This window comes from Squalius cephalus (genome assembly GCF_949319135.1).
Source record: "Squalius cephalus genome assembly, chromosome: 23".
Taxonomy (NCBI): Eukaryota; Metazoa; Chordata; class Actinopteri; order Cypriniformes; family Leuciscidae; genus Squalius; species Squalius cephalus.
In genome coordinates, this window is record NC_137144.1 from 18,078,424 (window position 1) to 18,150,512 (window position 72,089).

Below are 72,089 nucleotides of genomic sequence, written 5' to 3' on the forward strand. Positions count from 1 at the left end.
TATATATATATATATATATATTTTTTTTTTTTTTTTTTTTTTTTATTATTTTTTTTTTTTTTATTATTATTTTTTACTATTTATACTATTTAGGCTATGACACATAAATTCAGCCATTTTAATATATATATATATTTAAAAATAATAATAATAAAAAGTATACAACAAATAATATTAACATAATATTTTCACACTTTTTGCAAATCTTGACAAAATTGCATGCTGTAAATATTTTTCATTGTTTTCTTCACACGTTTTTTAAAAATAAATAGGTTTTAAAAAAAAGCTTTTCAATAACACTGTTGTAAACGACTTTCGAGAATTTTTTTTGTTGTTGTTGGTTGTGATGAAAGGGACAGTCATAAAAAAAATTGATAGATAGTTAAATCATTTTCGCGTGATAAATATTGAAATGGTTTATTGCACTCATTGTTTAAATCATACACATATATTTATATATAATTATTTATTATTTTAATGGATATGCTTAGGGTAAAACAATATCATAAAAGATTAAAAAGATAAAATCTTTTTCTTTTTAGTTTTAATAATAAAAAAAACACACACCTAAAGTGGCCAAAGTTGAAGCAACATCCAACTGTGGCTTTACTTCCCTTTAAACGGAAAAACAAAACTTTCAATCGTATTTCACGTTGTACAATCTCTGCGTTGTAACGTTGTCACCATGGTTACGGCGGCCACTGCAACAAGAGGGAATACGCGCGTGGGAGGCGCGCCACCTGCCTGCCGCCCTCATCAGTTTCACTCTGCGCGCTGCCGTTTACTACAGTACACTAATCCATCAAATATTGGCTACTCGATGTGAAGAAGATGGACAGAAATGTATGAATTTCCGTAGACCATTTTAAATGAGGGCATCTGACTATGGACAAAAAGTAAGTAACGTTAGTACTAGTAGACAACGACGTTTCTAGTTTGTTGTAAAGCATTCTTTAAATTTCCGTTGTTGTAGCCTAGTTGCATGAAGTTGTGCAAGTTAGCCTATACATTTTTTAAAGATTTATGACATCTGCAAAAAAAATTTTTAGGCTTATGATGCTACACAGAGTTAATAGAGGACAAATCTGTAGAGAAAATAAATAGGCTATATGAAATACCTTTTTAACCAGCTGGGGTCACTAGTAGCTCGCAGCTTCCAGAACTATTCATATATATATATATATATATATATATATATATATATATATATATATATATATATATATATATATATATATCATCAGACTGAACGATACACTGGACTTAAACTGCACATAATTCTATATCCTATATAAATGAGTTTTTTTAATTTACATGTAGGCCTACACTGTAAAATGAAAGACATTTGAATCAATAAAATAAAACAAAAATATTTGGCGTTTTACAAGAAAATACTTTTCAGTCTTTGTACTTCAAAATTACACATTTAAATCAATGTGTTAATTGCTGTTTCTTTGTAATTATTTCTGAGTGAAAAGAAATTCAACTGCACCATTTGTTTCAGTGTAGCATTTCCTAAAACATAGAAAATGTTTTCTTTGAACAGAAAAGCTGCAAGGAATAAACTAGAAACCCTCATAAAGGAGAAGAACATTAGCCTTCCTTTGGGGAAAAAGGTAGGTGAATTTAACATTGTTCAAAGGGATGACTCATAACATCGTGCAGCAAATGTGCATATAAACAAACCTCTATTAAAATGTTCATAATGGCTTTAACTACAGACATGTAGGTAAGCACCATTGACTCAAGTTTGGGGCATAACTATCTGTTTGTTGGACCAATGGCAGATGGAAAAATTTGCATAGATACCCAATATTGGGTATACAGGGTTTGGCCAATACCACAACACTGATGCAAAGGTAAACCCATAAAGCAGTTACAACATGATGTTATGAAACTGTGGGTGCCTGTTTCTGCTGACAACTACCCGTGCATCTATTTTGAAAATACTGCCATAAATTATTATTTCTTTTTTAAAATGGATGACAGGTTGGTGACATTTGTCCTCTGATTATTGCAATACACACTGGTGGCATTTTGCCTATAATGGCTGACCTGTTCTGCTGTAGAGCGAATAATATCCTCCTGTTTCCAGATTCAACACTGTGTGTTTTTAAAGTGGTAGTTTATCAGAAAAAAAAGACAGTTTTTTTAATAATTTACTCATCCAAATGTCATTCCAAATCTATGATTTTCTGTCTTCAATGGAATACAAAAGATGTTTAGCAGAATGTTCACGCTGCTCTTTTCAAAACCCAAACAATATAGGATATTATAATAATACCCTAGGTTATTATATAACTTTAATTAAGGTTTTTCTTTTTTTGAGCTTGACAGCCCCTTGTCACCATTCACTTTCTTTATATCCAAAGAGAGCAGCATGAACATCCTGTTAAACATCTTTTGTGTTCCATGGAAGAAAGAACATCTTTTGTGGAAAAACAAAGTTAAACAGGTTTGGAATGACATGAGGGTGTATATGTCACAATTATGTTTAGTTTGTCTTATGGGCTGTTTACACGAAACCATTTTCAACTAAAAACGAAAGACTTTTTATGCGTTTTGGCCGTTCATTTACACGACAACTGCGTTGCCTGAAAACGCAACCAGTTTTTGAAAACGGTCTTCGTGTAGTCAATAAAAACGTGAATCTGTGAAAACGATGATGTCATGCACATGCGTATTACGTGTTCAGTCTATAGTGTTTCATCGCCATCTAAAGGCCTGGCAGCAGAATACAGCGTTTTTAGTCGTTTTCACGGATCCGTGTGAATGGGCATCGTTTTCACAATGGTATCCTCTGTACGTGGAGAAAAACTTCGCCGTTTTAACTAAGCATATCGTTCTCGTGTAAACGTACCCTTAGTTTGGTTTTCCCTGTTTCCGTCGTCAATGTTAATGTGGTTGCGTTAAGTTATTCTCCTGGGAGTTTTCTGTTTTGAATTTATTAAAGGCTGTTTTTGTTTCTCCACTCCTTCGTGCACTTTATTACACCAACAAGTGACAGCATAAATGGTGATAATTTTGATTGATTGATTGATTGATTGATTGGAAGAACTATTCCTTTAATGTAAAATATACTATAGACTGCAGAAATCATGAGCCCAGGATCCAACCTGAAATGTGAAATCAATGACTTTTTGAAGATATTCTTGTCTTGAGTGACTGTTGCTTTCTTTGCTTGTAGAATAGACCCCGCGTGAGGATTTGTTTAAGATTAGTCATGGATTTAGTGTTGGACTGTTTTTTTTTTGTTTTGTTCAATCTGTCTGTAAAACAGTATTACCAGAAGATTCTCACAGCGCATCTCTTTAATACGTCAGCTGGCAGAGAAACTAGACCATTTGTTTTCTGAAAAAGGTTGTTTCAATAAGAGTGAGAGGCAGTAAAGACCTTGAGGCGAGTCTCTGAGAAAGAGCCCACTTCTGCTCAACAAGTCACACTGCCATGGAAACAGCTGTTGCACTGAATGTGCTACTGAATGTATTACTTTGGAACGGTGGACTGGTGCTGGTTTCAATTCTTTTAGCGGAGGTGTTGCGCTCCCACCATTCCTTTGACTGCAGGAGAGATTCACTGAATGTGGCCCATCTGGACATGACACTGTACTATCATTAGCTCCAGTTTGTGCGTGGAACATACCGTCCATCTGTACTTACTGCTACATATTTTCTAATTTAAGCTCGGGAAGATTTATGGCAAGCTATTAATAAAAGACTGTGTGAAAAGCAGTTTTTTTGCAATTGTATATGTATTGTTAAGATTAGGTTTAAAGACTTTTTATGACTGTATGCGAATATTAAACAGCATAGTCAGCACACATGCATATTGCCTCAATCCTTTTAATAGCAACTATCCAAGATGTAAGGCAGCAAACGATTTCAAAAGGCATCCATAAAACTGCTAAAACATCTGCTATAATTTAATGATTTATATGTTGCTTGCAAAACATTATTTAGTCAAATGTAGGGCTAATTTTAAGTAGCCTACAATGGAGAAAGATGCTTCTGAGGCCATTCACACAGAATACGTTTTTGCGTTTATAAACGAGAGACATACACACTCAAAAAAATTAAGCCTTTTTTTCAAGATTTACGCATTTCAGTTAATAGTAAAATTGTATCAAATTGAATTGAATCCACATATTATTTATATTATGAATTAAAAAATGTAAATGAGTAAAAAAAAAAGAGAGCTTAATAAAACATTTTTTTATAAATCTTAAAGAAGATATTTTGATGAATGTTGGTAACCAGACAGATGACGGTAGCCTTTGACTTCCATTGTAGGAAAAAAATACTATGGAAGTCAATGGTTACCAACATTCTTCAAAATATCTTCTTTTATGTTCAACAGAAGAAAGAAACTCATACAGGTTTGGAACAAACTTAGAGTGAGTAAATGATGACATTTTATGACAATTATGACAATTTTTTTTTACTCATTTAAAATTCTTAATTCATAATATGAATAAAATGTAAGGATTATTCAATTCAATTTGATGAATTTTACTATTAATTGAAAAGCGTAAATCTTGAAAAAGGATGACTTTTTTTTATTTGTTTTGAGTGAAAGCGCAATGGTCAAACACGTCCGTCTAGCGCATGTTTACAAAGAAAAAAAAAAAACAGAAAAGTCGCACTGGAATGCAAAAACACATTCTGTGTAAAAGCCATTAAGGTCTATCAGCAGGGGCTTACTGGATCATGCTAACCAGCCTAACCTTAACCCTTACAATCCCGCTGGAGAACTTTGTGGTTAAGTGCCTTGCTTAAGGGCACAAATGTGATAGGTCATGACTCAATTGTGCTTTATGTCCTTCAAACCAGCAACCTTCCAATTACCAGCCCTGAGCTTTTGTCTCCAGTAATTTAAAGTTAGCTATATATCTCCAGAAAACAGTTCAGTATAAACAGACGGCTTGCGATTCAAATTACAGACTTCATTTTCAATGCTATGCTAACATTTTATGCTAATAAGCAGTGAGTTCAAAACAGTCAGGTTGTTGTTGAGATATCAATCTCAAATGCTTTTTTAGTCTCAAATGGAATATGTTGACTCAAGTGGATTTGGTGTCTGATAAACTAAGTGTTGGCAGGCCCTAGACCTCCAACCGAGTGTGCGTTGATGATATAGCCATTATCGAGATGAACTCCTCACCTGATAATGTTTCTTATGGGAGCTTGCAGCGCTCCTGATGATACTGGATACTCCAAATTAAACCAGGCAATTCACCTCGATGTGTCAGAGAGCAGCGGGTTTCACCCTACACACCTGATTTACATGACAAGACCAGCCAGTGTTTACACACTCATGCTAGCATATTTAAGTGTGTAAGCACCATATCTGTCTTAACAGTCAGCATAAATACAAAATAGGACACCATTTCTTAAGCTTCCCCTCTCTTTCCAAGCCAACATATTGTATTAGTATCGGCCTCTCTGAATAATTGACTGGCAGATTATGAATGAATTTCTTTGGCATCTACCGGTGCCCTCTGGATCATCCCTAGCCATGTGGACAGCGTGCCAACAGCCTATCTTTTCTTTTGTCCACCTGTCTGTGGTGATGTTTTTGCATATGAAGGGTTGTAACAGTACAGCATGCAGCTTAAGCTGTAAAAAATATATTTTTGATGCTTGTTAATTTGAATTAAAATGAGTTAAAGCAACACAATTGCTAAACATTTTGTTTCTTCTTAATTTAATTGTGTTTAATCTACTTAAATATACGTAAAAGAAGTTAAGTTTAATTAAAAAAAAATATTAGTTGGGACTATCTAAATCACTGTCCTGGAGTGTTTAGCTCCAACCAGCTCTAAAACACCTGCCTGGAAGTTTCTAATAATCCTGAAGGCCTTGATCAGCTTGTTTAGTTGTGTTTAATTTGGGGTTTGAGCTAAAATGTGCAAGACATTGGCCCCCCAGGAACTGAGTTTGACTCCCCAAATTATTTTTGTAGCATTAACTGAAACTGGGCAGTGGATTTTTTAAGCTCCCAGAATGCTTTGCATAGGGCTGGCTAAGGAGAGTCACACATCCGAAGTAGCACGTGCACTCCTTGCGCAGCACCGAATGAACCGGACGGATTGTTGAACTAAAGAACCTGTACAAAATGAATGAATCATAAAGAACCAAAAAAAAAAAAAAAAAAAATGAATGAGCCGACAGTTAGAACAGGCTTATGCGGTTCTTTTTGAGTCAGACGTGATCGAAAAGCTGACTTTCAACTTTGCCTGTAGGTTTGATTCGTTAATTTTTTTGGACATGTTTATCGACTTGTGATGTGTTGCTCAAAAAGCGTTCAGCTACTTCAGATGTGCATCTTGCGTCATCAAAACTAAAGTTCAGTTCAGTTCGATTCCAGTTACTGGCTTGAAAGAATGATTTGGTCAAGAATCACATGGGATGAAATCTTCTGAAACAAATTGAGTACAAATTGTTATTTAATTGAGTAGATTCTATGGGTTTGTGTATGTTGCCCTGTCTGTGACCAGTGTGTCTTTTATCTAATCCATTGTTTCAGTGGGCTAACACAAGCTCTGGACAGCTGGGATGCATCTTCACCCTAACAAGGCATAATTGGATTTGTAGGGGATTTACTGACTCAAGAGTCTCTTAATGAGGCTGTATGTTTGTTAGAGTAAACTTCACTTGTGTTGACGCACTCAAACTCTACAATTACAGAAGCACACAACAAATACAATTGCGCTGTCAAACAATATATAAAACAAGGAATGTTGTTACATAATAGGCTGTTACCAGTTGTTTATTCATGGAAATGCCTAGTCTAATCCATCTCATTATGTTTATCAGAGATGTTTTGTTTATAAACAAATATTGGAGTTACATCATCATAGGACGGTGATTATGATATAATAGGATCACCTGTTCTACTACACTGGTGATGGAGCCGTTGTCACACCAACAGTGCTGATTAATCGTGTGATTAAATCTTGAGATGTGTCATGATAAGCCGTCGTAGAGGTGTGTGTTTCCATGTGATGTCCTACTGGGATATCGCACACCTGAAAGTGTTACAAAGGGGAGCTTGCTTGATGAGATGCTGTGCTGAAATAGTGAAAGGTTGGATTAGTTATGTCATCAACTGAATGGTGATGATCTAATGTGGTTTTAAAAAGGATTGTGTTTGGTTAACGCAGATCTCTTAAAAATGGTTCCAAACAGCATCTGATTCAGGTTTTTGGTGCTAAACAGAACCTCTAGTTTTTTTGGAAAATTCACAAGTTTAACTTGCCTATAGCAATGTCTGATTCGTTAACGAATCTTTCTTTTGGGTCACATAATGATGACAGAATTTTCATTTATGGGTGAACTATCACCTTAAGTAGTTTGTGCAAAAATGCTTGATTGAGGTCAGACAAATTCGATACCAATTTGCCAAAATTTAAAATAGTTACAAATTGCCATGAGAATCGTCAGAGCAAGTCAACAACTGATTTATTGAACAGCAATATTTTAAATAAATGTATATCAATATTTTTTACTTAAAGTTGGATTGAAATGAAAATTCACTATCTATTATTTTAATAAATATAGATCTTATTGAGAACAATTCATCTGTGCATGTTTCATTTTAATAAAAAATTTGACCTTGTAATGTTCAGTCAAGATGTGTTAACTCAATTGTCTGGTGAAATATGCAGGACTCAAATAATTTAGTTTGCTTAAACCCCTCATCTCAACATTTAACTGCAAACTTGCATTCATCTGCTTTTGAGTGAAATGCCCACTTGTGTGCAGGCTTAGATTCTGTGTTGTGTCTGTTACAAAGGAAGATCACCTTGCCTTCTGACTGATGTTGTTACGTGTGTGTCCGAGTGTGTACTGTATGATTGTGTTAAGGATGCACAGACAGTGACATAACAGTTCTCAGCTTACTTGTGTGACAGAAAACTCCTTTGGTCGCCAATGGTCAAGTGGCACAGAAAGTGGTTAGTAAACAGATAGATCTTTAACCACCCACAAGCACCACTGTATAGTGTCTGTAATAACACAATCTTCAAAAATCCTTTCATTAATTAATCATATTATCACATAAAATGTGTATATATAAAATCATAATACTTAAAAAAAAAAATCCATGCAGCATATTAAAACACCGCTATTGTACGTACATGCCAAGAAAGTAATTCGTCTACAATAAAATAAACTTGTATGTTTACCTGAACGTGACACTGACATGCAATGTGTTTCTGAAGAGCACAAGGAATGCGAGTGCAATACAACCGAACCTGGCGGATGGCATCAGATGAGCGCGTGGTGGCCTGACTGCATCTGCTTCCATCACTCAATGCCTTTTCGTCAGGTTGCTTCCCTGCCCGGGCCAAACATGTCAGCACTAGACGGCAGGCTCACTGGCTGAAGCGTCACAGCACCCAAACAGCGCCATTGTAGCCCACGCTGTAGCTGCTGTCCATACTAGAACTGGATTTCTTAATTAATTTGCTCCCTGGATTCATCCGATCGCTCTACTCTTACCTTGCCTGAAGTAGAAATGGGCCCGAGGGCAGAATCAGAAAGAGGGGAAGGAGAAAACATAGGAGAGAAGGTAAGATGTTGAACAGGATGATAAAAGATATGGAAGAACGCTATATATAATGAGCAGGTATGTGATGCTGTGGTGTCAGATTGTAATTCCTTTAGGGCTGTGAATTTTTAACTTGTAATATAATGATATGTCATTCATTAAACTGTCTTAGATCACGGATAAGAAAAGAGCGTTATTATGCATTAAGAGTGAAAGTGTGTGTCTATCCCATGGGTTGTACACTTTAGCTCTGAGCAGTCCACAATGTTGCCCCAAAATATTTGTATACTAATGCTACACCAAACTGAGTGGCATTTATTGAATTTATTAAAGAAAGGGGGTTGTATTGATTTCATGCGTTTGTAATTCAGTTTAAGATAACCTAGGTAAACCATGGGGGATATTCTTTTTGCAATAACAATATAGTCCCTTGCTTGGTGTTTCTAGGGTTTGAGGTTTCTCCCTTCACCAGGCAACCAGAGAGCACTGAGGGAACTATAGTCTCTTGAGCTTATTTAACTGAGGCCCATAATCCTGTAAGATAATCATCTTTACCTGCAGACTGTAGAAATTATGGTTGCACTTTATTTTAAAGTGCATGCACTTGTGTACTTACAGTGTACTGTGCTTTCCTAAGAAAATACTGGTAATATAAAGTATGGGTTAAGGTTAAGTTAGGAGTAGGTTCAGGGTTAGTACCTAGTTATTACCCATGTATTGCAATTACTATAACAAGTACATAGTATGTACATGGAAACAGGACTGTAAAATAAAGTGCGGTTACACTTTTTTTAAGGTGTCTTTGTTACACTGTAATTGTACATTGAAGTACTGAGTGAAATTAAGTAACTACTTACTATAGGGTTATGATTAAGGTTTGGTTTGGTTTAGGGTTAGTTGCATGTAATTATGCATAATTTATAGTTATTACTGTAGTAACTACATGTAATACTGACACTGTAAAATAAAGTGTTGTTCCTGTAAATGTTGATATCAGATTCCTCCTCCTTTGGTAATGTGGAATGTCTTCAAGGTTGTGTCATAGCCTTGAAATGAATCTGCATATTTTGATTTAACACTCAAGATCAATTTCAAGATGACTGACAGCTGAAAAGTTGGATTAGTTGCATTAGTTTCAAACAGAGGACAGAAAACCACATTCAATGCTCAGCACACCCCTTCAATATCTATAAAATATATAACAAATACACTAAACAACTAACTTTTCATTGCAGAAAACTATCAGAAGCCTCATGTAAAAAGATGCTCGCCAAACCGCTTTATCCTCTACAGTTCATGGGTTGCTCAACTATTTAAATTATATTTTTTACATGATTAGCTTGCAGTCTAAATATTAAAAAAAGATGTTTTTTCAAAGGGACTGTAGCGCAAAATAGCAAAGAAAACACATCTTGAGTTTTTGTCAGCAATGACTGCACGCAAAAACAAAAATGTATGCATTGCGACTAGTGTAGTCTGATTCATAAAGAAATTATTCTTTTCAAGTCAGTTCTTTTAAAGAATCATAATTTTTTTATTTTTTTTATTACGAACTCAGTATCAGACTCTTGAAACTTTTACTGGATTAACTGGATTAATAATAAAGGTCTATAAATCAAGTTTTGTGCAGGCCTATACTTAAAATTTGTTAATTAGTGATTACTATACTACTCATTTACTTGTAATACCTTTAACATCTTCAATGTTAGTAACTTAAAAAAGTTAAGTACAAGCGTGTAGTTAAAAGTAGCTTGAAATTTAAAAGTAGCTTCCCTGACAAAAGTGGGGTCATTGTGACTCAATCCTTGGCCTAGACAGCCCACGGGGCATCTGTGTTCAGATTCACCGTTTCACGTTTAAAGTCTAGGTCAAAGCAAAAATGAAATCCCTAGTAACAAAAGCAAAGCTTCTCAGAGTAATTAGATGTCAGCTGAAATTTTAATTTAAACATGAATAGATGTTGAATGTTATCATTGCCATCCTGTCCCATCCGCTGTGTGTCTGCATATGGGTTTGTGTATTTGTGTGTGTGATAAGGATTAGCCCATGTGAGGCCTGGCCCAGACAGCTGACCTTGATAGATAATGTTACTCATGCTGCTTATGCTGGCATAAGTGAGTGGGGCATTGTCAGTCTGTCTCTCTGCCCACTCATCGCACTATACTCTACTGTTGAACATAGACATCTGTATATCTCTAGCATCAGTAAATGCCAACTGTATTCGTGAGAGATTGGAGTGTTGTTCTTATTCATTCATTTATTTCCATCAATGGTGCTTGCTAAGGTTTAGAATAAACCCCATAATCCTAAGGACAAGGTTTTAGCATGCAACTTGTCCTGGGTGTTAGTGCAGCGGATGTGAATGATACAACAAAAGGTGTGTTATTACTTTTATAGGTATAGTATTTTTGCCTGGTAGATGATAAAACAAGTGAAAAGTCCCATAGACTTACACTAAAGGAGAGATCTAAGACATTTCTCAAATATCATAGGGACATAGGGGTAAGCAACCACCCAGAACACCCTGGCAAACGCATAGCAACATGCTAAAAAATACTCCAGATTAGCAACCACAGAGCAATGCCCTGGCAAGACAACATCCCACAGCAACTTGGCGGAAAGTTTTGCACAGACATTTAGGAACTTGATAAGCACAAGTTTTTTTGAACATAGAATATAAGTGTACCAAGTTACTTTTAGTGACAGAATGATTTATTTAGCATGCTGAAAGCCTAAGCTAATACTATAACTATAAAGAAAACTAACGAGAACTATTTTAGTATCCACACCGATGGACGTTAATGTTCTGTTTACTATAAAGTGCACAATGTAGGTCATCTGTCCGCTCTTTAAGGCAGGATGGATTCTGATTGGCTGTTAATGTTTTTTATCATTCATTAGGAAATAAATAGTTTTGAAAGTGATTCCAACAATATTGTTTCTCTATGCAGTTTCCATTACAGTTGTGGTGTGGACTCTGCTATCCTTTTAAATTTAGAATACCTATATCTGTATTGATATAGTTATCGTACTTAGTGTTAACGGGCCTTTAGACGGTTTGCATGGCAAATCCCTCCCACAAAAGTTGTGCCTTTAAATGCATCTTCACTGGAGCGCTGTTGCGGCTATATTCAGGCTGACATCTTTGGACTTTGTGCCAATGCTTATGCTGTTTTTTGATCGTCTTGCTGAGTGTTGTGTTTTTTTAAATAGTTAAAAATAGTCTTTCAAAGGTGTGTCTCATAAGCCAACCAAATTAGATATATACATGGCTTCCTTAAGATCTCCCTAAATATTTAGCTTTTTCTATGTAATATTATTAAAAATGACAGTGCTACACTAGGTGACCTAACTGACTATTTGTCAAATACATACTGCTTATACCGTTTAATTTTATTAGGGCAAGTGCAGGCTTAAATTGGTCGTCAACATACTTAACCGGTTAAAATAGACTGCCATCTGTAGTCTCAATAAGGCGCACATATATATGGTCATGTGCAGAAATAACGTCTTAGCAAAGGTGAAGACTTTACCTCTACTTTATCTTTTGGCTTCCTAAACGTGTCACATGTGGTTAATCCATTACTCTACAACACCTGCTATTGGATGACCCTTTTCTCACCTGAATGACTTATATCAACTTCTTGACCGTTACATATGCTTAAATTGCACATCTGCCAGCTAGGTCATTAGCCATCAGTCTGTTGCATTTATGAATTTACATTGTTAAACATTTGTAATATCATTGGTGATACTGATTTAAGCCCTATTTGGACGGGACTAGTTTAACATGGAAAGGTGGGGTATAAGTAATAAAGAGTTTCTCTGTGATTTTAGTCCCGTCCGAATGTGTCATCTCAGTAATCATTACAGACAATGTCAGTAAAGATTACGGCGACTTTTACCTTCTGGAAAAAGGTCTGGAAAAATTACCTCAGGTAATTCTAATCCCGTGCGAATAGACCCGCTGTAAAAATGTACGTAAATATTCTGTAATTTCCTAAATTAGTTTATATTATTAGGGCTTTAGTAACCACAAAAAGTTTGCACAATACAAGTAGCATTAGATGAGCCAGAAATAGCAAGGCTAGAAAAGTGTAAGGTCTAGCATCATTTGTTGAAGCCACTGGATTTTTAAACCTATTTGATTATCTTATGTGCCAATATTCATGATTTTGTAAGAGTGGCTTGGATGTACTTTTTTTGGGCCACAGTAAGTCAAAATCACTCTTTTGCTTCCATGACTATATAGCCAAAATAATTTCTTATTATAGTATAGTCTTTCTTCAGTTCACAGGAATTGCTTCTATTCTTCAGTTCTTTTACTGCCATAACATTCCTCTAAAATAAGAACTTGGAGCTTAATATTTTAGTCTTGGTGAATTTTCTATATACTTTAAAATATGAACATATTTCCCAACTGTGTTCACAACTAGGAGTGTCCAATCTTGTTCCTGGAGGGCCACCTCCCTACAGAGTTTATCTCTAACCTTAATTAAACACACCTGAACCAGCTAATCAAGGGCAACAGGATCAGTCGAAACTTCCAAGGCCGGTGTGTTGGACCAAGTTGGAGCTAAACTCTGCAGGTAAGGTTGGCCACCAGGACCAAGATTGGTGACCCCTGATATACCGTGAATGTGGGTATTGCAGGGGTGTCCAATCCTGCTCCTGAAGGGCCACATTCCAGCACTGGAAACAGCTAATCAAAGTCTTGAGGATCACTCAAAACTTTCAGGCAGGTGTGTTAGAGCTAAACTTTACAGGATGGTGGCCCTCCAGGAGCAAGATTGGACACCCCTGTATTATTGGTTTATAATCTTTTACAAAAGCTGATCCTAATCCAAATTTATCTGTGTTACCTTTGGAAAAATTCGATAGAAGAGGTCAATTTATTTAACAACAGTTTCCGGCTATTTTAAAACAAATTTGTTGCCAGAAGGCCTGTAATGTCATAGTAGATTGTAACACATCCACCTCACATCAAAAACCCCAGCGGCCATGTGATTGCAGGCGAAACATCTGTTACATAACCATTGAGTGACACGATTTAAGTGATATGTCTAAGGTCTTCCAAATGTCAGTTACAATGTAAACACAAAGCTGGTGAACACATTCCCATTCTCAGTTGATGGCAGGTGCACAAGATCCAATTTGTCCTCTCCTAAGTGGCGCTGAGAGATGTGGGTATACACATTAGACCCCACGTCCCCATGGATAAAACAGTCAGAAATATTATCCATGGAGGCAAATGGCGGAGGTATCACTATGAAGGGCAGGGCTAGCTTTCCCACTCTCTCCGTGCTGTAGCAGGAGAAACCAAAGCCTAGGTGTGCATGCTGGGAGATAAGATTTCCTCTCTGCACTTCGCTGCTGTTTGTCAGCGTCCTGGGGGAATGTAAGCAGCGGAGGGGAGGAAATATATCCGACTGTCTCCAGGAGACGGCCTCTGGGATGGAGGAGTTACCAATAGTCCCAAAAGAAGCCGATTCTGCTGCCCCTGAGTGGAGCTCTACTGTCAGGGATCACTCCCCTGATGTTTTCCATTGAGGAAGAGGAAGATGGCACTGAGAGCCCCCACTGCTCAGCCTCCGGCTCAGGATGGCTCCCATGTGGAGTCTCATCCACACGTCACAACCTCTCCCTGTGCACTCCACGTTACCACCCATTTATCCCTGCCTACAACACACATGTCCTCGAGCAGAGATGGCATGTGAAATGGACTCTTAGATCCAGTGCAGAGAAATGAGTGCGACCACATCCTCCTAGAACCAGAGATTGTGTATCTTTTGGACAAGCACATGTCTGTAGAAGTCTAAAAGGAAAGGATCCCATCGGGTTGCTCAGTCTGGACCATGGAGCCCTAGAAGATCATCAAAGGACGAAGTTGTTTTGGTTAAATTCAGGGTTTCCTTACCGACAGGTGGACATGATGTGGTGGGACTGAGGCCTGTGGTTACTGCAGCATGGGCAGACCCCATTATGGGTGGAAAAGGGACCACTCCACCTTGCTGTGGCTTTGAGATCCTCCAGAACTGCTGGGGCACCCGGCAGAGTCACAGGAACAGGAGAGTTCAACCCGAGGTAAAGATTTGCGGTGTTCTGCCAACAGTAAGTGCTGTCTCCTAAAATGTCCATCCCCTGTTAATGAATCATGGATAAGTGTACCTACAACTCTAGATTGCAAAATGTAACTGCAATTTGCAAATTCTAAATTGCAGTTCAGCAGGTTTAGTGCATTTGTAACAGTAAATATAACAGTAGACCTTTGGGAAAATGCTTTTTTCACATTCCAGATTTTTAGTCCAGTCTTTGCAATTCTGTGCTCTGATTTACTTCAGTATGACTGAGAATATAAATATTTCAAGTGCAAAGTGATCACTTGTCTTTAGTTTATAAGTCCAATATAGGAGGGTTACATATCTTTTTGGAAAGATTAACCCTAACCCTAACCTTTCTGCCCTTTGTGAACTGTTTAATTTTCGGTTGCTTCTCCCAAAAATACACTCAAAACACATTAGACATTTTTCTTCACAAGGCACAAAAATTATTAACTTGTAAAATGTCTGTCATGCTCTTTTGCCTACAGTGGCTGTTTGTTGCACTGTGAGGAAAGGTGTGCAAAAATTGAACCTTTACGGCAGAGTTCCTCAAATCCAATGCCCTGCAGAGTTTAGCTCCAAACCCTCACCTAAGCAAGCTTATCAAGGTCTTCAGGATCACTAGAAAATCACAGGTAAATGAGTTTGATCAGGGTTTGAGTTAAACTTTAGAGGGCAGTTGCCCTCCAGGACCGGATTTGAGGAACCCTGCCTTTCGGGTACACTGGGGCAGTACCCTTAAAAGGCACTCCTAAAAGGTGCATGTTAGTGCCTTATAGTAGTAATGTACTACTTGTGTTTTTATGAACATTATAGGGGTAAATAAGGTTTAAAGATGCCCTTTTTAGGGTACTGCTCCTGTGACTGTGCTGTTGTACTGTATTTTTTAAAAGCATGTCAAGCACCAGAAAAGTACCATAACAACTTAAATATCAATTTGTCCCTCACAAAGTTATCGTATGTCTTCAGAAGACTTGAAATATAGTGTTGGAGTCATATTGGCTGCTTTTTATGGTACTATTTTGTAGTTTTTGGAGCTTGACAGCTGCAGCAGCAGAACAGCCTTGAAATACTTATGGACTATTTATTACTACTTTTATGTTCAATGAAAAAAGGCTACATGTTTTGAGCAACATGAAGGGGAGTGGATGATGACTGAGTTTTCATTTTGGGGTGAATCTCTCAAAGACAAACATTTTGGATCAAAGTGTTGAGATGATCAAAGGTTTCCTCACTCACATCTTTTTTTTTTTTTTTTAAACCTGTTCAGTTCTCTGTAGCATTTGCCTGTGCTAGCAAAGGCCTTCATAGTCATATATTAAATACTTATGCTACTGAAATTATTTACCAAAGTGAGTAAATTCTACTTCAAATGGCTGATTATAAAATGCAAATAAGCATGGCAGTCTATCACCTTTTAATCATTACTACATCCATAATAGTGAATGTGTGAGTGGTAGTATTTACCTCACACGTTTTCATAACTGGTTTCAGTCATGCAGAGCTGTTATTTTCTTTAATAAAGAAGCCTTGAATGGGATGGACCAGAGATTCTGACAGGCTGATGGGGATTGGGCTGGGAAAGAGTTGTCATGTGCATGTCTCTCTGAGCTCCATTGTGCTGAACGAGCACTCTGTCAGGAATAGTTTATCCCCATAGCTCACCATGATTATTAGAGTGCTTCCGTGTTATGTAACATAAACACTAATCATAATCAGGCCTCTTTCCCCTGCTCCCAACATGGTGAGTGTTCTTCTTTCACACGCCTTTGTCTCTATGTCTATTTATCTCTGTCTTTGCTTTAGTAGACAGTCTAGTTTGAGTAGTTGAAAAGCTTCACCCAAAAATGAACATTCTGTCATTATTTACTCAACCTCATGTCTTTCTAATCCCATATCTTGTTTTCTATGGACTGAGATTGAGTAAATAATGAGAAGGCTATTTTTTCATGAACATGCCTTTAAATATTATTTAGATTTGTTTACATAGTTTTTCACTGAAGTAGACCAATACTCATTACCTATAGTAGTACAGATTTAGAAATCCAAAGGATGTGGTTTTGTGATGCTATGCATGCTTGTGTAATTATTCCCATGCACAATCAAAACAAAATGCCTTCCACTTTTTACCTCATCTTATCACTCATTTTCAGAACTACGATCACTATTTGTCTTAAACTAGTATAGACACAGGCTGTTTGAATCTGACAATCTGAAAGGTGGTTTGATAATAAGCCTACATGGTGAGTCACGTTGTATCAGATACAGTGCACAGCTTCCGCCTCTGCTGTGCTTGTTACATGTGAGCAGTGCAGTCTATAGGGAATAGGTGTGAAAAAAAGTGTCAACTTGCTACCTTCTATATTTACCATTTATGAAGGCTTAAAGTGCTGTGTATAGCTAGAATAAGTCAAACTAAGTCCAGTAAAATGGACTTATGTTGGGCTTTTGGCTATTTGATGATAATTCAAGTCAGTATATTGTTTTGTTTAATATATATTAAACATAAATCACTAGTATACAGCTCACAGAAATCCATTTTGCAATCAATATCTGTCCAATGTGGGGCTCTTCACAGTTCACACATTTGCACTTTCCCTCTGTGAGATTTTTTAATCATTGGTCTATGTAAACATGCAGACTGATATTATGTGCTAACGTCTCACCAAGATGCCACGTGAACTTAAAAACAGCTCAGTTATTAAAAACTTCACGTGAAGTTGGTACTCTGCGGAGTCTGCGCTTTGGAAAATCCCTTCTTAACAAATGTATGCATGGTTTGGTGAGCATGTTTATTATTTTTTTTAAATGTTTTCAGTTATTCCAGTTTAATATTTAAATATAGATTTAACTTATTTTTTCTTTTGTTAAAAGTATTGTTTAGTAATTAATCATAATTAAGTTTCATTTACCTATGACCCTATTTGCAGATGTATTTATAACCGATGAATAATTTATTTTGCAAGCAAATAGTAGGGGGCCTTATCTCAACATGGCCGCCAAGGTCCTTTATGTAGAATGAAACTGCTTTATTTACACAGAGTCTTCTTTTTTGTTATTTATCTAAACACATTTGTCACCAGTAGTCATTTTGGGGTGTAAAAAGTATTTATTTATTTATTTTTGTTAATAATGCTCCTACACAATCCCCCATTAAAATCAAAGCCCGCTTAATCAGAGTTAACAAGGTTGAGTGAGGCTCTTGGCTCGCCCACTGCTCTTCTGACATTTTGAAATAAGGTTTTGCGAATGACGATGTAGGCTACTGATAGGCGTTATTTATTGGGGTCCCATCGTTCGTTGACAGATGGAAACTTAAAGAGAGGGCAGTAAACAGATAGTGCCGAAGGCGGTGCCGTTGCATAGCCTACTCAAAGCTCGTGTCGAAGCGAGGAAATAGTGAGCGGAGGCAGTCGCGTCTCGCGCGGCAAGTAGTCTATACACACTAAACAACTGATTAGAGGCTGATTTGTGCCGCTGCACATTCGGACATTGAGTCAATAACTGTCCTGGATTTCCACTTTAGGATCGTCATGACTTGGCAAACAAATGCACTGTGCTAGGATGGAAGGAATATGGGTTCAGTAGGTAAGCGCACGTAAACACATCTATATAGAGTGCAGTCAGGCTGGAAAACCTGAACAGGTGGCATATCTCGGGACATAGCCTACACGTCAAGTGGAGCAGACGAACAGCTTGCCTCTTTCCGTTAATCTCCTGCTGACGAAAGCTTTCAACCTCTCTCCTCCTCATTGGGAAACACTTCATTTCGCGAAGTTCTCCCTGGTATTTTCCAGTGCTGACAGGACGGGTTCCGGTGTCTGACAGGATTCTTAAGATGCACATGCAAGTTTTCTGCTGGATTTAATAGCGAGTCCGTTCTTTTTTTTTCTTAAGCCCTATGCCTTATGACTTGGATGTGTTGAATATCCACGTGTCAAAAAGCGACATGTTTCCTGAAATTAATAACAAGGTAATGTATGAAGAGTAGCTATGTATGTTCATTTGCATGCACTTATGAATACTCTTGTTAAAAACTTTATAATATTTTTGAAGCATATTTAGCCTATCTGATTAAATTGTAAAACTGAAGTTTACAATTATTATTATTAAGGTTTTAAACATACATTATTTTATATGTGAAATAATTTTCGCATATAGGCTTCATTATAGCCTAGGCTAAAACGTATTTGTCTAATGTAGCCTAATGGTTTTCTTAGCTTATTAGTTCAATATTTTGCTCTTATTTAATGTTATTGCTTAGGTTTTATTTACCACAAGCTTTTTATATAATATCTGACCTATACAATTTATATAATAGCCTACCATACAGTTTAACTGATAACTGGGTATCAGCTTCCACTTTTCTTAAAAAGAAAATGCAGAAATATTATGAAAAAGTTCTGACACAGGTTAACTGTTATCTATTAGGCTACTAATATCTTTATTATTTTTTATTCAAAAAAAATTTTTTTGCGCGAACTATATGCTTACCCATAATTATCATAGATTATAACATTTAATGTAAGCATCATATAGGCTACAGTGATTTATTATGATAACGTATATTAGTTTTCAGTTGTCAAAAGCAAATGTTTGTATGTAGGCATATAATAGACCTATATGTTTCAGAATATATGTGTGCATATAACATATTGTATTATATAGACTACTTTTCAAAAGCAGAATCTGGTTACCATGGCAATAATTGTAAGGGACTATAAATAACGTCCTCACGTTCTTTTTATTTTGTTATTTGCTCAGGTTTCATTGCTCTTTGCCTTCTAAGAATCGTAACTCACAGTAACACGAGATATTTGTTTGCGCTCCATTCTATGTATTTTCGGTTTTATAGGTGATAATGTTTAGTGCAAGGTTACAATAAATGATGTAAGTCCCAATCTGATATTCATCCTATCACTCTATCAGTGAGATTTCTCCCACTGCTGAATTGCATTTTGACAGAATACATTGTTTCTGTTCTGTCAAAGATTGATGTTAAAGCACCCATTAAACCCATAACTGTGCATGAGTATATTTGGCCTGAACATGTGATGGTTAGGTTGCTTAAAAATCCTCAAGTGTCTAAGTATGAACCATCCTTTAAGGTGGTTGTCAGCAAATTATTCAGTACTGAGCTCCAAGTTACTATGAAAGGCATTCACAGTCCTGAGTATAAAGAACGGCATATGATGTATTTTTGATCCTTTCTGGGTGTGGTTTGGGTTTTGCCCATGACCATAGTTTCTACTAGATTGAGGTGACCCAAATCCTCCTTTGGTTTGTCTGTGTATGTGATACGAAAATGTGTAAAAACCATTGGTTTAGGGCTTAAACACCAATGTACATGTTAAAATAGCACATTGGATATAATATTTGGGTATATTGTAGTGAAAGCCTATTGTTTAGCTCAGAGTTGTCACAATAGGGCCTATATTAGAGATTCACATACATTCATACATTGGTTTAAATAAATTATAATTTATAAAAACTAAAATCAATTGATTTAAATGCTACAAGTGAGTTTAGGCATCACAATGTAATTTAAGTATGAAAAATGGATATTCATTTTGAAAATTTGCTAAGGATTACATTTAATGTTGTTAAATTATTAGTGTTTTTAAGATTAAGTGAGTGTTTAAGTGAGCATCTTATGATGGCAAAAGTAATCTAAATATAAAAATAGGGAAAATGATCATGCACAATATCAACCAATACAGATTAATTTTAAAAAGAAATCAGCAGATATCCTATATGGTACCAATATTGTGCATCCCTAATCAATATAGATCAGAAAAATGTCAAATCATCACTTAAGTTAAAAGAATAAATGTGATATATCTGAGTAAAAGGCTCCTCGAATAAAGAAAAAATGTACGGCGGGACTTGATGTTGTCCAACGGGAATTGATTGGATCATTGTCATTTGCTATTGCTGCAATTTCATGTAAGTGACAGGTTGTCCCACCCTCGCATCGAAAAACTTGTCTTAAAAATGATTAAATATTACGAGGGCATGCGCATTAATATTTAATTTAATAATAATTATGTGTACGGGTAAATCATTTATGATAAATACGGCAATATTCCATTCTAAAAAAACTAGATTTGTTCATTTTGATTTCATTTTTTCATGGTGACTTTAAGGAAGGTATCTCTCACTCTTGCATTGCACACTGACCCACATTGTAACACAAAGCCTTTAGTCCTGAACATAGAAACTCAAAGGTGTTAATATTTGAATGAGTCTTTTAAAGCCCCGGGCTCACATTACACAGCTGACCGAACACTTGTCTAAGTGTAACAAATTTTTACTGCCTGTTTTCTAAATGCATCTCTTTGTTGCTGGCTCATTGAAGTCTATGCACTCTCTGATCCCTCTATAAGCCTGTATGTTCTTCACTGCACTGTGAATGAATGTAGTTAAGACCCAACACATCTGAATAGCTCAACCCCCCGATGGGAAGATACGCTCGGCCAAAAAACGATATATGTTTCAGACTCTGCAAATAATCAGCCAGTGGATTAAGGCTGTGCGAGCCACATAAATCTCCAAGGTGTGTATATGGGTGAGACAATCCCAATGTCCGTGTGTTTCTTGGCCAATCTGTTTGACTTCTGCTACCGGCACGTGTTTGCCCGCCAGTTTATATCTCGCCCCCACCCGAGAGGCTCTAAGTTTAGCTAGAGCTTTTCATCTGTCCTTATGCTGTCTGTCACCACTATTGACGCACGCTCCACGCGATTAAGATGGATGAGGGCCTGTTTCCTCATATGTCCGCAATCATGAATGATTGTGGTCATCGCAGGTCCACTGATATCCTGAAGCATTCGTGCACAAGTGGAACATAATTGTGAGATGATTGCTGTGAGTGTGAAGTACCAGTGAAGGAGTCTGTACATCACGACTGACTGTCCTCTTCTATGAGGTCAAACTGCATCATCTGACATGGTGGGCATCAGAGAAATGTTATTAACGTGCTTTTGAATGAAAAACAAGAGTCATGATGAGTCATCAGCTGTGTTGAATAACACCGCGCAAGCAGAGATGATGCCTGAAGTTATATACGCAGAATCCCACACGTATGGCTGTGGATGTGGGCTGCAAGAGTGTGCCCACTCCTCACGCTCATGACGTCTTTCCTCCGCTCTCTTTCACAGTCAGCCAGACCCGAGGCTTTCCCTCACCCCAACAGGTCTCAGGCCGAGAACACAAAAATAGGACCCAACTGCACCTACTCACAGGTGAGCCCTTATTCACAGAGAAAACAGGTTACTTAACAGTGATGATTCATTCGAATTTATTCTCAAAGGGTGTGTGAATCACTCTACTGTAAGAGCAACTCTGTCTGGGAGGAGAACTGTGAGATGGGTGCAGGGTGTTTTGGACATTTCGGTCCACCAGTTGGTACCCAACTTTGAATGGGTATTGAATTCAGTGTCTGACTAGAAATCCTACAAAATAGCTTTGTGTTGTACACTAACGTTCAAAAGTTTTGGGATCAGTATGATTTTTTTTTTGTTGAAAGAATGTAATACATTTATTCAGCGAGGATACACATACATAAGTGTATGCTATTGAACTGTTATTACGACTGTTAATGTCTTTTAATTGTAACATATAACAGCATATAAATACAAATAGATTGTTAAATTGAACATTTCTAATTCTTTGCTTTCTTTTAGTTAGCTAATGTTTTGCTGTTTTTGGGTGCGTTTCCCAAAGCCAACTATATGGTCGCAAATTCCGTTGGTGCCAATGGAGTTTAATGGACTTGCGACCATAGTTGGCTAACAATGGTTTTGGGAAACACAACCCAGCATAGTAGCTTAGAATACCACTAGCTGATGCTTTTTTTTCACATTATACTTTTTTTTTTTTTTTTTTTGTGCATTACGAACAGCTACCCCAGGGATCCTAAATAGACTTAACCCGAATTGTAACCACCACGTTATGGGGAACATGTCCCTTTTAACTAATTTTAACAATATTTTTAAATCAAATCAATCTAACATTTGACAATCAAGATATCTTAAAGATGAAGCATGTGTAAATTCTGTGACATTAGCGTCGATTTAACATTAAACATTTGACTTAGTAATAAGCAGCAGTATTTACAAGATATGTAGGCACTTCCATTGTGTGTCCGCTATCTATAGATGCCAATGCATGATCCCTCCGGCAACTATGGAAAGTACTTGTGTTAAATCTTTAATGTTGAATATGAGATGACCCCCGTACAGTTGTCATTAACTAAAAGCAATTTCTTCGCATGTGTTAACATCCGCTTATAATAAAGTGCTTGGCATATTGCCTCTTAAAGTCAAAATCCCTAGACTCAATCTGTGTTTTAATGTATCTGCTGTACCTGAACGGTGAACGTTGTTTACGCACAGCCTACTGTATTCTTGCACGTCTCTTCAGGTGCCCCTATATGCTATATTTAGCTACTGTTTCTATGCGTCATGATCAAGTTGGCAGATGCCGCAGTATCCCCAGAACATATGAGATTGAATATCGCATCTATCTATAGACGCACTTGCTCTTTTTTCAGCCCAGAAGTTTGTCGAGCACTGGCATTGAACTGTGAGATGGGGGAAAACCTGCAAGCTACGAACAAGCCCCTCCCGTGTGCAGTGGCCAATATTTGTTTCATGGCAAGGGAACCTTTCATTTAGAGAATTCCAAGAGAAGATACTGACAAAACTAGGAACCGCACTGGGGAAAATCTGTATCATTCACTGTTATTACACCCCAAATGTAAGATTTAGAGTACATGTTCATTGCTCTGATGGGTTGTGAAAGACTGCCCTATCGCTGCTTTTTGTCCCCACCTCGCTCTCAACCGCCACTGAAATTCCATCCTCTATGCAGGGGGTCCAGTTCACATGGGGCCGTTTGGCCACTCAGCTTGTGTGAAGCTCACGTATCTTTCCCCCCGTTTGCCCCTTGTTACTGATTTGTAGAGTTTTTCATGTTGAACGGTACTCATAGTATTGTGTCTTTTTTTTTCTAGAAGTGTGGGACGGGAGTTGGTACTTTGCCCCAGCTAGAGGCTCCAGTCAAGCAAGTTTTGGTGACAAATGGCAAACTTCTTCATTCGAATGGAACCTTACCCAGTATCGTCAAACAGTTGGTGCAAAGCACTCAAGGGAATCAGGTGGGAAAACACTCTTAAGTTTAGCCAAAAATGAAAATCCGTTCATTGTTTACTTACCGTCATGTATATCCAATCCCAAATTACTTTCTTTCTTCTGTGGAACACAAAATTAGACTTTTTGATGCATCCTTTTTTTCATATATCATTAGTTAACAGCAATCATGTCTGTCAATCTTTAAAAACCACAAATAGCCCATCAGAAATTCTATAAAAAATAGCCCAGAAGACTAGAATATTGTCCGAAATATTGTCTGTTCCTCAAAAGACTTGGAATATAATGAATATATATATATATATATATATATATATATATATATATATATATATATATATATATATATTATTTTTTGAGAAAAAACAACAGTATATGGGTTTAGAATGAAAAAAAAATAATAAATTGGGTGAACAATTCATATAATGGTCCCATTAGCCACATAAAAACGTATTTCAGTCTGACGTCCATTTCTTGTAACTCAGGAGGAGAGGCAGAGGCCGCAGTTTCCCAATCGCTTTGGTTCGTCGGTGGAAAACCTCTCCGAATCCTTAACCAGGAGCATCATCAATAAGTTTGAGAAGATCAGGACATATGAGGGACAGAGGCTGCCTATGTCTCCAACAAGTATGAAGTGCTCTGGATTTCTGTTTGCATTTCATATATTCAGAAATTAATAGATGGATTTTTACTCTTCAAGCTGAATCGGAAATAATAACTAAAAATAGCATTGGAATGGTCTGATATTTCCCTGATTAATTGGATTATATGTTCACTATTTATGTGTGTCTTCCTTCATCTGCAAAACAGCGGCACTGAAGCACTTCCAGAACCAGCTAACAGAATATGAGAGGGAGGAAATTATGGACTACTCTGAGATCTGGTATCTGGGCATGGACACTAAGAAGATTGAGGGCTCCCAGGGATCCCCACAGAATTCAGGCTATGATGATGAGCATGGCAGCTACTTAAAGGTTAGATATGACATATATATCTTTCTGTGATTACATTACTTTTGCCTGCCAGTGTTATTTTAGTATCACTGAGATTCTATTATAGTTATTTCATATTTCATTTCTATTATAGTTATTATTCTATTTTTATTTCAATTTTGAATTAGCTTCTATTTTCAAATGTTATGTTTTTATTTTAATTTTAAAGTATTAGTAATTTTGTTATGTGTTTTTGCCATCTTTTTATTAGTTTTTGATGTTTTTAAATATGGCTATATAGTATTTTATACATTTTATTATATATTATTATTAGTGCTGTCAAATCGATTGATCGCATCTAACATAAAAGTTTTTGTTTACATAATATGTGTGTGTAAATATATTATTATATTTATATATTATATACTGTATATGTGTGTGTGTGTGTGTGTGCGTATTTACTGTATTCACACACATTATTAAAATTTGTCAATTTATTTATTCACATGTATATATGAATAAATAAAAAATACATACATAGCTTGGCTTCTGGCAAACAGCTTACTGGGTGACACACTGACCTCATTTTCAACTTCTCGATAAATGATGAAATTGCATTACAGCACGAGGCTGGCGAATTCAGCTGATTTAAGCTGCCAGACCCTAATGTCTGCTGTCCCACCCCATCTTCCTTAAATGTGCCTTTTCATAATGACATTCCTCAGGATTACCGTACTGGACATTAGACTGAATGCCTTCAGGCTTGACGATTTAAAGAGTCATACAGCTGAAAGTTGCAGTCAAAACATGTAAACAATGTCACATGTCTGACAGTCCAGATAAGAGCCTGAATGTTAGTTGGGAAACAAACAAATAAGGAGCGTTTATGCATTTCAATATTACCATTGCAGTGTTTCTCTAAGTAACAGGAAGTCTGCCACTGCAAAGGAGATGTAAATAATTATGCTGACCTGTTTGTCAGCTGACTCTGTCCTCTAAATACTCTGTGCAGGTCCAGCATGACCATATAGGTTATCGCTATGAAGTCCTGGAGGTTATTGGGAAAGGATCGTTTGGCCAAGTCTTGAAATGTTTGGATCACAAGACAAATGAGATGGTGGCCATCAAGATCATTCGAAATAAGAAGAGGTAAAACGAACCTCCAGTCCATGTGTTCATTCCAATTCACATGCAATCTTTAGTACAATCGGGGTTAGCGACCCCTACGGGGTCCGTGGTGGTACTGCAAGGGGTCTGTCAATTATTGTTTGAGCATATAAGAACAATTAAAATACTAAATATTAAAATAATATTAAAATAGAATTTATATTATTTAAAATAATACACTACTTAAATTCATCAATCAAATCAAATGCATCAACTGTTTGGTTACAAACATTCATCAAAATATCTTCTTTAGTGTTCAACAGAAGAAAGAAATGAATACGGGTTTGGAACAACTTCTTTTTTGGGGGGTGAACTATCCCTTTAAGAGGCTAAAGTTTTCACATTTATCTCATCATAAGGCCATCATAAGGTCTTTAATCAGCGCTCAATCAGGTCATAGTTTACACTGGACCTGAGACACTGTAGGGTGTTAAAAGGTGTCTGTTGTGTATCACATTACGTGTCTGGGCAAAACTGATCTCATGCCCTTCCACTGCCATCGCACCTACTTTGACTGATGCTTTAACTTAAAAACCTTTCAAAATGCAAAGCTCAGTGCTGAATACTGTAAAGCTGCTCTGTACAGTACAAATTAGCAGCATTTTGCTAAAGTTGATAATAAGTAAGTTATTTTTCTTTTGAACTCCAGGTTCCATCATCAGGCTCTTGTAGAGCTAAAGATCCTGGATGCTGTGCGGAGACGAGACAGAGATAATTGCCACAACGTCATTCACATGAAGGAGTACTTCTACTTCCGCAACCACCTGTGCATCTCCTTCGAGCTGCTGGGGTGGGTGGAAAAAAACTGGATTCATTTAGATGGACACATGAGCGCTTTCAATTTATAAACCTGTATAGTAACTCACGTTAAACATGGGAGTCACAGACTCAACTTAAATAGAATTCTTCCCTGTAACTACACCTTATTATAGATGCCTTTTTAAAGCAATTATGAACCCATTTTACTTTCATATTTATGAGTGAAACAGGATATTCAATTAAAATATACATGAATAATTAATTGTAATTAAAAAAATTATAATATTTATTTATTTAATAGTCCTTTTTGATTTAATGTTGACATCATATTAGTTATATGTCATATTAGTTCTGATTTATCAACCGGCGCGATGGTTTGTTCCAACGGTGGCCATATTGAGTTGTGAAGTGAGAGTTTCTCACTCAAGACCTTTTGGGCTCTGGGTAAAGTGATCAATTAAAAGACACTTTGCAGGAAAAGCAGCTTCATCTCTGGCAGCCTGACCTTTAGAGGACATCAGATGCGTCGTCCCTGTCTTCGGTTACCGTCACAGAATCCTTTAGTTAATGCCTTGATTAGGCCCCTATCTTTTTCCTTGCCCACTCATGGTGTGAAGTCTCCGATTACATTAGGCTGTTCACAGCTGCTGTTTTAGGCCTCCTTACTGCCAAAGATAATGACTTTCATGGCTTCCCTCTCAAAGGGCTCTTTAGCATAATGCTTAGCGGTTAACACAGACTAATAGTGAGATTTTGTTTTTATGGTCGTGCTTAAAGACAGGAGGTTGTTGAGTGACATGTTGAGTGAATGCTGTTGAGTGAATGTGTTCGTAGAAAGTTCAGCGTGAGGTATAGTGCCAAATTTAATGTGCTGCCCTCTAGAGGCATTTAGATACATGTCATACTGTTTTTTTTTTTTTTATCCCTACTTACTCTAATCCTAGTAGTTCATAAGGTATTAGCCATGAACATCACCCTGTAACATCGTCACAGTCTAAGTTAATTGTCTATGTTGTCTCCATACAGAGTGAACCTCTATGAGCTTATTAAGAAGAACAACTTCCAGGGCTTCAGTCTGGGGTTGATTCGGCGTTTTGCTCACTCACTGCTCAAGTGCCTCCAGATGCTGCACAAGGAGAAGATCATCCACTGTGACCTTAAACCGGTAAACCTCACCACTGGAGTTTGTCAAATGTCAATCACCCCAAAATGAAAAGCAAATATTAGAAAAAATGCATTATTTATTTAACGTTATAGAAAAGTAGTTATTTTGCAGCTTGGACATTCAGCCAGATAACTCCTTTAGCTGTTTTCAGTTTCAGTTCAAAGATATACCCAAATGCATTAACCTGTGAAATAACCATCATGACAAAGCATTATTATTTATCTCTTAATAGGAGAACATACTCCTGTCCCAGAGGGGACAAGGAAACATCAAGGTGGTCGACTTTGGATCAAGCTGCTATGAGCAACAAAGAGGTAATTACCAAACCCTTGTGTAATGAACACATCACTAGATTTATCCTGATTCTGTCATTTACTCTGCACTGAGACTGACTTGTAGCAAAATCTGCAATTGTTTGATTAGACACCTTTGACATAGAATTTGGGAAGCGTTAAATGCTCCCTTCATAAAATGTTCTGTTCTAAACTGTTCTAACTATGCACGCTTATAGCTACATTTTCTCACTTGCATTTAGCACTGTTTTTCCTCCATTAAAACAGACCTGCGACCCATCAATTGAGAAACAATGATTTAGTGCTATTTGATGCATTAAGCTAATTCATACTGTTGAATTCATGTAGCTCTAATAGACCGCTTGTATTCCTATCTACAGTGTACACTTACATTCAGAGCCGCTTCTACCGCTCACCAGAGGTGATTCTGGGCCACCCGTACAGCATGGCCATAGACATGTGGAGTCTGGGCTGCATTTTGGCTGAGCTGTACACTGGCTATCCCCTCTTCCCAGGAGAGAGTGAAGTGGAGCAGATCGCCTGTATCATGGAGGTGAGAGACTCTATTAGTACTTAAAATTAGTTAGACTTTCTTTCTTCTGTGAAACACTTCACTTCAAAAATGGCTACAAAATAGAATAAAAGTATTGTAAAAACGTCATTCACTGTTCATTGTTATTGCATGAAAAAAAAAGCATAGAAAATAAGTCTTGAAATTTTCTCCATTGTGTTCTATGGATGAAAAGAAAGTCCTTTAAGAAACTTCATGTTCTTTAATGATTCTTCTATAGTTATTTGAAATGCATTGGTTCCTGAAAAGAATTACTTTTGATTTTATAGATCATGGGACTTCCTCCAAATGACTTTGTTCAAAGTGCATCAAGACGAAGATTATTTTTTGGTAAAATGACTAAATATATGATTGCTTACAAATAACGGTAACACTTTACGATAAGGTTCGTTGTTAACATTAGTTTACTACATTAGATAACATAAAATAATTCTAAAGCATTTATTAATCTTAGTTCATGCTAATTTCAGTCTTGACTAATACATTGTATATGATGAACCTGAGCTAACACGAACAGTTAAATACTGCAACAAATAAATTGCACATTGTTAATAAATTTTAGGTATGCATTACCTAATGGGGTCTAATTGTAAAGTGTTACCAAAATAACATCTAATTTCAAATGCATTTTGTTTATGCATCTGAGGTTTCATTTTGATTGACATCTTACCTTTATAATGCTCCAATCAGATTCCAAAGGAAACCCAAGGAATATCACCAACAGCAAAGGGAAAAAACGTCGACCCAACTCAAAAGATCTTGCCAGTGTGCTGAAGACCAACGATCCTATATTTCTTGACTTCATTCGACATTGCCTTGTGTATGTAAAGTAATGAAATGACTTCCTATTTGTTACCACCACAACACACATAAATAGGCTTTTTCAACCTGTACCATTGCGTTCTTGTAGGTGGGATCCCACAAAGCGGATGACACCTGATGAAGCGATGCAGCATGAGTGGATTACAGAGGGCCGTCTCAACAGGCTCCATCCTAAACCTCGACCTATGCGGAAAGACATTGACAACAATTATGACTTCACTTACCGCAAAGCGACTGCAAACAGGACAGGCAAGGGTCAGAATCTGTGCTTGTAGAGTAATGACTGATCATTACAATTGATAATGATATACAGTGACTTCAAACATTTTTCGACACGTAATCATGCTTCAAAATGTATGAATGTCTTGAATTAATGAATTTATTACTAGGTCAAATAAAATGTTATATTAAATAATTAAAATATTACAGAGCCCCTAAAGGGACATTAACATTCCCCCGAGAAACTTTGCGTTCGACAGCAAATATTTGTTCTCAAAACAAATACAAAACATTTGCGAGTGAATGCAAAAGCATTGACATAATTTTTCCTCCCATCTCATATTTTTTCCTTCACCATGTCCCATTAGGGGCTCCATAAACTATAATTATAATGTGAATTATTTATTTTATATTTATTATTATTTATTTATTATTATATGGAATTAAATTATTATTGTGTAATAGTATAATTAAATATATTTATGATTATAATTTTTTGTTAAACTTTTGCATAATATAATTTATATCTTTTCTCTTTCCATAGCTGATAAATCTGGATCTGAAGACAAACTTAAGAGGGTCAGTGACACTTCAAGCAAAGGAGGCAAGACGGTATCAGAAGAGCGTTTGCGTCCTATAGGAGCCTCAGCCGAGGAAGAAAACTGCGAAAATTCGGGCAAAAGTGTGAGCAAAGACAGCAAGTCGGACTCTAGTGGAGAGCGGTCCGTTCAGATCATCATCAAATCTGAACAAGGATCAAGCACTGATTCTTCGGAAGGACCGGAGCCTCAGTTTCTCCCCCCTATTGTCTAACACCCCAAAGAAAAGCACAAGTAACGTCTTTATAGCGTATGATTTCTACTTTTGCCGCTTGTTCTGGACTTACCAAGCGGTTTAGGTTTGACTTTGTTTTATGGCAAAAAAAAAAAAAAAAAATGACAAAAATTTGTTGTGTGGTCTGTAAAGGTGCGGTCACAATTGAGTTTGAGCGTGCAAAATTATTTTGCGATAAATGTTGGCAAGATGATGTGATGCTGTAATGCTTCTGTTTTTAATAATAAATAAATCACAAATTATAAAATAAAATAGATTTTCTATAGTGCAACCTCACCTTCACTTTCCAGTCTAGAGGAATTAGATAAGTAGTTAAAGAGCGATAGTCTATTCAAATGTTTTGTTGATTTATAAGTAAAGTGAATGACTTGGTATCATTTTGGTGCTTGTGTTGTATTTTGAAAGGATTGTTGCTATGAAATTGTGTGAAACACTGGCATATTTTGCAGAGCATCATGCTATGTGCATGTTTATTGGGTCTAGTGTGCTTTTTCATTTTATTTTTTTTAAAGTATCAACGCTATTAGCAATGTCAAAAATAGAGCTCAAGCTAACCTTGAGTACCAAAGCTGCTTTATTGTGCAATATTACTGCATGGATTAACAGTGTTTGTATGTTTTGTTGTCATTTGCCAGGTTTTTTTTTATTGTTTCTATGAGTTATTAAGCTGTGCAATAATTTCTGAGCCAAAGAGATTGATCATATACATTTTTGTTGTAGAGAAACACATCAACAGACTAAATCTGACAGAAAGCACACTAGATCATCAAAATGTGCACAATACTTGCGTGATTGTATTGATGATGAGTGATAATGATGGCAATATTGTTGTTGATGAAGATGGTTATGATTATTATTATTATTTAGATTCAGAGGGAAGGTCAAGAATGATGTTTTTAAAGTTGCTGTTTAAAGTAAAATTAGTGCATCATTGTATGTTCATACAGAATGAAAATATATATTGTAATAGTTTATTTTCCTGTATATAGAATTCTTAAGGTAAATACTATCCACCCTATGTGGATGGCACCAAGTCATGTAAACATTAGACAAGGTTTTACTTGTTATTGTATTGTTTATCTGTCATAATTGAAAAAGAGATTTTTACTACCATATGCTATCTCTCTCCCTTGTTGTTTCTTGACAATTTTGTTTATGGGATTTTAGAAGAAAGTCTTGGATCAAGGGTGTTAGGTAGTGCCTTTCAGTATTAGAATTAAAAAAATCTAAATTGTCTTCTCAATAATGTCTGTAATATACTGTCATATCTATGACAATAAATATGTAACACCGTTGGTTTGTGAAATTTATAAATGCACAACATGGTCTGGTCTTTATTTTATTCTGTTTAATTTATTTAGTCAAAACTGGCATTTTTTGTGTATCAAGGGGATGTGTACGCATTAAAATAAAGAAATTCTGATAAATGTAATATTTCCACACTTTTAAAGTTATATATATATTTTTTTTTACTCCACAACAATAATGTCAAGGTCCTTGAGTAGAAAGTAGAGGATTTTGATTGCAGGGGTTTCATTTTGGTTGGAAATGAAAGTGAGGTTGGCGTCAGAACCCGACGTCAGATTGACGTCAACATCCAACGTCGGACAGACGTATTTTGGTTGGAAAATAAAGTCAGTTTGACGTCAGAACCCGATTGATGTTGGTTTCTGACGTCAACCCGATTTTCATTTTCAACCACAATACAACGTCTTTCCAACGTTGGAGATTAGAGTCAATCTGATGTTGGATTCTGACATCATCCTGATTTTCATTTTCATCGTTGGGTTTGATCTTCTAAATGCGAATTTTGACATTGTTTTGGAGCACACTAGCTTATAGATAACAGTAAAGGCCCGTTCACACCAAGGACGATAACTATAAAGATAACGATAAAGATATAATTCTAAAAATCGTTCTCCATATTAAAGAATAACAGAGTTCACACCACAACTATAACGATAAAGATATGAGGAACGATATCGTTGGGATCACTTTCAGAACGATTTTTTTTCAGCTGTCAAACGATAAAACACTGACAGTCAATCAGAATCCATTCTAATTTAAAGGTCTCGCGCATTTAAAATGGGGCGCGCGCGCGCGTGCTTAGAATAAAAAGACCGTTATCGTTCGTTGGTGTGGACGCATATATAGTTATCTTTATCGTTATCCTTATAGTTATCGTGCTTGGTGTGAACGGGCCTTTAGGCTAACATATTCATACTAAAAGCCAAAAAAATTGAAATAGGGCACTCTTTGAGGGAACAGCCATTTGGGTGTCAGAAACCATTGTGGACGTTATTGAGTGCACTTATTCAATCTCACATTCAATCCCACTACTGGAACTGTGTTCTAGAAATAAATTTGATATTGATATGAGGGTAGGTAGGCAAGCATAGATTCAGAGGCATAAGGTACTGTAAGTGTTACATACAACAATGCAACAATAATAAAACATTGCCTTGACATTTACTTTTTTCTTTTGATACTTAAGTACTTTTAAAAACAAGTAGGCCTACTTCTGTACTTTTACTTAAGTAATAATCGGTCTTTACAACTTTTACTTGTAACGTTAGTAGCCTATCTGTTTCACTCAAGTAAGGAAGTTGTGTATTTTGTTCACCTCTGCCCATATGTGGATTCTTATCGTCACCACACAATTATGTAGGCTATTATAGAAAAGGCATTTATACAGAGTTAAGCTATAAAACGTTTAAACAAAATAAGTACTTTTTTATATATAGGTTTACCTCTAAGGTAAACAACGTGTAATGCCAATAGCCTACTACAAATGTGGGAAGAATGCTTTATATTAGCGTCCGAAGTATTCTGTTTTCCTGTTTTAATATATTTATAGCTTAGTTTTTGCTTCTATAACATACTTAAAATGATAAAAGAAAAGAAAATGCTTTCTACATGTTCTTACCGTACTTATCCCCAAAATTCGGGTTTTTCGGTTTGCGTTTGACCCTCCTCAGGTTCCGTCCTCCGCGCTGACGTCTAGAATCATGGCGGCTGTCACTCTGCTTTGCCGTCCTGCCGGTGTCCTTCCCAAGCTTTCAGGTGAGCTCACCGTTAGATTACTTTACCATACAGACAGTGGGACTGTATAGAAACACTGTTATAGCTGAGGCTATTAACAGGACGAAGAATATAGCGATTAGATCATGTTTAAAGGAAATCTTTGTCTTGTGATTTGTGACCCCGGCTGAAGACATCAGGCCTCCGTTGTGCACTAGAACAGATGCAGTATACCGTATAAATGTGCTACTGTGTCATTTAAAACTATAAAAACGAGTCTTTTTATTGCAGGACTTTAATTTGATCATTTTTATCTTAATGCAGTTGTCGCATACAGTGTGCAGTGTAGCATAATCCGAGAGTATGTCTCAAAACATAGTGAGCTCCCTACCTAGATGGTGTTTATTTACATCACAGGCGCTCAAAAGATGCCCGAAATGCGTCTTTTATTATTTTCTATAATTTTATACTTTCTGCAACATTTAACATGCTATATTTTTATGCTATATTGTTATTCTGAAGCATCAAGTCGTACTGCCCTTTATCTATCACATTTAACCCTGCTTATAAAAGTCATATATGTTATATATATATATATATATATATATATATATATATATATATATATATACACACACACATTTAAACAGTTTATTGAACCTGTAGACAAAATATATTTTAAGAATTTTTTTTTTTTTTTAAGTTTCCATATGTGTTTTATGTTTTGTATCATATTTGATACATCAGGCCTTTGTTGCCCATATAGTATGATATTGCAGAAATGTGGAGCTCATACTTCAGGAGCGAAAAAACACCTCGATTTTATTCAGAGGCCCAAACTAAGCAAAGATATGCAGTCTGATACATTTATACTGACAAAAAGTAAGATGAATTCTGATAGCTTGTAATGTAAGTAATATAAATGCTATACTATAGCATACTACTTGCATAAAATGTATATAAATATCAATTGCCATTCTGTATCTCCCAATAATGTCTTACTTTATAAAAATCAGTAATGATTTCACAGGAAAAAGTCTTGACCTTAAGGTGGACACTTTTAGAATTACACTAAAAGGCTTTTTACTTGCTATAAAAGTAAAAGCTATCAATCAGGTGACAGAAAGCATGTAGTAGATTGCTTACAATAGGTTTTCCAGCAAAGTTTTGATCATGTTGATAATGTTTATGTTATACAGTACACATTATAGGGTTATAGGGTTTCATCTGTGTATTTGAATTATTTCAATAAACATTTTATGTCTATATTATTTTAATAGACATGGTTTATTTCCTCTGTTCGTCAGGCAACTGTTCTCCAGTGTTGCTGGCGGCTGGGCCTGTGACTGTCCAGCACAGGAAGATCCATCATGCCGTGCTGCCGAAAGGAAAAGGAGGCCGCTCGTCCTCCAGTGGAGTAGCTGCGACAGTGTTTGGAGCCACTGGATTCCTTGGGAGATATGTTGTCAACCGACTCGGTGAGTCCACATATCGTTCATCGTAAAAGCCGGAATGAACCTCATTCACTTTGCATTTGCCGTTTCATTCATTTGAAATGTTGTTGGGGTTTGTTTTAGGACGTATGGGCTCCCAGATCGTGATTCCTCACCGATGTGACCAGTACGATCTTATGTACCTCAGACCTATGGGCGATCTCGGCCAGATCATCTTTATGGTGAGTACACCCATAACCATTTATAGAGGAAGAGTTTTCTTTCTAATGAAAGTGGGCTAAGCTTATGCTTTTACAGGAATGGGATGCAAGAGATAAGGAATCGATCAAAAGAGCGATCGCTCACTCCAACGTGGTGATCAACCTTGTGGGAAGAGAGTGGGAGACCAGGTACTGGAAAATAAGGCTGTGCGATTTGGCGGGATAATCGAATTGCAATTTTTTTTTTTTTCTGATAAATATTGTGATTGTGACTTAAAAATTCCAGGTTTGTAGGACTGTACAATTTGGCCAAAATGTTTTGATTATATATCAATATGTCTATATGATAATAATAAAATATTACTGCAACACTATAAAAACGATATAAAATTAATAAATAAAAACAATGCAATATGACTGTTTTAATATTTCACTGTAAAATGAAATATCGAGTATTTAAAAAAATTACTTTACAACTGTAAAATTACAATACTAATATTTATGGATGTCTTCAAATGTTTTTTATTCTCAAATGTTAAACCATGAAAATTTTATTTTGATGAAAAACGGCAGGGAGCCTCTAAAGCTTCTCTTTTTACAGTTTACAGAGTTTTTCTATATCTCAAAATCAAATGATCATCAGCCATTTTATGAAACTAAATTCTAACTTAGATACCTCGACGTGTTCTACAGATATATTTATATAGATTGTTTCTGTAAAACACTGTATCTCTCTGTTACAGGAACTACAAGTTTGAAGATATCTACGTCTCCATCCCCCAGCAGATCGCGAGGGCAGCTCGTGAAGCCGGAATTAAAAAATGTATCCATATGTCCCACCTTAATGCAGATATCCGCAGCCCCTCTAAGTATCTAAGGAATAAGGTAATGGTAACATCCCTATTCAAAAACCATGGGTGTGCATAGAGTTAAAGGAGAACTCCGGTCAATTTTAACATTGAGCTCATTTTTTTGTACATTTGGAGTGCTGTCAATACAGAGAACAACGACAAAAATCGGTGTTGCCTACACCGAGTTATTCTATTTTTAAAATTTGCACCCTGTTGACTTCAATAGGGCAAGTAGTAAGCCTGCTTTTTAGCCTCTTAACATCCTTTAAGTGTCATTACAAGTGCACAGAAAATGTGAGTGATTCCTTCCGAGTGAACACGGGTGGATCTGACTGCAGTAGATGTTAGAGATATTAATAAAAACGAAGTTAATTCAGCCAGCGCTCATACCTTTGTTTACATCCTGTTTCGGTGGAACGCCATAGTAATCGGTTGTCGAGTTCACGCGCATAGGTTTAGTTACCAATTATCACGCGCGTGAACTCGACAATCGATTACTATGGCGTTCCACCGAAAACAGGATGTAAACAAAGGTATGAGCGCTGGCTGAATTAACTTCGTTTTTATTAATATCTCTAACATCTACTGCAGTCAGATCCACCCGTGTTCACTCGGAAGGAATCACTCACATTTTCTGTGCACTTGTAATGACACTTAAAGGATGTTAAGAGGCTAAAAAGCAGGCTTACTACTTGCCCTATTGAAGTCAACAGGGTGCAAATTTTAAAAATAGAATAACTCGGTGTAGGCAACACCGTTTTTTGTCGTTGTTCTCTGTATTGACAGCACTCCAAATGTACAAAAAAATGAGCTCAATGTTAAAATTGACCGGAGTTCTCCTTTAAAGTGGAACTTCAGCGATTTTCAACCCGCTTTGTATTGTTACAATGTCGGTAGTAAATGTATATGAACTATGTTACATTTATTTTATTACATGTAATCTATTACTACCCAGCAGTGCCCAGTGCATTATGGTTATTGACGTTTTCCTACATATTTGGTAAAAGGGAAGACAATAGCCTTTTTTTCTGTTTTTTCTAGTCAGGTAGCACTAATTAAAAAATAATAATAATTCACCTTTCTACTACATAGGCAGCCAAGTTTTATTGACAGCCCAATTTGTCAGGGAAGTACCCCTTTAAAAAAATCAACATAAAACTTAAAAAAAAAAAAAAAAAAAAAAGTTTCTTAATGCATATTTAGGGCCCAAGCCCTGAAAGGGCGAAGGATGTTTTCGTTGGGATTATTTATTATTATTATTTTTTTCTACTTCTCGGGCACTTTTGGGGCCCTTAACATAGTCGAAAAATAAAGAATAGTTTAGCATCCAAATACATCGCAAATGTTGAAACATTTTGATTCTAATGAGAGGGTTACGTGAGCCCAACACTGCTTACTTTCGTTTTTAATTTACATTAAATTTTAAGGATTTGTTGTTGAATATTTTGAGTGTATCATAAAATCAGAATAAGGTAAGACAAGTAATATATATATATATATATATATATATATATATATATATATATATATATATAGCTGCGAGCAGTGATGAAGGGCCAAAGCCGGCGGCACCGCCACCTAAGTTACCTAAAGGCACCAGGGTTGCGGTGCCACCAGCTTGGGCCCGTAATCGCTGCTTGCAGCTATATTTATTTTTTCTCCACTGACAAAACCTATGCAGAAAATCATCTTAAGCAATAACCATAATGCTATTTAGGCTGCTCCTAATATAGGTAAACCTTTCTGAAGTCTATAGTAATGCATTCTACAAATTTAAAGCATGATTGAATGATAAAGTATGATGATTGCACTGTTCTTGTGTCATAACTGGTTGTAATGAGTTGTACTCTTGCAGGCTGTAGGAGAGGCAGCGGTGAGGGAAGAGTTTCCTGATGCCGTCATTATGAAACCCTCGGAGTGCTTTGGAAGAGAAGATAGATTCTTGAACCACTTTGCTAGTAGGTATCTGACTGCATCCTGAAAACGGTTGCGGATTGGAACAATTTAATATTTGCCTTCATTTTATGTGGTAGATCTGTCTGAAAGAGACAGTTCACCCAAAAATGAGAGTTCTGTTATTTTGCACAGCTCTGTTATCAATAAACTGAATATAAGTTTTAAAAAAGTTAGCACAATTTGCTTTCTCCAGTCTGTTTCCATCCAATTGGCATTTTACTAATAAAAGTGTAATGGCATCTTATAAACATTTTTTATCAAAAATAAAAACATTCTTCCCTTGAGCCATTTGCATGCTTAATTTTGTGTATATTGCAAATTCTGCGTCTTTCGCATTCCCAGATATCTCCAAATCTTTGTGGAATGGAGAAAGTAATGAGACAGTTGAAATGAATTGAGAATGCAGTTTTACTTTTTTCATCTTCAGCACAAAATGTGTAAAACATTTTAATTTGCAACTTAAATTGACAAAATTACACAAATAAGGATGAGTTTATTATTTTAATCCCTGCTGAGAAAAAAATCACAGAAAATACTTTTGATTGTAATATACAATGGGAAGGTCATGAGACCATATAAATACTGTTTTTTAGAATTTAGATTCCACAGTATTTGAAGTTTGAATAGATTTAATGCACTCTTGAACATTAGAGTAACAGCGATTAAATGGAAGCAACATACAGATGCATTTGTAGTTCTGTCATGTGATCACATTTATTTGTGTTAACTCTTTTTCTCTACAAAAACATTTGAAGTTTCGACATTGAGTTAAAGTTAAGTAAAAAAATTATTGCTTCGATAATTCGTAGTGAATTGGTGAATATTTTGAAACTTGGCTTTTAATTCACCCTAATTTTGTTCCAAACCAGATATTCTATTTTCTGCCAAATAAAAATAGCACATTTGTACCCAACCCAACCTTGTTTTGTTGAATCCATAATATTTCCTGTAATTGTCTGTTTAGACATGCGTTGGTTTGGCAAAGCTGTACCTCTAATTGGAATGGGCAAGAAGACAGTCAAGCAGCCTGTTCACGTAAGTATCAAACTTGAACACAAGAACCCATCTTATTTAAAGTGCACCTATTTTGCCTTTTCAGATATTACCTTTCATGTAGTGTATAATATAGCTGTTTGTGTATGTGAAAAGTCTGCAAAGTTTTAAAATATCAAAGTTATTGTCTCCCAAAAGAAAGAACCGATTCTGAACTGCCTGAAATGAGGCTTATTCCAGTCTTACTTTCCGCACAAACCTACGAAGGTTTGTAACAAATTTGTATGATGCCAGCCTATGACCCGATCATTGGCTTCCCTTGAACAACGTCTATTTTGACTCGCACTCAAACACTGTAGTTGTAGGCCTGGAAGTTTGGTTTGTGTTGTCGAGATGATGTTGTTTTCTGCGCTGCGAAAGCAAATCCTCTTTGCATGCACTTCCAAGGTATGAGGACTCAAATTGATATGGTAAAACCGACAGCATTATTACTGTTCGTATTGCTGTCGAAATTCAGATATGGTAGTGTCTGAACCAATTAAAACAGACTGGGCCATCTGACCAATCAGAGCAGAGCAGGCTCTCAAAAAGGAGGAGTTTATAGAGACTGAATAATTTTTCAAAATATTTTAGACACTGTGAGAAAAGAGGTGATGCTGTAATGTATATTATGAGAAAATTAAAGAGGTTTTCGAACTTGGATGCATGTAAACCTGATCTTATAACAAAATTAGAAACATTTAAAGTAGAATAATAGGGGCACTTTAAATTTACATGATCATGTTCTCTTGTTATTTCAGATTAAAGATTAAATATGTTACCCTTGTTTAATTTTTAAAGGTGGTGGATGTGGCCAAAGCCATTGTCAATGCAGTGAAAGACCTCGATGCTAATGGAAAAACGTATGCATTAGTTGGGTAAGAAACAGCCCCATTTCTCCTTCACTGCCTTCAAATTTAAAAAAAAAAAATTATGCATTTCCATTCTATGATTTATTGGGTCTGAAAACTTGAATCTCGCTCCACAGGCCCAACCGGTATCTACTGCATGACTTGGTAGAGTATGTGTATGCACTGGCACACAGACCATTTTTGGCTTATCCCATGCCTCGCCCTCTCTATCAGTAAGCATCTCCTAAAAAAATTCGCTACATATTACTCTTCTTAAAGGGATAGCTCACTCAAAAATGAAAATTCTGGCAACAATTACTCACCCTCATGTCATTCCAAACCCATAAGACTTCAAAACACAAATGTCTCTCCATTGAAAGTTTATTCACCCAAAACTCTGATGCTTTAAAATGTTCATAAACAGATTGTAAAAGAAATCCAAATAAATCAAGTGGTTTATCCAAGTCTTCTAAAGAGACACGATTGTTTTAAATAATGAACAGATTCAATTTTAACTTTTTTATTCACATATAAACAGTGTCTGGTGACTATATTTGTGTGCTTTTGAGTGATCCCTTTAACCTTTACAGATGTTTACTTTGACAGCCTCATATTCACTTTGTGTTCTCTGGTTTTAGCCTCATCGCAAGCTTTTTTGAGATGAACCCTTTCGAGCCCTGGACAACCCGTGATAAAGTCGACCGGGTATGTGTGTCAGAGATTACAACATAATATATTTAGTTTATTATAAAGAACTTACCAAGTAATCTAAACCCTCATTTGTAGTTCCACACAACGGACATGAAGTGCTCCGACCTCCCAGGACTGGAAGACTTGGGCATTACACCTTCCTCCATCGAGCAGAAGGCCATCGAAACCTTGCGTCGCCATCGCCGTTACCGTTATCTGGATGCTGAGCTCGGAGAGACCAAGCCCGCCAAAACAGTCAGCTTTTAAGCACGCGGTGGTCGATCCTGTGTCCAGTCAGCTCTCTGCTGGTCCTCACTTTGTCTAGTTTGACTTTTTTCTGTACATAAATAAAGATATACAACCTATAGCTTTGGCTCATGTTTTTTTCTTGAGGGGAGTGAGCGTATATTTTCCTCACGTATAACGCATTAGCCTACAGATAGGAGGGATGTGATTATAAAAAAAATGTTGTTTATACTAAATATTCAATGTTTTCAAAATGACTTGTGATCTTGTCTAAATTATTGTAGGTGATTTACTTCAATAGAAATTAGCATTGATCGCAAAACATCATTATATGTCATGTTAATAAAACATCATTAGCCGACTGACTCACAACAGTTTTCCAGCATCCCTCCTCCACCCCAATAAGTAGCTCACTCTTATCTGTTCCTATCCCAATCCCAGCCAGGGAAACTCTGCGTTCGAGACACATTTTGAGTTCGGAAAGCACGCCAAATACGCATGTTTCCTACATTCGATTACATGCAAGTGTGAACTCGTGAAGTTTTCATTATATTGTGGCACTATCTCCAATGTTATATCTACTTTAATTTTCAGCCAAAATCATAGAGCCTGAGCCTGTTGTAAAACAGAAAATCACAAAGAAAATTGAGGTTAAGAAGTTGTATCCTCAATCGCGTCTATTCAGTTCATGGGGAGCTGAACTCACAGAAGAGGAACAGATGGAAGCAGAGAGGCAGTTTCAGGAGTATGGATACAATGTGTTCCTCAGTAACAGATTACCAGTGAACAGAACATTTCCTGATACTCGAGACCACAGGTAACACCTTCATAACTTTAAGACATTTAAAAAAAAAAAAAATGTTTCCTGTAACACTTATTATTGTTGAGGAATCCTAAAGTGACAGTACAGGTCAAATGTTTGGAAACAGTAGTATTTTTAATGTTTTTGAAAGAAGTATTTTATGCTCATCAAGTAAAATAATGGATTTCTATTATAATAGCTATAGGCTATACTCAAAAAAATATATATAATTTTTATTTACTTTTATCATAAGTGGTTGCACTCAATTGATTTTATCTACATTTAAACAAATGCATTAAGTTGAACTTAATCAATTTTTAGTTACGTTAGTATAAAAAAAAAAGTAAATCCACCGCTATTTAATTGTTACTTCTACTTAACCCATTTAGTTGAACTTAATTTTATTTAGTTACATTAATATAAAACATTTTATAATGCACCCCTATTTAATTGTTAGCCTACTTCTGCTTAAATTATTGATTTCTTATTTATTTATTTTGAGTGTTCAAAATTATCTAGCTCAATCTAGTTAAACATATACAGCAATATTTAATTGACAGTATGAGAGGTTGTTAAACGTCTTTCAAATTCACACAGAAATTACTTTGTTTAATCCATCCCCCCCCCCCCCCCCTTAGTCCGTTGTAAACTTGTGCTAAGACCGACAACATCAAACAACTAATACAAATGCAATAAAATGATATTCATTATATTTTAGTAAGTATTGTGAATTGAAATTGCCCATAGACCTACATACAAGCATAGGCTACGCACTTTATTTTAAATAAAAACCTGTGGCGTCATCTATGATTATATTATAAAATATATATGTATTCTAGGTAAACAACAGTAGGCCAAGTTTAGTACAACATTTTTTATTAAGACTATAAAAAATAATTCTGCATCCATTTTTAGGTGTGCCAGCTGCCACTGTGGGTGGCACCGGCACACCCTGGCACACCCGTGGCTACGCCCCTGGTTTAATCTCTTTAATGATTGCCATAGAAAAACCGCAAACATGTTTACTAACATTCAGTTTCTTTGTGGGTACAACGCCCTTTCTGTAGAAACGTTAAAACTCATATTGCACAATTGGCCACATAAATATCCAGCATATCAACATTGCCCTTATGTGGCAATAGGCCACAATATATTTGTTTGTGAATCACTAATACAACAGTGCTAAAACTGCACTAATGTTAAAAACAGAAGTGCTGACTTAAATAACATTTTACGTAAAAAAAAAAAACTTAGTAACATGCAACAGTACATTTGTTGTGAAACTGCTAAATGCAACAGTACATTTGTGAAACTGCTAAAAACAAAGTGCTTACATTTCATGCAACAAATTGCCATTTGAATGATAGTTTTTGAATGCTACTTTTGAACTATAAATATAGAGGTCTTGAAAGGAAATAAAGTGCAAGATACAGGCCCTGACATCTGAACAAATTTCTCTGCGTGCAGAGAGCACCTCAAATGAAAGCAAGCACACAATGATTAATATTGTTAGTTCAAGATATATATATACATACCACACCATTAAAGATAGCGAAAATAACTGATGTTTCAGTAGTAAAGATATTTGCATCAATCACAGGATCATCATTTCAGGGACATAATTACAGGATCCCTATTGTTAACTTCACTAAAAAGATTCAGAAATCCAATGCTATATTGTGAACTTTACAGATAGGAAAAACTGTGGAAATTCTCTACATATTATAAAATATTACAACGCAAAAACACACAAACACAGTCGTTGACTGACAAAGTACGAGGAAGCACAATCTCTTCCTCATTGCATTAAACCCATAATTGCAACTGACGTTTTAGCAAAAACACACAAACACAGTCGTTGACTGACAAAGTTCAAGGTAGCACAATCTCTTCCCCATTGCTTTAAACTCTGTAACTTTTTGGTAACATGCAAACTGTTACCCTGGAAATCCAGAGTTCTCGCAGAGCACACAAGTTGAATTTGCTCAGCGAGTTACTCTGGTGTCCAGTAATGATGCTCATTAAATATGCCCCTCGATCTGAGCTGCACCAATCACATCGAGTTATCTGATATAGGCGGGCCAGAGGCGAGCTAAACAGATGGTCGTCATCTGTTTAGCTCGCCTCTGGCCATGACGTTGAAGTCATTAGTAAACATTGCAAGATGGCTATGGATGAACACCAGTTGTTTGAAACGGCTTTGGCCACTACAATGAACAAGTTAGACTTGGCTTTTTATCTAAAAGAGGAACAAAAGACAGCGCTCGAATTGTTCCTTTGCAAGAAGGGCGTGTTTGCTGTTTTGCCGACCGGATACGGCAAGAGTCTAATCTACCAGTTAGCTCTGCTGGTAGCTATAGCTTATGGGGCTTTTTGTGATTGGTTGTAGTATTATCCAATTGCGTGCAGTGAGATTTTCAAATGCATGCTTGGTGCCGCCCCTCGAGCTGGCCGATTTTCATTAGTCCATGCCAGACCATTAATCTTTCAGATTTAGGTCTGGATTTCCAGGCTAGCAAACTGTAATGATCAAAGGCCTTTCACACAGAACACGTTATCCATTCCATTGTTTTTCTTTGTATAAACACGCTAAATTGACTTGTTTTGACGTTTTAAGCCGTATGTTCACCAAAGTGTTTTTCAGACACTGAAAGACGTCAGGTGCTCAGCTAAAGACGCCCAGCTGCAGGCCCTTGAGTGCTTCAGCAGCAGGGTTTTTTTTTTTTTTTTTAACACTGTCCTCCGCCAAAACAAATTGCTATAAGAACAAATAGAATAGATTATTAAGATAAAATATTACCCGTCCAAAACTACAGTGGTGGTCACAATTAATGGCCCCCCTGGTAAATATGATATAAAATGGCTGTAAAAAATAAATCTGCATTGTTTATCCTTTTGATCATTCATTCAAAAAATTTTGCAAAAATCAAACCTTTCATTGAAGTAAAAGAATTGAAAGTGGGGGTAAATCACATTATAAAATAAATGCTTTTCTCCAAAACACGCTGGCCATAATTATTGGCACCCTGTTATTAAATACTTTTTGCAACCTCCTTTCGCCAAGATAACAGCTCTAAGTTTTCTTCTATAATGTCTGATGAGTTTGGAGAACACCTGACAAGAGATCAGAGACCATTCCTCCATACAGAATCTCTCCAGATCCTTCAGATTCACAAGTTCATGTTGGTGCTTCTTCTCTTCAGTTCACTCCACTCATTATAGGGTTCAGGTCAGGGAACTGGGACGGTCATGGCAGAAGCTTCATTTTGTGCTCAGTTACCCATTTTTGTGTTGATTTTGATGTTTGTTTTGGATCGTTGTCCTGATGGAAAATCCAACCACGGCCCATTATAAGATTTCTAGCAGAGGCCGTCAGGTTTTGATTTTTTATCTGTTGATATTTGCTAGAATCCATAATACCATGTATCTGAACAAGATGTCCAGGACCTCCAGCAAAAAAATAGGCCCACAACATATAAGATTCAGCAGTATATTTAACCGTAGGCATGGGGTACTCTTCATCCCTGTTTGCTCCAAACACATCTGGTGGGTTTGCTGCCAAAAAGCCCTTTTTTTAGTTTCATCTGACCACAGAATCCAGTCCCTTTTGAAGTTCCAGTCGTGTCTGACAACTGAATATGCTGGAGTTTATTTTTGGAGGAGCGAGGAGGATTTTTCTTGAAACCCTCCCAAACAACATGTGGTGATGTAGGGGTTGTTTGATAATTTTTTTTAGGTTTTCTGACCCCCAAGACTCAAGTAATCTCTGCAATTCTCCATCTATGATCCTTGGAGAGTCTTTGGCCACTCAAACTTTCCTCCTCACCGTCCATTAAGACAATAGACACACGTCCTCTTCCTGGCGGATTCCTAACATCTTTAGTTGATTGGAACTTCTTAATTTTTGCCCTGATGGTCAAAATGGGGATTTTCAATTCTTTAGCTATTTTCTTACTGCCACTTTCTATTTTGCGATGCTCAACAATCTTTTGCTGCACATCAGAACTATATTCTTTGGTTTTACTCATTGTGATGGATGATTAAAGAAATTTGGCCTTTGTGTATTCGTCATATTTAAACTCCTGTGAAACAAGAAGTCTAAATAAAGGTGTGCTAAATAAAGGTAAATATTAATGGGAATATACTTCATAGATATTTTACTCGTAAAAAATTCTAGGGGTGCCAATAATTGTGGCCGACGTGTTTTGGAGAAAAACATTTATTTCATAATGTGATTTCCTCCCCACTTTCAATTCTTTTACTTCAATGAAAGATTAGATTTTTGCAAATTTTTTGAATGAAAAATCAAAAGGATATACAATGCAGATTTATTTTTTTACAGCCATTTTTGGTCATATTTACCAGGGGTGCCATTAATTCTGACCACCACTGTATGCATTTATAAACTCATTTGAATATATATATATATATATACAGATGTGCTGTGAAGATCTACCCAAAGGACCTGCCATCTATTAGTGTGGTTCTGATTTATTTAAATGAGGCTCTCTCAGTCATTAAAAGGGCAGTCCGCAGCATCATTGACAAAACACCTGCTCATCTACTAACAGAAATCATCCTGGTGGACGACTACAGCTTGAATGGTTAGTTTTACTCAAATAATTTTACTTCTCAAATAAATAAAATATAACAAATATTTAAAGATATTAGATGTTCTAAAAAAATGTTAAGCATTGAAAAATGTAATCAAGAAAAGTACAATTATTTAATGAAGAATATATAAAAATTGCTAAAAGACAAAAACACTGATTAAGAAAAATATTTACACAGGGCATGAATTATTCTATTAAATATTATCATTGATTATATAATAAATATTAATAATTAAAAATGCATATTTTAATTTACGACAGAGGATCTGCAAATGGCTCTAGATGAATATATTAATCTAATTAATAAAGACAAACCTGGCTTAATCAAGAAAGTGAGACACAAAAGGCAGATGGGTCTTGCCAAGGCAAGAATGTCAGGCTGGGAAGCGGCCAAAGGCCAGGTGGTGGCCATTCTGGATGCCCATATTGAGGTTCACAAGGAATGGTAAATGCTACTACAGTCTGATTTTTATAATATGAGGGATGTATTATCTTTGCCAAATAAATATTTGACTGCCTTATTGTTCTAGGGCAGAGCCACTGCTTGCAAGAATCAAAGCAGACAGGACAATTGTGCTTTCGCCAGTGTTTGACAAAGTGCGTTTTGACACCCTGGAGATTATTAAATATAACCCCTCTGCTCATGCGTTTGACTGGAACCTTTGGTGTATGTACGAGTCTTTCCCAGACTCTCCCCCTCCACTATGCATGGAAATCGGCAACAGTTAACTGCAAGAAGTGTCCAATATTCCAAAAAAAATTCTGTTAATTGAGTGTATCATCCGGGTATTTGAAGTGCACTTTTTCATTTTGGAATTTTCAGTGTGACCCCAGAGCACACGTAGGCCTAGGTCTAAGATGTCTTCTCAAGAGCGCTTCATCTGGAAGGCATCTGTTGTGTTGTGTACAAACATCTAATAAACATCTTTTAAAAGTAATTTTTACATACATTCTAAATCATAAACCTCTTAACATTTTCTAAATGTATATTTAACATCTGACAGGAAACTGCTCAGATGCGTTTCAGATGAGCAAACACTCACAAGTCTTCCAGATAAAAACATGCACATCAAATAGACGTCTCTGTGATGTACGTGTGCTACTCGCTCTATACTACAAAACTGCATGGAATAGTGCAGAAGTATGCGAATTGGGACGCACCATGTTAATTTCCTCTTTTTTTTTTTTTTTAACTCTTCGATCATTGACGGAAATCTACGCCTTTCCATGTTTTCACTGTTATATGGTAGGGGCACTATTACACATCTTCTGAAAGAGTACTGAATCTTCAGATCAAAACACATGTGAAGAAGCAGAAACAAGCGATATCATATATAAAATAACGCAATCATCAACATTAAGCAGCATATAAAAAAAAAAAAAGTTACTGAATGAAATGTCGACCAAGGACAAGGTACAGGACTGTGAAGCTTTGGGGTGTTGATGGACTCGATCTACCCCAGACAGCAACATAGTGTCGGCCCAGATCCGGCCCACATCTGGTACGTGTGGAATCCACATGTAATGGACGTGGCCTGGATCTGGGCCGACACTACGTTGCTGTCTGGGACCCCATCTGTGTTTTGATCATCATTCTGAATTCTTTCTTATCCAGACGTAGTCTTTGAAAACAAAAACAAAAAAAACGATTTTCTCAGCTTTTGTTTAAAAGCAGATGGTCTGTTCTTTCTTTGATATATTGTGTGTTCAGATACAGCAAAACTTTTGTGAAAATGATCAAAAATGCTAGTGGTGGCTGACAACTTTTTTCAAAAACTCTGGTGGGGAAAGAGTTAAATGTCCCTGCAATGTGACAGATAGATTTTTAAAAGAAAAAAATGCAGTTTTTAATCCCATATAATAATCCCAGGACATGTCAACATACTTAAAGTCACCATGAAATCTAAGTGGACAATTCTTGTTTTTTTTGGTTTTTTTTATTCCAGTAGCTATTTATTTAAAAAAATTATGAATTAATATAATTCAAATTTATTTAATTCATGTGACCTCATAATCTTTCATCAAAATAACTTTCCCTCCCTCTTGCAGCGAGTCTGCGACATCTCTTCCTTCTCTGATGATGTGTTTATTGGCGCGACAACCTGTCACTCACATGACATCACAGCAATAGCAAATTACAACCATCCAATCAATTCCCAAAGTGCAAAATCAAGTCCCACCCTAAATTTTTTTTCCTGTTTGAGAATCCATTTCACTTCGATATACATCACAATAGGAAAAAGACTATCACAACTTCCATTTCATGCCGGCTTCAGTCAAATGATAAACTGCAAACTGTAGCCTATTTATTGAAGTAGAACAAATAGTCAGTTTCTGTTTCTGCACTGTTAGGAGTCCCTCAATCATGGGTATCTTTGTCGCTGATCGTCAATTCCTGGGAGAAATTGGAGTTTTGGATGAAGGAATGACAATTTATGGGGGTGAAAATGTATAAATATTTTTCCTAAGTTTTCCCCTTTTGAGTGGATGCTAAAGAAATTGAAAGACTAACACTTGTGCAGGTGTTCAGTTCCATCTAATTGCTTTGATTGTATTTGATTTTTTTTAGATTCAGAATATATTTAAATATCGTATTACCGTAGAAATGGTGCAGATTTATGTCTTATTCATTTTGTGTTCTAGGTTTTGTTTGTTAAACTTAAAGTTTACTTAAGTTGTGTCTACCTGAGAAAAAGATTCATGTAAATTGAAAGATGTCGTCGTAGGATGCATTTTGTGCCAAAGCAATGATAAATGATCCACAGTTTAGCCCACATAGACTGCTGTTGTGATCACTGTGCAGAGCTGTGAAAATGTGACCTAAGTATTGATAAATATGTCCTAGCAATTGTAAAAAAAAAATTGATTTGATATAATCAGTCAAACTTAATTTCATGTTTTCGTTTTAAATTTAGGGAAATGTAGTAAGAAATCGAAACACAAGCCGTTGTCTCGAGATCGGCCGAGGACAGGATTCCTACTATCATCTCATTTTGCAGACATGCACAGGACAAAAATGGACAATACAACATGTCAGCAAAGACTTTTAAAGGGGTCATATAATGGTACATGTACTTTTACAAGTTGATTGTACTGAAATGTGTGTTGGCAGTGCCTGTACACAACCATCATAAAATGATAAAAATCCATCCAGTGTTTTTTTTTTAATCCTCTTATATGTTTTCCCCATCTCAAATCAAGCCGTTCGATTTTGTGACATCACAAAATCGACGCCCCTCCCACGATTGTTGATTAACAGCAGCGTTTCAACACAGACCCGCCCTCGCTCGTGGGCGAGCTGTCAATCATAGTCCGCGCAGACCGGCGCGGTCATTGTTGATACGCTGGAGCACTGTCTATGAGCAGAATGGCGTCTAAGTGATTGTGGTGTTCTGTTCTTGGGTGTAATAAGGAACAGCAGTCATTTTGATGTTCCTAAATCCGAACCGCTGAAGACGCAGTGGCTGAGTTTGTTTTCGAAGGGAATATTCCCCACGATCAACGTCAATGCTTTCATGTTTGCGCGAATCATTTCACACACCAGATTGCTTTACAAACGAGGTCAATATAAAACTGGTTTTGCTAAGAAGCTGCTCCTGAAAAAAGGATCGGTACCAACTATTCGTGTTCCTGCTGCACCTCCAGAAGACGTGAGTGTAACGTTTTATTAACCTTTATATTAGTATTTATATTATTCTTTGCAAATCGCTAGCTGCACGCTTCACGATGAATGCTGTTTACACTCAGGGTACATTACGGCATGTTTTCTATATATGACGTTCTCAATATAATTCATAATCCCACGTTTATAATGAACAATGCGTTATTATTGTGTTACGGTGTACGCACAGAACAGAAGGGCGGGGTGAGCAAAGCTCATTATCATTTAAAGACACATGCACTTAAACGGCGTGCTGAAAACAGAGCTGTTTTTGACCAGGTAAAATGAGTGTTTTCTTACAATACTAATGAGAATTTTTAATTAAAGTATATTACAAACTTTTAATTTAGACCCTAAAGAATCATATTAGCTTGTACAAAAATGGCATTATATGACTCCTTTAAAAGGTAACATTATAAAGGGAATAAATTAAGAACAAACAAATGTGTGTGTGTGTGTGTGTATGTGTGTACATGTTTTTCTATCCCGGTGGGGACTTCAACCTGAATGCACACTGACTCAACTTTAGGTTGAGACCTAAATTGATGTCCCCCATGAGGAAACGGGGGACTTTAAAAGTTTTTAAATCATACAGAATGAGTTTTTATTTTATTTTTATTTTTTATGTAAAATTGCAGAAAGTTTTCTGTGATGAGTGGGTTTAGGGGAGAGAATATAAATTTTTTTGCAGTATAAAAATCATTGTCTATGAAAGGTCCCCATAAAATGTGAAACGTGTGTGTGTGTGTGTATTCACGGCCCTAACAATAACGTTCCCTGAGATAAGGGAACAAGTATTGCGTAGCTATACGCTATGGGGAAAACTCCTTTTTCTCCGAATACTGTAGCCTTTTGTATAATAACGCAGTGCTACTGCACAGCCACAACAGTGCAGAGACTATTCGCACGCTATTGGCTGGTCAGTTGTAACTGCTCAAACCTATGGCAGAGCGGCGTAACTGCGCGAACCAATCGGTGTGAAACGGTCAGTCGTATTGCATAGCTATATGCTATGGGGAACCAATCAAATCATGCCGTGCTATGTTAAGTGTAATGATATGTTCCATGACCCAAGTTGGACGCTTGAACAAGGGTCCAAAGCAAGGGCCTAAGTCTGACATGACGCCTTGATAGGGCAAGACCCTAATGATGATGGCCTGGCTCGTGTAGAGGCAGCGCAGGGACTTCTAAGTTATAGAATCTGGCGAAGGTAGACGGTGAGGACCAGCCGGACCAGCCGGCCGCCATGCAAATATCGCCAATGGATACTCCACTAGACCATGCCCATGAGGAGGCCATGCCTCTAGTGGAGTGAGCTCTGACGCCTAAGGGGCATTCCTGGCCCATAAGTGTATGATAGAGCGACAGCGTCCACCAGCCATCGTGATAATCTTTGCTTCGTGACCGGAAGCTCTTTTGGTGCGGACACCAAAGCTTACAAAGAGCTGCTCTGACTGTCTGTACTGGGCGGAGCGTTCTGTATAAGTTCTCAGAGCCTGAACCGGGCAGAGTAAGTGTAATTGTTGCTTGAGGGCCCTGAGAACTGTTGATAGGTCCCAGGAGGGCACTGTAGGGGGGCGTGGGGAGTTAAGCCTCCTTGCTTCCCTCAGGAAGCGGACACTCATGTCGCTTTTCCCCATCGACTGGCCGGCCACCGGGCATGGAAAGCTGCGATGGCTGCCACATGGACTTTGAGCATGGATGGGGTACGGCCCGCATCCAGCAGCTCTTGGAGAAATGAAAGTATCAGAGATACTTCACATAAGGCAGGGTTCTGGTTCCTGGTTTGAGCACCAGCCGGAGAACACAGACCACTTAACAGCATAGAGGCGTCTCGTAGAAGGAGCTCTAACCTCGCTAATTGTGCTCAGGACTCTCGCTGGTAGGTCCTCAAGCTCCCGTCGAGAGGCCACACATGGAGGGCCCATAGTTTGGGACGGGGGTGCCAAATTGTCCTGTTCGCCTGGGAAAGAAGGTCTTCCCTCAGGGGTACTGGCCACGGGGCTGCTGTGAGCAGCTGAATCAACTCGGGGAACCAAGGTTGGTTCTGCCAGAGAGGGGCCACCAATAGGACTGTGTGTCTGCCCTCCCTGATCCTTTTTATGACCTGAGGGAGGAGTGTGACCGGAGGAAAAGCATACAGGGGAAGGCTGGGCCATTCTTGGGCCAGCGCATCCCTGTCCTTCGAGAAAAATATTGGGCAGTGAGACTTGTCTTCGGAGGCAAAGAGGTCGACCTCTGCACTCCCGAAAACATCCCAGATCATTTGACCACCATCCTTCTTGAGACTATCCCCAAGCTTACCCCTGACTCGAAGAGGCTGGGTTTTATCCAAGGGGCCAGGGCTCTGGTGCAGCTGTGGTCCACCCTGATTTGAAGATGGCCTGAACGCCATGCCTGGGGAGGAGAATCTCGACCATCAAGTTAAAGAACGAAGAGAGAAAGACCAATGCGAAGCAAACAAACTGGAAGTCTATGGTGAGTAACACCCATATTGCAATTAACATTTTCAGTATCTGTTTTAATATTTTTTTTTAAATCAAGGTGGAATAACTGTCTGGAAAAGAAAAACAGAGGGGAAAAAAAGTCTACTTAAAATGCTGACATTTTGGGGACTAACGTTATTGGGGACTGTGTGTGTGTGATGGGTAACTTAGGTTTAGGGTTAGGGTCAGTGTAAGGGGATAGAATACACAGTTTGTACAGTATAAAAATCATTATGGCAAGTCCTCATACAACATAAGTGTGTGTGTATGTGGAAAGAGGTTTTTTCCACAATAAAGTTTTTGGATAACTTGAATAACATAACTCACTATTACATTGAGGCTGACTCAGAAGCTTCTTCTCCTGTGTGTTTTCAGCTGATGACCTGCTGTGCAGTGATCGTGTAGCCTGTGTCCTGGAGCAGCGGCAGAAGAAAGATGAGCGCCTGCTGAATGAAGCCATCGTGCAATTTAGGGAACAATTCCAACAAACAACCAGCAGACGTGAGTTTGATCTGAACGATCCAGAGCTGCTGAAGAAGCAGGAAGGTGTGCGGATTCTCTCGGGACTGACTGGAGAAGATCTGAGCCAGAAGAACAGGCTGAAGATGCAGCAGGAGCAGCTCAGAGCATGGACCCTTCAACAGCAAGAAGAACTGGAGCGAGCCAAACAACAGCTACAACAAGAAGGTACACTCAGAAAAAAAGGTACAAAAGCTGTCACTGTGACAGTACCCTTCAAAAGGGTACTAATATGTACCATTTAGGTACTAATATGTACCATTTAGGTACCAATATGTACCTTTGAGGGATTAAAATGCACTCTTTAGGTACAAAAGTGTACCTTTTGAAAAGGTACCGCCACAGTGACATCTTTTGTACCTTTTCTTCTGAGAGTGTATGTTCACTTGCTGAATGGCAGCTCCTTATATCTGTAATTTTCAGTGACAGTTCAGTTTGGCTTGATTCTTTCTGAAACTACATTATGGCTGTGAATTGATTAAAACTAATTTGTTGAACAGGTTTCTCGCACCTAACATAACAGTTTTGTAACACATTAAAACCCCAAATGAATGTACAAGCAACATGAAGACAGTATATTTTAAATAATATTTATAAATATTTAAATAAAATATTTTTTAAAAGTACAAATATATATATATTTGTTTTTATTAGGGCTGTGCAACGATTAATCGCATCCAAAATAAAAGTCTGTGTTTTCATAATATATGTGTGTGTGCTGTTGTAACGGTCATCAGCTGGAGTGCCCTTGAGAGCCACTTGAGGGCACTCTACAGACTATCATTATTCACTCACAACTACATTTCCCATAATTCACTGCCCGGACTCATCATCCCCAATTATCACATTCACCTGTGTCTCATTATATTGTTTAGTTCACCCCATATAAGCCTGGTTCACCTCATCATTCCCAGCGAAGTCTTGTATGTTATTCCACTGCATTTCTGAGCGTTTCCTTTGTTGTCATTGTTCCTGGTTCTTGATCTCTGCCCATGTCCAGGGGTCCGTTCTTCGTACGTTGCTTAAAACATCCGAGATCAAATTACACAAATTGATATCATCGTGCTAATCATGATCTGACTAATTAGGTTCTTCGAACACACCTGCCAGATATGATTAGTATAGCTGGATTGAGTTATCTGAGATAATTGTGCGTTCATGCGCTGGTTTAAAAGGGGATATGTATCGATAGTAGAGACATTGATCAGCAACGCTGCTATTGGCTGTTCAGCGTGGCCAAAGAGCGCGCACAGTTTTTCTCCTCAGCAGAGCAAGAACATATGCCGCGTTCCAGGCAACCTGTAACCCGTGTTTTTCCAACCTTATAGGCTACCCGTGAAAGTGCACTGGAACGGCAGTAAAACCCGTAACTTCCCACCCGTGAACTCGTACTAGATCTATGTACTCCCAGTTACGAGTTGGAAAAACACGGGTTACAGGTTTGCCTGGAACGCGGCATAATAGTCGAAGTTTATTCGGAATTTTAATGTTTAATCAAAACGCCAGGAAACACCTCAAAGTCTGCAAAAGCCAGGAGAGAGGGCTGGCAAAAAGTAGCAGACAATTTAAATCCGTTAGAAGTGGCCATGTTAGATGTTTTTATCACTTATTAGCCTATATATTTGTATTTTAATAATTGCTTAATTACTTTGTTCATTGTAATGTCAGTAACCATACTAGAACATGGGAACAAATAAAAGTGAAGTACAAAAATATTCAACATAATGGTAATTTTTAGTTATATAGTCTTTTTTATAAAAGGCACTGTTAAATAGGCTAAATGGTTGTCTGTTTATAAAAGCAACCATGAAAAAGGTTGAGAAAAAAAAAAGAAAAGATCTAGCCTACACTGTAAAATAGCCTAATTTTTGCTGCATTAAATTGCATGATCTCTAGAGCTGCATTGTAACTGGTTTGGGTCAGGGAATGGGATCATAAAACACCTGTCTGCAGGCAGGAACATGTCATAATCACCTGAAAAAATGCAGTTCTGTTAGGATCAGCATAAGTGTATGTAATACAGTGAGCTTGATATTTAATTGTGGAACTTTCCTTACCACTTTCAAATAATGTGCATAATGTGAAACTCTGAAAATTCTTAAGTCATGCACAGATCCTGGCCATTTTGCTTTCACATTTGTGATATGGAAGATTTTAGTCAAGTCAAGTCATCTTCATTTATATAGCGCCTTTAACAATGTAGATTGTTTCAAAGCAGCTTTACAGAGATAAACGTATAATTTATGGTAACAGAGATTGTTTTGGCTTTATAGCGGTTCTTTAGTAAAGTTATTTTCCAGCTAAAGTTAGTTATGATTGATTCGCTTCCGTCGCAACAATCATTTGTTATTAAATTAGGGGCCGCTAAGACGACACCGTTCTCTCTACACAGACTTTAAATGCGAAGCTGTGATAAACGCTGAAGGTGGTCACATGCGCATTAAGAATTGTTTCTATAGTTATGTGCGTTTGAATATATGTGCGCAGGTTTGTAATTCCCTACAGACCAAGCCTAAACAAAGTACTGGTCTTTCCTTATAAATTTTGAATCAGAATTTTATTTTATTTTGTCACTTCGTGGTAGGTACACGAAACGAATTTTCCCGACAACGCCTTATCTGTAGAGTGGTAAATGTTCTTTTAAGAACAACTGTGTGTGTGTGTGTGTGTGTGTGTGTGTGTGTGTGTGTGTACCTCAGTAGGATCAGTAGTACCTGAACTTTAGGTTTTATGTTAATTGTTAATGCCTAAGACAAAGAATCAGACACGTTCATCAAGCCAAAGAGTCCTAATTACCCACACACCCCATACTATATTCTTCTCAACAAGAAAAGGTGTCGTTTTTTCTAGAACATCTGCACTGTAAAAAATTTCCCCGTTAATTTACAGTAAAATGCAGGCAGCTAGATTTACCTGTAGAATGCTGTAATTTTACAGTGGACCTGCTGTAATCTGAAACAACAGTTTATTACTGTAAAATTTTTCCCGTTAATTTACAGTAAACTACAGGCAGCTAGATTTACCTGTAGAATGCTGTAATCTGAAGTAACAGTTTATTACTGTAAAAAATATTACAGTACTGTGCTGTAGATAATATAAGATGCACAGTATAATACTGTCAGGTGTTCAGCTGCATATACACAAACTGTGTATTACTAAAAGTGTATTAAAGTACTCTAAAATGTGAGCTTTACATTGTAATTAAAACATTGCATTCTAAAACACACTGAAAATTGCTTGCAAACAAATGGCTCAAACAAAAGATGACCTTAAAACATGCTTTTATTAAAGCTAATACCTTTAAGAACAACACAACACTAGATTTATTCTCATACAACATTAGATAGACTTTTACCATATGCCTTAACACAGGCATACATAATTACATACATACATACATACATACATACATACATACATACATTCATAACCTGTTCATAAAATACAAATATACTCTTAAATCAGGCTTCAGTGAACACTAGCCAATTTTTTTTATATCAAAACAAATAGTTTATAAAATATATATCAGTATTTTATACTTTTGGACTGATGGTTAAAGTCTTTTTCTGCAGTTTTCCCAGTTATTTTACACACCTCTTTTCTCTGTGCAGCTTTGGTTCTCTTTTCCGGATTTATTCCAATAAAGTATCTGAAAAATAAGAGGAGAAAATTTTCAATTAAAATGATTTGCAGTGTATAATTTTGGTTATCTAAAAAATTCTAACCAAAAACTACTGGATAATTCACTGAAGACTTGGAATTAACTGCAGAGATCACACAGAGTACATTTATAGTCAGTAGATTCTAGCATGAGGCATAAATGTGGATCTTATCCTGATAAACAAAAGTTATGTGTCAGTCTGGAGTGTGAACTTTGTTTTAGAGAAATAAAATGCATGTCTAACATGTCTAATATGACATACTTACCAAGAAGGATCAAACAAGGAGACACAGGCAAGCATTTTCTCAAGGTCAGCAGGTTTGGCAGACATCTATTGGTAAAGAAAACAATTTAAGATGACTGACAGTATTTGTATCTGTAAATAAAAAATGTAAAACTTAATGTGCTACTTGTTGCTTATATTCTACAGAGGCAATAGGCCTAACATATTCAGAATATGAATGGTTTATGTAAAAATTATAATTTTCTCATTTACTCACCCTTATGCAGATTTAAACTCTGATGATGTATATATATATATAAAAAAATGTCCTGGCTCTTCCAAGCTTTATAATGGGAGTGAATGGCAAGTCCATACAAGTGCATCTATCATTTATAAAAGTGTCCCAAAACTGCTTTGAGGGGTTAATAAAGGTCTTCTGAAGTGAAGCGATGCATTGGTGTAAGATAAAATAAAAATATCCATATTTATAACTTTATCAACTAAAATAACTAGTTTCCGCCAGGCGGCCGTACGCATCGATTTACGGCGAAAGAGTAACACTTGAACATGACGCACGAAGTAATGACGAACGCGGTTGCTCAGCCCTGTTTGTTTGAACTGGCATAAGTCGACTTGCGTATAGCCACCTGCCGGAAGATAGTTATTTTAGTCGATAAAGTTTTAAATATTAAATTCTTACAAGAATGCAATGCTTTACTTCAGAAGGCCTTTATTAACCACCGAGAGCCATTTGGGACACTTTTATGATGGACAGATGCACTTCGATGGACTTCAAAAAAATGGTGCCCATTCACTTCCATTATAAAGCTTGGAAAAGCCAGGAAATTTTTTTAATATAACTCCGATTGTAATTGTCTGAAAGAAGAATGTCATATACACCTAGGATGGCTTCAGGGTTTTTGGTTGAACTATCCCTTTAATGGTACTGTACCTTTATGTTCCTTTTGGAGTTTGAAGGTTTGGTCCCCATTCGTCTTCCATTGTTTGGGAAAACAGACATCATTTCTCCACAACAATATCTTAATTTTTCCTCCAAGAGAAAGAGACAACACAAGGTTAAGTAAATGATGAGATAACTACCATTTTTAGGTGAACTATACAGGTGTTAATAGAACAAACAATAGGCAAACTCACAGTTCTTTAAAGAATGAGTCCTTGCTTCTCTGCAAAGTTAGCCTTCAGGAGTTTAACTACAATGACAAGGAAAACATAATGTAAAGAAGAGATACCTAAAAACATAATCTCAATAAAATAGAAAAATCAGAAAATTATCAACATTCCGTCCGTCCATCTGTTATGCTGCTATTTCTGCAGAGGTTTGATCATGCACAGTAATCACACAAGATTTATGAATTTTGATCATACCTCACCTATCTTTTGCTTCGATAAAGATTGGGACATGTGTCCGTTGCATATGCATAAACTGTGCATGACGGTAGCAAATACAAACGAAATGCAGTCTTGAGTGTATGCTAACAAGCTCACAAGCATGCTATCGTTTTACTCGGTTACTTTTCCATGATTAAAACACGCTATCCTGTCATCTAATTACACTTCACTGGATACTGTATGTTAATATTTAGACGTACCACTTGGTAACTTACAGATCAAATCAAAGAGTAGTTGCAAATAACAGCAGCAGATAATGGACGGTTTGAATCTCACGTAAAAAAAAATAACCACATAAGAAAAAAAAAAAAAAATAAATTTCACACTAATTTTTTACTCAGATAAAGTTAAGGAAAATGTGCAAGTTGAATAAAAGTTTCTTACCCGTTTGAATGTGATGTGATGACAGTCTGTAGGCCTACAATGGGCTCACATTCCTGTGGTCAAAGTCTAAAGTCGCTTCAACATCGCAAAAACATCACTGGATGTTTAAAATGTAATATTTAAAAGTACCTATTGGTAGTTTACATGTAAAATAATACTAGGCAGAGCTGCAAAATGACCTCATGCAGATAAACTAAAATGTCTTCCTAAACTCACATGTGCATGGAAAAATATGGTATTATACTGTTAAATAACAGTGTCATACTGTTGCTGGTCAACACGCAATTTGAAGCGACCAAGTTCTCCCATAATGCATTGCAAAAACTGTAACTTGCAGTTATTACATGAAAACAACATTTTGCTGTAAAATTTTCATGTAAATTTACAGGAATTTTTTACAGTGTGTATCTGTTTCCCGACGCCAATAGGATCAGTGTTAAAAAGACAAAGAATCAAAACATTTATCTAACTCACAGTGACGGTGTTTGCGAGTGGAACTGGCGGGGGAAGAGTGCATCCTAAATGGGTTTGTTAATGGTTTTAGGACAGTTGCTTAGGCTAGCCTAGATGTTTAAAGAATGACACTTCATCAAAAGCTTTCTGGTGATTCTCTGGGCTCGCACACAAAAACATCTTTTTAGTGTATATAAATTTGGTTGTTACTTTTGTTATTTTAGTATTTTTTAAAGAAAATGTTTTAGTTTTTAACCCAACCCATAGTGTGTGTGTGTGTGTGTGTGTGTGTGTGTGTGTGTGTGTTGCAAAACAACAAATTTACATATTTTACTACAAATTTCTGAGTAAAATAAGACACACAGGGATTTTAAACGTTCAAACATTTTATACATTTGTTTGCCATACAAAAAGCAAGAAAAGTTGTCTATTTCCTTTAAATAAAACTTTTACTTTATTTTATTCTTTAAAACAGACGATGACCAGCATCTTTTATTAGTACTGTAGCCGAGCAGTTTCCTCACATGAGTAAAACACAATTTTCACTTAGAAAACTTTTTAAATGTATGCATGTACCTTTTTTTTCTTTTGACAAACCTACATTTCAAATTATACCTGTGTGTGTGTGTAACAACCACAAGGGATACATATTGACGCCTAAGTTTCGGGTACAGTGCAAACATGCAATACTCAAGAAATCTAATCTTAGTGTAATCTTCATGTGGTCAGAACACAGAACTTTGTGTTGAGTGATCCAGACAAAGCTTCATGCTAGAAAATATCATGGAAGTCACTAGCCCTTCAACATCCAGCACAAAATTAAAGAGATGAGCTTAGGATGTTTCGACTATTACCATCTTCTATGACCCCCAAAAACGGGTGATATCAAAGCGACACAATATAGAGTTAGATATTTGTGTGTGTTGGTGGGTGTGTGTAGGTGTGTGTGTTGGGTGTGTGTGTTGGGTGTGTGTGTGTGTGTGAATAGTTGTGCTAAACTCTTTGTGTGTATTTTTACACGCCAACATATTCTGTCAGGGGTGTGTCACACCACTCTGATGCAAAGTGTTCACACTCTTGAATAACTTTCAAACATAATATTTATACAGGAGTTACTGTATGTGTGTCCAAAACACCTGTAAAATTCAAAAGACCAAATCAGTAAGAAAAGAGGGCACAGCATACATTAAAAAGTAACATTTATAATAAATACACAAAATCCATTCGTGAGCAATTGTGAAAGTTTGTTCATTTTGTCTTGTAAGTGTTGTTTTATCACTCCACTAGTGTCCATCTTATTCAGATAGCACTATTTTGTTTGTTGGACTCTTCTTTGAGAACTGTCAACATTCGGTGTTTATAGGAATAAATGCAAATTAAGAATTTGAGTGATAGTCTTTCTGCTTGAGAGTGTTTGACTAAGTTGATATTTTTTAGTGCAACTTTACAGCTATCTATGATGTGGGATCACATGAAGCATCAGTACAAAAAGTAAGTTATTCTGTTTTACACTTAATCTGTTACAACTGAATCACATCTGACTATTGCACTGAGAGCTGCACATTCATTAACGTTTGAGGCTGGTAAACAAAGTGCCACACTCTGGTAAAACCTGCAGATAAAATTAAAAAATGACTTGTGCAGAAATCACCATGTAAAATTAAGACCCCAAATCACTAAGAAAATAAGTTAGGCAATACAAAAAAAATTTATGATGCGTACAGAATATAGAAAACTCAAATGATGAGCAATTTGTAAGTTTGTTACATGTTTGTAAGTATGGTTTTGCAAATGAGTTTTTATTACACCTCTAGATTAGTCATCTTGTTGAGATGACACTGTTCACATTTCATTGTAGGTTGGTCTGTGTTTTGTTTTAGGCGAAGACAAACCGATGTAAGTTCATGCTATTCTGCACATGGGAAAATGTGTGTGATGAATGCAGACCTTTCATTTAAGAGGCTTTTTAAATATATGACTGAACTTTCTCTTTTTGACAAACCAGTATTTCATATTATGTTATACTTAATATTAAATTAAGTTGTTTAACGTCCGCAGAATTGTTTATTTCAACGTCCCGCTTAACATTAAAGATGATAGTTTGTTTTCAATTGTTATCACCATCTTCTTTGACTCAAATAAAGGTTTGAGGTTTGATCCAGAAAACAGGCGGTGTGTTTTATGTCTTAATATTTTGTTCTCCAATGAAAACATGCAGTTTTTGTTCACATCAGCAGAGTACCTAAATGTTTTAGTATATCGTAAATTAGCTAGCAAATGTAAGTGAACTGTTTATTACTGTGATAATTTACAGTTATATGTGAAACAAGCTCAGTCACATCAGAGTTGAATTGGAACAGTTATTGTCACGCATGTTTAATAGTGCTAGTGTTCTTGGCCTCATCAAAGTTCACACAAGGCACAACGGTTTCACTGTGGTGCGTTTCATTCTTCCAAAGTTCCATTGCTTCAAAGTTTAATTGTAGCATGTAACAGTTTGGAGACATTTTTTTATTTATTATTTTTTATGGTACTTTGATTTTGTGTGCACTTTTCCTGAAACAAACTGTTTTAGAAACTGTTAACCGTGTGTGTGTGTGTGTGTGTGTGTGTGTGTGTGTGTGTGTGTGTGTGTGTCTTTCTTCCTTACACTTTGAAAAACAACTGTTTCCTCTGTAATTTTATGGAGCTCTAGGTGTTCTCGGCTTCTCTTTGTTCAAATAAGACAATGCTCCCATGAATTTTGGGGTGGTATGTGGATATAGAATGCAGCACAAGGAACTCTTAAATATTTAATCTAATAAAACATCTATGTAGTGTTTTTAAAAACACCGTAAAACAAAGATATGAAGACATCTTTCTATCAGAGACCTTCACAATCTATTTGTAAAACAAAATACAGTGCATAAGAGTACAACGATTTACCAGCAAATTACTGTAATCACTATTGTTTGAAGAAAAAAAAAGGTTAATCTCACCAAGTGTGGTGTTTTATGACTACTGAAGGTGTCACATCCTTAGAGCATTACAACCCTGGATGTTTCTCACCTACAGCCCATCCTCCTGAATATGGTATTTAAATAAGATTTAGGATAGTAAGTAAAACTAGTGTTACAATGGCTACTCCAAAAACTCCTGAAAACATCTAGAGTGATGTGTGTAACACCGACAAGAACAGCAACAGATTGAACAGTTAACAAGCTTAAACACATGAAGACCTTCACTATCCACTCCAGAAAATTAGTTTGACAAAGTTTCTACGTGAAGATGAAGGTTTTGTGAAACAGGACTTTCTGATGTCTGATGATCGTGTAGGAAGATTTGTGTTTGACAAGGGGTCACACACACAGTCAAACTCTACGCTATGGAACCTTACGAAGATTATACATCGAATGTGGTTATCTGCTTTCGACTGCCATAGACTTGCCATTTTACTACACCAAAAAATTTTTTTTTTTTATAAAAATAAAATTGGTACTTTTTTCAACTGGGATTGCACCCGATGTGTGGTACGTGTCAAAGCAGCGTTAAGTCTGACTCTGGTCACGTTCATACACACCAGAATGCTGCAAAATGAGTCTATATTTTCAGTGGAGCGACAGTTCTCTTACGAGAGTTCTCTCGTACTGCGTTTTGCTAAAAACGCTAAGGGAAAAGTCTCTTTTCACGAAAACACTGAAGCAAAAAATTATCCTTAATTTTCATATATGTAAAACGCGTTGCGGCAGCAGCAGACAGCTGAAGCAAGACGGCTTGTCTGCTCATTGGCTGCTCTGCGGCAACTGCATAAGCCTATCGAGCGCAGGCTGATGCAACATTAGGCCAATGAGGGCGCTTCGCGCCCTCCTCGCCACTTCCCGCCGAAACGGGCGTGGCTTATCCCTATAAAAGGAGCTCGAAAAGGCTGATTCACTCAATTTTGTTCTCTTCAGCGGAGCTCACGCATCGCTGGATCACGGAAGCAAGCGTCGTCGAAGCAAGCATCTCAGCGGGACGTGCCCTCGAAGCTGCTGGCCAACGCCGCCTTCTACAGCCGTACCTACTGCGCTTTCCGACGCATCATATCCTTTCTATATTTGCTCTGTTTTTCTGTGTGTGCGTGTGGTGTTTCAGTTACACTCACCCCCTAAAAGAGCGGCGTCTTTTTCAAGATGCCTTCCTGCGGCTCGTGCAGAGCCCCACTCGCCGAGGGAGACAACCACCTCATCTGTGTTTCCTGCCTCGGTGAGGACCATGCAGCGCTCGCGCTCGCTGACGGCGGCTGCCCTCACTGCGAGCTTTTGCCGATGGTGGCTCTGAGGACCCGCCTGGCATCCTTCGCGAAGCCTGCATTCACCGCCGCGATGCCGCGCCGGAAGAAACGGCGCTCGCAGCGGATCCCGGAACCCGCTCCAGCCCGACTAAGCTCGCCGGTTCGCCCGCTAGCTTCACCGGCCTCGCTCGAATCACTCCCCGATGCTCAGCGCCCGCAGTCTGCCGCCGCTTCATCTGAGGGGGCCGTTTCAGAGGCCGCGTCGGGGGATAAGGATTCCTGTTCTCTCCTGGCTTCGGACAGTGAGGATTGGGCGGTCTCTGAGGATCCCGCGCCTCCTGCCCAAAAGCCCTCGGTGAGAGCCAGCATCGAGACGGAGCTCATGCGGATACTCGCGCTGGCCGCGGCGAGCCTCGGCCTCGAGTGGTCTGCACCGGAGCCCCCCTCTCGCACCCGGCTAGATGGTAGCTTCCTCCCCGGTGAGCGCTCTTCTCCAGAATCAAAGCCCGCTCCTTTTCTTCCTGAGCTACATGAAGAAGTTGCGAAGGCCTGGAACGCGCCCTACTCTGCGCGGACGCGCTCATCTGTGTCGCCTGCATTTTCCTCGCTGGATAATGCTAAAGACCGAGGCTACCTCTCGCTGCCCCCGGTGGAACAGGCGATAGCGACACATCTTTGCCCGCCCTCTGCTGGACGGCGGACTAAACCGGTGTTGCCTTCGAAAGCCTGCCGCATGACGTCATCACTGCTCGCGAGAATTTTCTCCTCTGCTGGGCAAGCAGCGTCAGCGTTACACACCATGGCTACCTTACAGATCTTCCAGGGAGATCTCCTCCGTAAGTTGGATGAGATGGGACCTGATGCTGTCTGTTTGGCGGATCTAAGGAGTGCTTCGGACCTTACGCTCCGAGCTACCAAGGCTGCCGCGCAAGCGATGGGACGGTGTATGGCTTCCGCTACTGTCGCTGAAAGGCACTTGTGGCTAACGCTCACGGAGATGGCTGATTCCGAGCGCACTGCGTTTCTCGACGCCCCGCTGTCTTCCGCTGGCCTCTTCGGTTCTTCTCTCTCCGAGTTCGTGGAGAGATTTACCGAAGCCCAGAAAGCGTCCCAAGCCTTCAAGCACTTCCTACCGAAGCGCTCTGGTTCTGCGGCGAGTCGTGGAAGACGGACCCCGCGGAGCTCTCAGCCTCAGCCCCCGACTTCGGCCTCATCTTCTCAGCAGCCGCAACAGCGCAGCACGAGACCCCGCTCTCGATCAGCCGCCCGGCGCCCTGCTCACGGGCCGCGACCGAGGATTGTGGTGAAACCTGAGGTTCCGAAGAAATCCTAGCACCGCTAGGAAAGCGCAGGTGTGTGAGTCCCGTTGCGGCCGGCCTCTCACCCAAGCGCCTCGCTGTTTCAGCCCCAAGATTCGCGGCTGTTCCAGTGCTATCTGCAAAGCGCAAGCCTGTTCTTCTGCCCGCTTGCCTGCACACAAAAGCCGTTTTCACGGCTACCCAGATATATCCCAAAACGAGTGTGATTTCTGGTGTCCCGGCCACGGCCGATGGTGCTATAAATGTAGTATCGATGCCCACCCCCCCGTGCCCATCGTTACACACAAGCACAGCCCTACACTTAGGGCTCGCGCGAATAAAATCGACTCAGGTCGATTGCGCTTCCAACATAGTAAAAGTGCCCACTGCCCAGTGCCCACGAACACTATGTCTATCAGATCACAAGCTCTCCGTAAAAGCGAGACCTGTGAGCGCGCGCGCTGCTCGCACAGGCGGCGCGCCCAAATCAGTATATGTGCCCGCTCTCAGCCCACATGTACTTGCACACATGAGTCCCACGGGACTCTCGCAGCCCTCCCTCACTCAGCTAAACACTGTTGTGGGGTCGAGGGCGAGCGTTCCGCCCGCTGTACCAAGCGCGCCCCCTGCCTCAAATGCCACAGGCGAATCGCCTACGTTTGCGAGTCCCGTAGCACCTCTGTCGCACGGCGATCAGAGCGAGCTCTGTATCCGGCCCTTAGCCAACCATGCAGAAGCATGGGCAGCGCTTCCAGGGGTTTCGGACTGGGTCTTAGGCATTATAGAGAAAGGCTTCTCGCTACAGTTTTTTCGACGCCCTCCACGCTTTACAGCGCGCGTCGAAACTTTGGTGCCGTTGAAAGTAGCACACCTACTTCGCGCCGAAATATCAAAACTGATAAGCAAGGGGGCGATAGAATGTGTTCCCCGTGCGCAAAGCGAACAGGGGATGTACAGCAGATACTTTCTAGTCCCCAAAAAGGACGGCGGTATCAGACCCATTCTGGATCTAAGACGACTGAACAGAGTATTAGTGAAACGCAGTTTCAAAATGCTCTCGACCAGCAAAATTCTCGCGCAGGTTCGCCGAGAAGACTGGTTCATATCGATAGATCTAAAGGACGCGTATTTTCAAATACAAATAGCGTCGCACCACAGGCGATACTTGAGATTCGCCTTCGAGGGTCAGACATACCAGTATACAGTCCTGCCTTTCGGCTTGTCCCTGGCACCTCGCACGTTTACGAAGTGCATGGACGCAGCGCTCGCCCCTCTCAGAAACAGAGGCATGAGAGTGCTGAACTATTTGGACGACTGGTTAATCCTAGCCCAATCACGATCTCAGCTCATAGAGCACAAAGCCATTTTACTCGATCACCTCGAGAATCTTGGTATCACGGTCAATTGGGTGAAGAGTTCACTGGTCCCCAGTCAAACGATTTCGTTTCTGGGGGTAGTTCTGGACTCACTGTCTATGACAGCACAGCTGTCGCCACAGCGCGTGCTGAGTGTTCAGAGCGCGGTGAAGTCTTTCCGCTGCGGCGCTTTAACCCCGCTCAGGAAGTTCCAAAGGATGCTGGGTCTTATGGCCTCAGCATCATCAGTTCTCCAGTTGGGCTTGCTCCGCATGCGCCCGCTGCAGTTCTGGCTGAAAGCGCGGGTACCGCGCGGAGCATGGGTAACCGGTCGATTGCGCCTCAAGGTCAATCAGGACTGTGTCACAGCCCTGGTACCTTGGTTGGCGAACGACTGGTACCGGTCAGGTGTAAGCCTGGGGACTTCCTCGAAGGTGACGATGGTGTCGACAGACGCATCCACCTCGGGATGGGGAGCGCTGCTCGAGGGCAGACCGTGCTTCGGCCTGTGGTCGGAACGAGAAAAGCTCCTACACATAAACTGCCTGGAAATGGTGGCAGTACACAACGCGCTGACGCGTTTTTGTCCCTACATCATGGACCGACATGTCATAGTCCGTTCGGACAATATGGCTGTGGTGTCCTATATAAATCGCCAAGGCGGTCTGAAATCAGCGTCCCTGTACAGACTGGCGAAACGCATCCTAATATGGGCTCAGCACAACTTACGTTCGCTGAGAGCAGTGCATGTGCCCGGACTTCGGAATGTGGGCCCGGACAGACTGTCCAGGAACAACATTCCCCCAGGAGAGTGGTCTCTACACCCACAAACAGTCCGGCTGTTGTGGGAGAGATTTGGCAGAGCGGAGGTGGACCTATTCGCGTCCCACGAAAACGCTCACTGCCCCGTGTTCTTTTCAAAGACCAGCAGCGCGCTGTCCCGAACGTGGCCGCGCTGCCCGCTATACGCGTTTCCCCCCGTCTCACTCCTGCCACAGGTGCTGGAACGGATCAGGGAAACAAAATGCCCAATACTGCTTGTGGCACCGTTCTGGGACAACCAGGCGTGGTTTCCGGCTCTGATGCAGTTAGCAGACATCGCTCCATGGCCAGTGCCGGTGAGGAGAGACCTCCTCTCGCAAGCCTTGGGCTCGATTTGGCACCCACACCCGGAGTTGTGGTCCCTTCATGTGTGGGCACTCAACGGATATCCGTTGGTCTCACAGGGGGAGTCTTAAATACCATCACCGAGGCTAGAGCGCCGTCCACCCGGCGGCTCTATGCTTCGAAGTGGTCGGTCTTCTCCAGCTGGTGTACGGCTCGGAGTTTTTCACCCCTCGAATGTGAGGTAACGGAGGTTCTCTCCTTCTTGCAAGAGCTGTTGGATAAGGGCAGATCCCCTTCCACGCTTAAAGTGTATGTGGCGGCTATCTCAGCGTTCTCTGGTTCAGCGCTAGGTCAGTCACTGGGAAGGAATGATTTAGTCATCCGCTTCCTCAGGGGAGCCAGGAGACTGAATCCGCCCAGACCTCCTTCAGTCCCTATTTGGGACCTTTCTACAGTCCTGGCGGCTATGAAAAGTGCCCCTTTTGAGCCTATTCAGTCTATCAGCCTCAAACACTTGTCTCTTAAAACAGTGTTTTTGATGGCTCTCGCTTCAGTGAAGCGCATAGGCGACCTGCACGCGCTCTCTGTGAGCCCGACGTGCTTGGAGTTTGGTCCTAATGACTCTAAGGTCATACTCAAACCTAAGCACGGTTATGTGCCGAAATCCCTCAACACGCCTTTTCGGGCTCAGGTTATTTCCCTGGCTGCCCTGCCGGCGTCGAGCGAGGAGGGGGACTCGAGTTTTCTTTGCCCAGTTAGGGCTTTAAGAACTTATGTATCCCGCTCTGCTGCCTTCAGACAGACAGAGCAGCTCTTTGTCTCGTTCAGCGGTTGTTCCAAAGGAACGGCTGTTTCGAAACAGAGTCTATCCAGATGGATAATTGACGCCATAGCGCTGGCTTATACTGCCAAAGGCATTCAATGCCCGTTGGGAGTTAGAGCGCACTCCACGAGAGGCGTTGCTTCCTCGTGGGCTTGGTCTAGCGGGATTCCCTTACAAGATATATGTATGGCGGCGGGCTGGGCCTCTCCGTCTACATTTATTAGGTTTTATAACCTAGAGGTTCCCGCCCTGCAGGCTAAGCTTTTGTCGGTGTAATCTGCTTACAGGCGCTATGCGCTGCCGATTTTACTGGGCAAAACTACGTCAGACCCACGTTTTCCCGCACTAGTGCAGGCTCCCTGCCCTGGCTATGTGATGACGTATTCGTGTCTGAGGACATGTCTATATAAGGACGGAGGAAACCCCTTTCGTCTTTAGACTTTCCCCGTGAGGTAATGTAACCCACGGACGCTATAGTTTAGGGAATTTAGGCTTCCTCCCTTATTCCCTGACTCTGTGTGAGTCTATCCGGTGATTATGCACTGTATGCCTGAACTAGCTTCCGGTGATTGGTGTTTTTGTCCCGGCACGCACGGCGTTTTGCAAGGGGTTCCCATAGCGTTTTTAGCAAAACGCAGTACGAGAGAACTCTCGTAAGAGAACGTACTCGGTTACTAACGTAACCTCGGTTCTCTCTAGAAGAGGGAACGAGTACTGCGTTCCCTGCCGTGCGTTTGGTTTGCTCTGGTTCGCTTCAGCGATCAAAATTGAGTGAATCAGCCTTTTCGAGCTCCTTTTATAGGGATAAGCCACGCCCGTTTCGGCGGGAAGTGGCGAGGAGGGCGCGAAGCGCCCTCATTGGCCTGATGTTGCATCAGCCTGCGCTCGATAGGCTTATGCAGTTGCCGCAGAGCAGCCAATGAGCAGACAAGCCGTCTTGCTTCAGCTGTCTGCTGCTGCCGCAACGCGTTTTACATATATGAAAATTAAGGATAATTTTTTGCTTCAGTGTTTTCGTGAAAAGAGACTTTTCCCTTAGCGTTTTTAGCAAAACGCAGTACTCGTTCCCTCTTCTAGAGAGAACCGAGGTTACGTTAGTAACCGAGTACGTTTTCTCAAGACAAAGCTGTTAAAGTTGAGTTTCATTTATTTTGAGCATTCCTAAATGATAGATTAGTATTTAATCATGGTGATGGGTGTGGATATGTATTGAATAGGGCCATGTTACAGCAAACCTGAAGATTTGTTCATTGTACGCTATGATATTGTAATGTATTATTGAGTTGCTTCTGTTTCTATTACTTGTCCACATCTCTGTGTTCTTTGCTATATGTTTAATTGTTTCTTGTTTAATAAAACTGTGATTTGATCCAATTTCCATTGCTTCTAAGCATTTCTATGATACAGACTTGATCATGTTTTATTCAGACTACGCATAGATCTGTTACAAATGTACATAGAGGACATCAACATCGTCTAACTTGTCACTACATTCACGCGTCACATCCAGAACATTTCTGAGGCTTACACAGATAGGTTGTTTGCTGTAAAAACACAGACTTGTCACATCAGGCCATGAACTTGTCAGGCTTCTGACCGCATCCATTTCATTTTCGAGATTTGTTACACGTTTGGTTTCCTCCGCACAACCTTTATTCTAATCACATGCACCATCAATAATGGCGTGCATCAAGCAAACCATCTAGTCTCTACAGATCTATGCGTAGCACTAGTATTATTATTTTATTGTTTGTATGTGTAATGCCATTTTTTAAAATCATTTTCTTTACTACTTCAATGTATGAATATATATTAAATATTGTATGTGCATGAAATAAAAGGTTGAGTCACTTAACTTGTTATTCTTTTGAGACCATGTCTGAGCTCAAATAAAATAAAATAAATAAAAAAACAGCAGCTTGCGACCCTGATTCTTTAGGAGGTGAAAAAAACAACACAAATTAACATATGCACTGGTGGTAGTATAACAGAGGCTTTATAAGGACTCTCAGGAGCGCGCACAACTCACTGTGCTGCATGACGTCACGTGCGCGCTCACATGCGTAATTGCGTATATCGTTCATAGTAACCGTACATAAGCTGGATAAATATCGCAAAATAACTGTGCGAATCATAGAGTGGCATTTGAAAAGGCAATTTTGTTGTTATTTTCAATGACGCCTGCAATGCACCATCAATAATGGCGTGCATCAAGCAAATTTGAAAAACATTTAAATTATTAAAGCTGCAAGCAGCGATGAAAGGGCCCTCGCACCCGTGCCATCAACACTCGGTGGCTTTAGGAAGACAGAGCATGGTTGGGAAATGTACATTTAAGGAGGTATATATAGTAAGAGTATGTCAAAGTCAGTTACAAAATGTTTTGTATAATGGTGATAATAGCATGCTTCATGACTCAGCTAAGTGTTGCTAGCATGTTTAGTCTGTTTCTAGCATGCTTAGTACACAATAATTATGTGGTTAGTACTGCATTACTGTGTTAACCATGTCAGTTTCTGTTGCCAGTAGGTGGCGTTATGACTATAACTGAATATGAGCATGGATGTGTGTTCAGGACAGAACTCTTATCAAACTTGTGAAGTTTGGTGCAAATTGGACATTGCCTTCTTGAGTAACAACAAAGTCATGTTTCATTGAATTAGCATTCTTTAGCACTTAGCTAAGCATTACTAGCATGTTTTAATATGTTTCTAGCATGTTTAGAACTCAATGGCATTTTTAACATGTTGCTAGAACGGCATCAACGTGTTAAACATGTCACTTCCTGTTGCCAGTAGGTGGCGCTATTACTATAACTGAACATTCTCATGTAGATGTGTTCAGGCCATGACTCTTATCAAAAGTGTGAAGTTTGGGGCAGATTGGACATTCCATGCCTGAGTTACAGCAAATTCCTATTTAATTGCAATAATAGCATGCTTTAGCACTTAGCTAAGAGTTTGCTAGCATGTTTTAGCATGTTTCTAGTATGTTGTTAGCATGTTTAACACTTGCTGGCACTTTTTTATATGTTATTAGGAGTCCATAACAGTGTTAAACATGTCACTTCCTGTTGCCAGCAGGTGGCGCTATTACTGTAACTGAATATAAGCATGGTCATGTGTTCAGGACAGAACGCTTATCAAAAGTGTGAAGTTTGGGGCAGATTGGACATTCCATGCCTGAGTTACAGCAAATTCATATTTAATTGCAGTAATATCATTCTTTAGCACTTAGCTAAGTGTTTGCTAGTATGTTTTATTATGTCTCTAGTATGTTGGTAGGATGTTTAGCATCTACTGGCATTTTTTTATATGTTATTAGGAGTCAAGAACAGTGTTAAACGTCACTTCCTGTTGCCAGCAGGTGGCGCTATGACTATAACTAAATATGAGCATGGACATGTGTTCAAGAGATAACTCTTATCAAACATGTGAAGTTTGGGGTAGATTGTACATTGCCTTCTTGAGTAACAACAAAGTCCTGTTTCATTGAATTAGCATGCTTTAGCACTTAGCTAAGTATTGCTAGCATGTTTTAATATGTTTCTAGCATGTTTAGAACTCAATGGCATTTTTAACATGTTGCTAGAACGGCATCAACGTGTTAAACATGTCACTTCCTGTTGCCAGTAGGTGGCGCTATTACTATAACTGAATTTGAGCATAGACATGTGTTCAGGCCATGATTCTTATCAAACGTGTGAAGTTTAGGGCAGATTGGACATTCCATGCCTGAGTTACAGCAAATTCCTATTTAATTGCAGTAATAGCATGCTTTAGCACTTAACTAAGTGTTTGCTAGCATGTTTCTAGTATGTTGCTAACCTGTTTAGCACTTGCTGGCTCTTTTTTATATGTTATTAGGAGACCACAACAGTGTTAAACATGTCACTTCCTGTTGACAGCAGGTGGCGCTATTACTATAACTGAATATTCTCATGTAGATGTGTTCAGGCCATGACTCTTATCAAACGTGTGAAATTTGGGGCAGATTGGACATTCCATGCCTGTGTTACAGCAAATTCCTATTTAATTGCAGCATTTGCATGCTTTAGCACTTAGCTAAGTGTTTGCTAGCATGTTTTAGCATGTTTCTAGTATGTTGTTAGCATGTTTAGCACTTGCTGGCACTTTTTTATATGTTTTTATATGTCCACAACAGTGTTTAACATGT

General features: G+C 38.4%; 3 protein-coding genes across 14 annotated transcripts; all 3 read left to right on the forward strand.

Annotated features, from left to right (window-relative positions):
- Positions 1 to 703: 703 nt before the first annotated feature.
- dyrk4 (dual-specificity tyrosine-(Y)-phosphorylation regulated kinase 4) lies at positions 704 to 32,006 on the forward strand. Of its 12 annotated transcripts, XM_079858587.1 has the most exons (15): positions 18,116 to 18,239; positions 18,549 to 18,624; positions 21,812 to 21,895; positions 23,668 to 23,811; positions 24,289 to 24,430; positions 24,614 to 24,777; positions 25,748 to 25,884; positions 26,552 to 26,692; positions 27,688 to 27,826; positions 28,059 to 28,140; positions 28,500 to 28,672; positions 28,960 to 29,020; positions 29,381 to 29,510; positions 29,601 to 29,767; positions 30,276 to 32,006. In XM_079858587.1, exons 2-15 carry the CDS (start codon positions 18,553 to 18,555, stop codon positions 30,542 to 30,544), a joined length of 1,905 nt encoding a protein of 634 aa, XP_079714713.1. In that variant the 5' UTR covers positions 18,116 to 18,239; positions 18,549 to 18,552; the 3' UTR covers positions 30,545 to 32,006. The 12 variants fall into 12 exon arrangements, with proteins under 12 accessions (XP_079714717.1, XP_079714718.1, XP_079714711.1 ...); XM_079858591.1 differs by lacking the exons at positions 18,116 to 18,239; positions 18,549 to 18,624; positions 21,812 to 21,895 and adding exons at positions 704 to 896; positions 1,547 to 1,616; XM_079858592.1 differs by lacking the exons at positions 18,116 to 18,239; positions 18,549 to 18,624; positions 21,812 to 21,895 and adding exons at positions 704 to 896; positions 1,547 to 1,616 and having other exon boundaries at positions 29,601 to 29,761.
- A 1,519-nt stretch (positions 32,007 to 33,525) lies between these two features.
- Positions 33,526 to 40,987, forward strand: ndufa9a (NADH:ubiquinone oxidoreductase subunit A9a). The gene is made up of 11 exons (XM_079858662.1): positions 33,526 to 33,628; positions 34,894 to 35,064; positions 35,164 to 35,261; positions 35,338 to 35,429; positions 35,984 to 36,125; positions 37,947 to 38,049; positions 39,012 to 39,082; positions 39,881 to 39,957; positions 40,068 to 40,163; positions 40,569 to 40,635; positions 40,717 to 40,987. Exons 1-11 carry the CDS (start codon positions 33,574 to 33,576, stop codon positions 40,885 to 40,887), a joined length of 1,143 nt encoding a protein of 380 aa, XP_079714788.1. The 5' UTR covers positions 33,526 to 33,573; the 3' UTR covers positions 40,888 to 40,987.
- Positions 40,988 to 41,119: 132 nt separating this feature from the next.
- On the forward strand, positions 41,120 to 47,010 carry LOC307151656 (putative polypeptide N-acetylgalactosaminyltransferase 8; the record flags this gene model as incomplete). The annotated part of the gene is made up of 5 exons (XM_079859773.1): positions 41,120 to 41,126; positions 41,461 to 41,683; positions 46,106 to 46,272; positions 46,543 to 46,726; positions 46,812 to 47,010. 5 exons carry the CDS (start codon positions 41,120 to 41,122, stop codon positions 47,008 to 47,010), a joined length of 780 nt encoding a protein of 259 aa, XP_079715899.1.
- Between the last annotated feature and the right edge of the window lie 25,079 nt (positions 47,011 to 72,089).

What these genes read in the sequence shown, in the direction of transcription:
- dyrk4 (XM_079858583.1), top strand. Translation starts at nt 18,553, where the DNA reads ATGCCTTATGACTTGGATGTGTTGAATATCCACGTGTCAAAAAGCGAC. An exon ending in AGATCGCCTGTATCATGGAG is followed by an intron (nt 28,673 to 28,959) that starts GTGAGAGACTCT and finishes TTGATTTTATAG; the next exon opens with ATCATGGGACTTCCTCCAAA. An exon ending in TGCAAACAGGACAGGCAAGG is followed by an intron (nt 29,768 to 30,275) that starts GTCAGAATCTGT and finishes CTCTTTCCATAG; the next exon opens with CTGATAAATCTGGATCTGAA.
- ndufa9a (XM_079858662.1), top strand. Translation starts at nt 33,574, where the DNA reads ATGGCGGCTGTCACTCTGCTTTGCCGTCCTGCCGGTGTCCTTCCCAAG. An exon ending in CAGTCAAGCAGCCTGTTCAC is followed by an intron (nt 39,083 to 39,880) that starts GTAAGTATCAAA and finishes TAATTTTTAAAG; the next exon opens with GTGGTGGATGTGGCCAAAGC. An exon ending in ATGCCTCGCCCTCTCTATCA is followed by an intron (nt 40,164 to 40,568) that starts GTAAGCATCTCC and finishes CTCTGGTTTTAG; the next exon opens with CCTCATCGCAAGCTTTTTTG.